Below are 72089 nucleotides of genomic sequence, written 5' to 3' on the forward strand. Positions count from 1 at the left end.
TTCATATCTGTTGAGTCGAGTCCTTTGATTTTATTATTGATTTGATTGAATATTTGGTTGATTGGTTTGATTCGTATTGTTGATGATTGAGTCAATTTGTAAAATATTTCTAAATTCTAATTCGCATGTCTATTGAGTTGAGTCTTTTGACTTTATTCGTTGAGTTGATGATATATGTTTGGATTGAATTGGATTGTATATGATTGGATTAGATTGGATTGTATATAATTGGATTAGATCGAATTGTATATGATTGGATTTAATTGGATTGTACATGATTGGATTGGATTGTATATGATTTGTCTTTATCTAAACCTTATTCTTTCTTTAGACTTATGATACCTTGATTGAGTCTCTCTTATCTTTCTGATTTGAGATACCTGGACTGATATTATTCTACCTTGATGTATGTTTCATTCTGCCATATTACATACTCGTACATTCCATGTACTGACGTCCATTTGGACCTGCATTATTTTATGATGCAAAGATAGGTTTAACAGATCATCAATAGGTGCACCATTGAGGATCTGTTGACACTCAGCTTATTGGTGAGTCTTTACCTACATTCAGAGGATACCACTTATGTTGCGTTGAGTTTAGTCTTTTCATTCTGATTTGAGGTAGCCATGAACCTGTCATTGCCACCAATTAGATAGTAGTGATAGAGGATTCATAGACTAGATAGTGATGGATCGATTGAGTATTATATTTCCTTGAATTATTCTTGTCAAACTATTTTAATGACATAGATTGGAGTTCAATTTGTTGGCCCGTGACCTTTCTTCCTTCAGCTAGATTGTTGATTGGAATTGCCCGCCTAATTATCTCTTTATTTTAAGTCTTCCGCTGATTGAATGAAAGGATGTGTGATCAGGTCAAGTGATTCGCTTAGGAGCCAGTAATGGTTTTTGAGTGCCGGCCACGTCTAGAGTACTATCCCAGGACATGACAAAAGTTGACATAATCTATCTAAGGGTGTCATCTACAGTTCGTAGAAGCTTCTACGGGCCATAGAAGCCCTCTCTTAGAAGGTGTCTTAAAATATGAGGGTTACTGATATTTGGGTCTAGAGGACTTTCAACAATCCATAGACCCGTCTACTAGTCGTCCTGCACACTCGGTTTGACCAATTCTCAGTACTTGGCCTACGAATCAGGTCTATGGTCCGCATAAATTTCTATGGTCTATAGACTTCACCCTCACCAAACAATAACCAAGGTTCAATCCCATGAGCTCTCTCACAGTTTGTGAAAGCTTCTACAAGCCATAGGTAGGATCCGTAGAAAGTCACCTGGTGCAAAATTCAACATTTTTGGGGGATTTTGGATTGATCTACGTTAGAATATGGTGTTACAATATACCCCCTTAGGATAATTTATCCTCGAATGATGACCAAGCTAAGAATTTACACTAGGCACGAATGCAATGCAAGTACATGGACATTCAAACACACGAGTAGACACTGAATCTAAGATAGATAAATGAGTATTTCCTTCAACATCAACACTATGAAAAAAGAATATATAAGGGAATCTTACTTTCATGTCTTCTTCGACTTTTTATATAGCTTCTTTAACAAACGAACTCATCTTTAAAACTTTGACTATGCAACCTATTTGGTCCTAAACTTGCCAACTTGACGATCAAGAATCTAAATCAAAATATCAGCATAATAAAAGCTATCTTTCACACTAATGCTTAATGTAGGAACAATGAGCGAAGGATCTCTTGAGAACTTCTTAAGCATATAAATGTGAAACACTGATGAACAACCGCTAATTCTGATGGTAGCTCTAACTCATAAGCTACATTGCCAACTCTCTTTGAAATATGGTAGGGACTAATGTAATGGGGATTGTGTTTTCCCTTCTTTCCAAATCTAATAACACCTTTTATGGGCAAAACCTTCAAATACACCCAATCATTCACCTCAAATTATAAATCTCTTTGTCTAACATCAGTGTAGGACTTTTAGCGAATTTGCATAATTTTCAACCTCTCTTGGATGATTTTCACTTTCTCCATAGCCCGATGAACCAAGTCTATCCCTATCAACTCAAATTCACCAACTTTGAACCAATTTATTGGTGATCTACATCTATTTCCATACAGTGCCTCATATAGAGCCATTTGAATAGTTGAATGATAATTATTGTTATACTCAAACTCTGTCAGAGGCGAGTGGATATCCTAATTACCCTTAAAATCAATGACACAAGCTCTCAACATATCTTTTAGAGTCTGAATCATACATTTTGCCTGACCATCTGTCTGAGGATGAAATGTGGTACCAAGATTCACTTTTGATCCTAAACCTATCTGAAATGAATTTTGAAATTGGGTATTGTATTAAGAACCTCTATATGAAATTATAGACAAAGAACTTCATGAAGTCTGCCTATCTCTTGGATATATAATTTGGCGTAGTCCTCTGCTAAATTAGTAGTCTTTACTAGTAAGAAGTGGGTTGATTTAGTCATTTGGTCTACAATCACCCAAATCGAATCATATTGTTAGTGAGATCGTTATAACCCTGTAATAAAATCCATGTTGATTATCTCTCATTTCCACTCTAGTAGTTCTATGAATAGATCCATACCACATGGCCTTTGGTGCTCAACCTTGACTTGTTGACAATTCGGCACTTCAAAACGAAGTCTGCAATATCTCTCTTCATACCACTCCGCCAGTAGACTTCTCTCAAGTCTTGATATATTATGATACATCTTGAATGAATAGAATATCTGGAGCTATGGGCTTATTCTATGACCCTATCTTGGTGTCCATCAATATTTGGAATACACAATATACTTATATAGCTCAATATGCCATCTCCCCCTGTTCAAAGGTCATCACCTTCTACTTATTAACATCTTCTTTTACCTGAAGTAGAATGTGGTATTGGTCTTTCTTTTCCTTTACTTCTACTACTAGTGATGATTCAGCCTCATTATGAACAGTAGTAACACCTTCATTAGAGCCTACAAGTCGAACTCCCAAATGTGCAAGTCTATGCACTTCCTTAGCCAATTCCTTTCCTTCCTTAATATGAGCAGTACTACCTATGGATAACTTGTTAAGAGCACCAGCAACAATATTAGCTTTATCTGTATGGTAGAGAATACTCATATTATAATCCTTGAGCAACTCAAGCCACTTTATTTGCCTCAAGTTTAGCCCTTTCTGACTAAAAACATATTGAAGACTCTTGTGGTCAGTAAACACATCCACATGCACACCATAGAGATAGTGTGGTCAGTAAACACATCAACTAAGTCGGTTGTGGTGTATTTATGATAGGTGAAAATTTTACTATCTCTATAGACTCTCTTAGCAAGAATGGACTCACCAATAGGAGTAGAAATACTTAAGGGCTCTAGAAAATGTTCGGGATAGACCCCAAACTTCACGGCTATATAAGGAGTCACAAAGAACAAATTTGCACCTGGATCCAGTAAGGCATAAATATCAAGAGAAAAGAATTTAATCATACCACTGACAATGTATAGCAAGTTCTCCTTATCTTGGTGACTACCCATAGTATACAGACAGTTTGAACCCCCACATGTCCCTGAAGTTGTGCCCTTTGGGGCAACCCCGCTGGATGGTGCTACTAAAGAAGACTTGGCCTAATTTCCCCGTTACCTTGATTTTCCATCGAAAAATCTCATATAATTACCTATATGACCACACTTGTACCAACCACTAGTGCCATCATGACACTCCCCTAGATGGAGCTTATTATACTTACCATAAGGCAGCTTCCGATAAGAACCTTGGGCCACACTTCCTTGTGACTGAGAACCTAAGCTTTGAAGTTCTAACTATTCTGGTACCTCTAATCATTTCTATTACTCAGCGTGGTGCACTTCCTGACAATGGAAAGTAACTAGAAGACCTCTTCTGAAAGAACGACATGTTGTCGTTATCACTCTTTTAGTGATTAGGCTCATGTCCTACCTATTTTGCATTCTTGTTCTGATGTTCCTCCATATCCTTCTTCTTTTCCTCTTCAACCTGTTGTGCATATACCATAAGTTTTCTTACCCAAATAGGTTCTCAATACTACTCTCAAAAAATATAATAATACTTACATAAAATCGAGTAAAATACTCAAAGTACTTCTTTTTAAGTCTCATTGAACTTAACTCGATCTGACTCAACTTTTTCTCAAACAGATTATACTTCTCTTTTAAAATAACCATAGTTTTTCAATCTCAGTAAATGTATTTAAAGTCACTCGTGTTTCTCGAACTCATTCTCAAAATAAAGTAATGCATAATGTTTTAGTTTACTCAAACTCTAAAAATCATGCATAGTATAAAGCAATGTAACAACTGTAACTTTCAACTAGGTAGGGCTTATGTGAGAAATATTCATGAACTATAATACAAAAAATCATAATTTCATATAAAAAAACATATACTCAATAATATTACTCAACTTTCGATAAGTCGAATACAATTTCAATTAAAGAATTTAAGGGAACTTGGGTTAGAACCCTAGGTTGATCTTCTATTAACTGAATTTAGATGTAGGGTATGAGGACGAACTTAGTCCAACACTCTGAGTAGCCTCACATACCTGGAAGAATAAATTCTTGATGAAACTTGAAGGACTCGATGAATGCCCTTGGAACCCTAACTTTTCTCTTCTTGAAACCTCGCTCTAAGTCTGGAAAGAATGTATGAGAAGGGAAGGGTTGAATCTGATAAGGGATTTATTTTTTTCAAAAATATGAAGGCTTGGACTTGGAAAGGTGGGAAAAAACCTAAATACCCTTCATTAAAGCTGATACGGGTGCCATCTATGGTCTATAGAAGCTTCTACGAGCCATAAAAGCCCTCTTGTAGAAAGTGCCTTGAAATCTGGGGTTTCTGATGTTTGGTTCTATGGGACTTTCTATGATCTGTAGACCCATCTATGGGTCAGCTTCAACACTTGTAAGAAATGTACTAATGGGTTACTTTCTGACGTTGGGTCTACGGAACCTTGTACGGTTTGTAGACCCTTCTAAAGGGTCATAAACATTTGGTCGTGGAAAGGGTCTGAGGTTGGGTCTTCAAGTCCTTGGTACAGGACTTTTTATGGTCTGTAGACCCCTTTATGGATCATAGGGTCCCTTCATCCTACACATTTGGTTCGACCAAGTCTCAGGACTTGACCTATGGGTCAGGTCTACTGTCCGTATAAGTTTCTACGGTCCGTAAACTTGGTCCATAGACTTCACCCCCAGGAAACAGTAGCCAAGATTCAATCCCATGAGCCCTCCTACGGATAGTAGGTAGGATTCATAAAAAGTCATCTGGTGCAAAACTCAACCCTTTTTCTAGGATTTTGGACTGATCTAAGTTAGAATATTTTCGGGTATAGCCTAGCCTAAATTTTTTTATTTTCTGCCCAAAAAGTTTTTAGACTCAAATTCTTTCACTATTGGTTTTTCCATAACGATCGGAAGGGGTCATTATCGAAACATCTTGTGGGGAAAAAAGTCTAGTGAAGAAACAAGAGTACACATATCTAATAATACACATAGTTAGCTACCTCAATAATAAGCTTATCAGGAAAACACAGTGAAATAAAATCCCATAAAAAAAGAGTACAACGTGTATTATACTATCACTGATTAAAAGATCACTTAATTCCTATAAATCATCCCTTCCAATCTTATATCAGCTTTGAAAATATTGGTATTGACATTACTATTTTCGTGATAATAACATATGTCTCTTAGATATGTTGAGTGCTTAAGTCCAGCAAAATACATTCTTGACTATTGTGATCGTGATCTTACCGTTGCAGGCAAATTGCTCATTCGACTTGTTTGTTGCAACAAACAAGTGACAAACACTTTTATTTGTATGATAACAAAAATTGACTGCTTAATAAAATAACATGATATGACAGTATTCTCACACACAAACATAACTCTTTTTAGATCAAATTTCATATAAATCAAATAATATTTCTACACTTTCATAGTCAATAAACCTTGCTAATAGGCTAATATCACTATTTGATTGACTATGATGTTCCCAGTAGTAAAATTAAACCTATTTTTCACATTATCTTATTGATAGTAATAACATAATATATAAGTGCATTAATTGCATTAAGTGTAACGACCCTTGTGGTCATTAAATTTTTTGTTTATTTTTTTTCAGTTTTGACCTTTTTCGGTAGCTTCTGAATGTCATTTTGGACTTGCAAGGATGGGCGGTATGGTTTCCAAAATAATCAAATAAAGAGGATTATCAGGTATTCCACCAATAATTAATCCAAGAATCTAGACATATATAAGATTTTTAATTTTGAAGGTTTGAGGTTTGATCAAAGTCAACATTTTAAGGTTAATGGGGTCAAATTTGAGTTTTGACGGCTTTGCTAGGTCTAAAAGGTGATTTATGACTTCATCGGTGATTAACATGAATTCCAAGACATTTAGGAGTGATTTGAGTCATTGGTTGAATTCTAGTAAAAACTAATTTTGACCATGATCAACTTTTGATCAAGGCGACCTCAAAGGATTCCCCGAATACCTAAAATAGAGATAATTATAGAAAATGTGAAATTGGTGATTCGATAATTTTAACAAGTCTGAAACATATTTTACAGTCAGTCTACATATTTGATTTACTTACAGAAGGTTGTGAATAATTTTTAAAGTATCAGGACTTTGAAAGATTTTGGGTTGGTGCTGGTTTGTTTAGGTAAAGTTTACATTCTTCTATATGTCTGTGAAGATCTCGTTGTGTTCGCAAAGGGTAACAATGTTAGAGCAAGGCAATTCCAAACAAGAAATTGATTGGGATGAGGATTGGGTCATGCTTGTGCATTATATTCGAGGGGAGGACATCATGATCGCGAACAATTGGATCTGATTCAAGTGATCACGTTCACGAGAAGGATTATACCTGGGAAAATTTAAAATTCTATTCGAAGTTAGACTTCATAATTTAAATTTGGGAGATTGAATGTTTGATATTAGACAAGTTCAAAAAGGTTTTACTTGATTTCACTGTGGTTAGATTTCGACCCTCTATTTACGAATTTCACATTGTTCCATTCTTCAATTAGTGATTCAATGGGTGTTTGAGACTAGAAACTTGCGGGAGGGATGGGGTTTGCCCTGAACTTGATAATTGTGAGTTTTATGAATTTAGGGGACGATTAACGATTTGAGACTAACAAATTGAGTGTGTTATCTATCGCCTATAAATTATAATGTAAAATATCAGGAAGTCGATATCCCAAATTTGATTTCTACTCATTAAAAGCTCAAAATTATTACTTTAACTTATTTTGATGCATAAGTTTTATACTTAATGGGTAAATCAATTTTGAAATAAACAACATCAGATATCTACATGTGTACAATGTATTTAAGATGTCTCGGCAGTCAAAGAAGCATCAGTATTTTAGGACAACATCGAGTAGTGGAATCATCTTTCTTACTATAAATACAAATATATTCTTGTAACAATTTATATATATTATTTTTGAATTCGTGGATTAAAATCAAGAAGTTGACTGACTAAGCAGCTATCACTTTCTTTTTTTTGACAAGCTGATTTTGAATGTGTTAAGAGATAACATCAAATTTGGCTAATTGCATAATGAACGACGCACGATCCTTTTTCATGCCTCACAAGGTACTAAAATAATTGAATATCTCTACTATGGAACTAAAGCATCAACTACCTACACCAATTATATTACATCTATTAGAAAGATACAATAATTTATCAAACGCATATTCTAACATATGCTTGTTTTTCACAATTGCAAGAATATGATATGTTACAAGATCGCTAGAATTTATTTTTACATCAATCGGAAAGATTCATTATTCATCAACAATGATTTATTTTGTTCTAAGAAACAATGTTTATTAAATAATTTTTTTAACATATGCTTATTCTTCACAATTGTAAAATATGACATGTTATAGCCCCTCTCAGTCATTTTCAAAGTAGATAAAGTTACCTATCTTACAAATCTTCATAAAAAAGAAATCATATATAACATTCATTCCTGCTTTATTAGCATTCAGAGAAGTCTATAAATTACATAGACCACATATTTAGGTCGAAAATTTATAAGTTCCTATAAAACTCACTTATGAAATATTAACACATTTTTTCTGATCAAATATATTTTCTTACAATATTTTCTTATATTTGAATTTAAAGGACTTCATCATTTTTTATTAGTAAATGTGGATTTATAAAGCGATTGACCAGAGTAAGTATTGAACCTGATGTCACTTTTAAAATTTTGCTTAGAATATAACAATGACTCATTAAGTGATGTTTGTTCTTCAACATAGGGGGAGATACATTGTCACGATCCTATAAAATAATTAATTTATCATTATTTATCATCACATTCCACTTCATTAACAATATTTCATCATGCCTTCTATATTCAAGACATCACTTTTGATAGGTCAAGTTCGAGATTATGAATTTCACGGTCTTGAGATTGCAGACCAATCACAACAACATATCCATCATCCAAGCCAACAGCAATTAAATGCATAGAAAACTTCACAACATTATTCAACGACTATCAATCATTATTAAGAGTCTCTCTATGATGTAAAATAAACCATAACCTACCTCAATCGAAGAATCAAAATTAAGCAAGCTAATTAACCAATGTTTTTCCTTTCTTCAATGCCTCAAAACGTTTCCAATCTAACAAGTATACAATATTCGTAAGAAAACGAGTCTATAGACACCCATATTACTATAATAAATTTCCTAAATCTCAAGCCTAGGGCTAAGTCTCAATTTGTGTAAATATCATAAACCTAAGCTAATAAATTTAAGAAATGAAAAAGTTCTACCAAACATATTGCAAGGAACACAAATTGGTTAAATAACACTGAAAAACTTGCACAATTCGCAATCTAATAAGACTCAAATAATTTCAACTACACAAATTGGTTAAATAACATTCGGAGATACTAGCAAGAGGGGTAATATGGTAATTTCATGAGAATTTCTGAAAATGACCCTCAAAGTCATTACAAGTACGTATGCCAATTTCTAATTTCTTTCTACAATTCAACTTTAATATTAAAATGTAATATCCTCTATCCATTTACATCATTACAAGAATTAAGAATTGGATATTTGGCTGATGACTTTTACCTGAAAGAGTTCTTCTTTTTTCGAAGAGGAATACTCACGTCTGCAGCAAATGTTTTGTGTTGTTAACAATTATCAAACCTACTAACTCTAATTTGATAAATATGGGATAAGTGGTATATGGTATTAAAATAAATTACCACTTTAGCCCATTAATTAAATTAGTTATCTAAATTTAGGCCTCAACTAAATAATTGTAGTTATTGGATAGTCTAAAATACCCATTAAAATTTATGGGATGAGTCTTTTATGAAATAAAAGTTCTACTACTCAAAATGACCTAATGAGTCGTTATATACATAAGAAAAAAATAATGCGAATGGGAAAAAATACTGAAAGAGAAATTTATACATTAAGAAAAAAAATGCCAAAATCATTTGTAGTATAAAAAAGGCAGCAAAAATCTTGAAGAACAATGAAGTCAAAAATTGAAAGTCAAAGACAAAATATATAAATGATTTTAAATTTTAATGAAGATCAAACAAATTTGAGATAAAAACAAAGAAATTGATGAAGAATATATCTTAAATTAAAAGAACCAGAAGAGTAGACAAGCTCAAAACAACAAATTGAAATGCAATTATTTGGGAAGAAGATGAAGTGTTATTTAAAGTATGAGTGAGAATTTTTATAAAGAGATATTTAGTATTTGTTTTCATATTTGATCCGTGGAGATAAATTAATGGACAAGTACAATAATATATACAATAAATAAAAAATAAGCTAATTATTATATAAAAAATGACAATTATATTTTTGTGTAGAATAACAATCATACACTTAAGCCTTACAAAAGCATTGTGTTAATAGATTTTTATGACAAAATGAAAATAGCTTCCTATACTTTCAAAAAAGAACAATCAAAAGAAAATAAATGCTAACATGCATATACCCAAAAGGAAAATAACGACAAAATAAGAGTATTGAAATATATGTAGATAGATACACTTAATTTTGAAGTTCAATTTATTCAAAAGTAAATAATAAATAAAAATGAAATAAATAATAAATAAAACATGTATAATAGAAGAAGATTTAAATCTTACGAAGCAAGAATATTATTGATGATGAAATTTATTTATTTTCTTGCACTCACTTTGTTCTTTAATAATTGAATTTCATTTTTCATTAAGAGAACATATTTAAAAGTTAATAGCTGAAAGCTTGGTAGTATATTTGAGTACAAAGAAGAAGATGAGGTTTGGAAAAGATCCGAGCAATTTACCGATTGATTTGGTTGAGTCATTTCTTAATCTCTTAATCAACAATTGAGAGGACAGAGAGAACATTTTGAAAGTAAAAACAAAATAGACACAAATAGTTTAATAAAAAAAGTATTGTATAATGATCATATTACTTTTGAATAATAAGCATATTTATAAATTTGCCCTTGATCGTCTTGGTTAAAGTTTTCCTATATAGTAGAAAAATGATTCAAACATCTAATATGGTGTTTCACATCTAACAGGATATTTCAGATATCTAAAAAGATGCTTCGATATCTAGTTAGTTTGTTTCAAACATCCAGACAGAATGTTCAAACATCTCTCGGGGTGTTTAAAAAACTACAAGTAATTTGCATATTTATAGACATAGAAGAACAAGCTAACACAATCTTCTCTACTTACCAAAAAGGATGAAGTGACTGAATATCTTCTTTGAATTAATTTCCAAAATAATTTATTGACAAAATATTAATAAGTTCTTCTTCACTAGTTCTTTTTTTGGTTCCACTATTTTTTTTCTCAATTAAAAACAAGAATCTCAAAGAAGAAGATCTCTATAAAAATGGAGCTGAAATTGAAGAAGAAAAATAAAAGAGATTGAAACAAACAGATTCGAGAAGAAGAAGATCTGGCGGTGAGAAAAAAATCCTTTTTAGCTGAGGAGGGCTTTTGTGAACACTTCAAAAACTTTAGGGGTGTTTTTTGAGAGTAAATTTTAAATAATTAACACTAATTATAAAAAAAATTCTTTTACCACATCCCATCTTTCCATATACTTAAAATTTGTGTCAAATTTTCTTTTTTGACTCTCAATTTTTTTTATAATTCTATCCCTCAATATGTGAAATGAAGAAAATAAAAATAAAAAATAAAAAATAAATAAAATATGTGAATTATATGGAACCGCATGAATTAAATGTTGAGAAAAGAAAAATAAAAAATAAATTAAAAAGAGTATAAATTAAAATTAAAACAAAAAATAATTTTATCATTAGACCATGTAATTACCATCAATTTTCGATAGTGTAACTACTCCCCTTAAATACCAAACAAACATGTTAAAATTATGTAATTACATTTAAGTACCTTCAATTACAATTATTAGGGGCTAAACAAACTAACATCCAATCTACAAAAAAAAAATACTACAATAAAACTAAACTTACTAAATGACAAAAATGCTTAAACAAGATTTGCCTGAAAGTTTCATAGCTACTACAATAAAATGTTATTATATATGTGCCATTACCCGGATTCGGGTGTGATGGCACTCGTCTAACCCATCAAGATGAGTCAAACTAAGAGTCTGAACAATTCAAAATAAGCGAAAATGAAAGAGAAAATGTAAAGTCTAATATTATATAGATAAGGATAAGCGTGAAAATAGATTCTAACTACCCAAGACTTGGTGTCACATGTAGAAGTCACTATTTCAATAGAAATGAAAAAGATACAAATCTATATGTCTCAGTCCTCAAGTAGAACAAAACATAAAGTAAATGGACGACGAGGGTCTGTCGAAGAAGACAAGTTGATATCTTTCACATGTCCAGAAGCTCGGCTTGATCAAAGAAGTACTAAGAGCAGGAGGTGCCGGGCTCAGATCCTACATAAATGTAGAATCAAGATGTGAGCATAAACAATAAGGTACTCAGCAAAATGGAAACTAAACCCTAAGTAAAGCAATGCAGAACACAAGTACTCCTGACATCCAAACCATATCCTCCACAACTACACACCTGCACTCAGACAGCCCAATCGATACAGTTTATATCACAATTATATCAGAATACTAGATAGTCCACAAATAGAAAGTACAAATACGTTCTCACCACAATACTCAGGCAAACATATGAAATCCCAAGTCATGATTAATCACAGGATGAAATAGATGTGAATGCAATGTTAAATATCGTGATGCATGTTTGTCCTACGATACACATCCACTGATCACCTCATACTGGAACCCATGGGGGTCTCACATAGATCATGTATCCGCCGGAAAAGACCTTGGCCAATATCTGTCGAAAGAGACCTCGACCATAATATACGTCGGAAGAGACATCGGCCATTGGAAGAAACCTTAGCAAATCACCTCGATCAATAAAAACCTCGGTCCCAATATCCAGTACCTCACTCAGATCATTCCTCAACCAACACAAATATAATATATGCACAAGTAATGAGTGAAACAGAATAAATATTCACATAAGATGTCATGTGCTCCACAATCACGCAGTAGATTAATGCCTCATAATTCACAACACTTAGGCAATTATCCCTATTTGAATTCCACTATCACATTTCAACTCATATAATTCAATTCAATCTAATGACCCAACACGCCTTAATCCCCTCACATAGAAAAATACAAAGTTCAACATACTTAACAAATGCCAGAATTCCACTTGTCTTAGCCAAAAGTCACAAACATTTCAAACACAAAACTTTACCCTCTGGCGATACTCCAAATCATTACAATCTAATCAAATATAAACTCACAATCACATTTCAAAACTATTGACACTAAAATTAAGTAAGTTAGGTGAAAAGGATAAAATGGTCAAAAATCTCATATCGAAAATCGAACTCGGAATTTAGTTATTTTTAGATGAAAATATTCTCCAAGTAATAAGGAATCTAATGGTGAAACCCAAGTCAAAAGTGGGTTTAGAATGAGTTCACAAACCCAACTTTTGTTAGAATTTCGAATTAGGCAAAAAACCCAAAATCTCTAATTTAAAATTTAATTTTTGAAGTTAAAATCACGAATTAATCAATGAAAATTAAAGATATAGGTTGAAAATGACTTACCCAATAGTTTTCCATGAAAAATTCCCTTGAAATTCTCTTGTACCGAGCTTAGAATGTCAAAAATGGAGAAAATTGGCCTCTAATCCCGTCTTCTTATACGCTATTTGCGATGTGAATAGAGGTTAGGGGCCCATGTTTCAAAGCTAGCAAAAAGTTCGAGCCTTCGGAGAAAAAACACTATTTAGGCCCACTTAACCCTTCGAGATAGCGACCCAGTTACATCGCGAACGCAAAGGTCAAGTCCTTGCTTCATCGCTATCGAGTCACATACCTCACGATCGCGAAGGTCAAAAGACAAGTGCCTTGCGATCGTGACAGGACTCCTCTGCAAAGTGAAGAACAATTGGAGGCACCAGTTGACAGCAACCATTTCACAAGGCTAAGTCTCCAAATGGACCCTCGGGATTCTATCGGAACCCCGTGAACACAAACCAGATATGCAACCTACTAAATTCGATGTTTCGGACTCAATGGAATCATCAAAATTTGAATTCGAGGCCTCCTTGATTTGATATCCAATAAGTCGCAACTAAACTAGTTTTGGCACTTGAGATATCAAAAATACCCTCGGGACCACTAAATATTATAATGAAGCCATTTCTAGCATTTGAATTACCTCCCGAAACCATTGGAACCATCATAAATCCAATCCGAGCACTCGAACCCCATATGTTAACCAAAGTCAAACTTAGGTCAAACTTTAACTCAATTTCCAACTTCGAACCTAAATTCCACATTTTAACTCCAAATCTAATTCCGACAACTCTCCTAGATCAATTTCCACATTTCAGAGCTGATGGAATCGACGAAATTCCATTTCGAGACTCAAAACTCCAAATGACTTCGAAACTCAAATTTTGACTACTTAAGCCTTTAAAACCCATTTTCAAGCAAAACCTCAATTTTTCACAATATTTCCAAAAACTAACTTTCGGATCCAACCAAAAGTGACTCAGAGAAACTAACGGAAGGATAAAACGGTAATTTTATCAAAAATATCAAAAATGACCTTTAGGGTCATCACAATATGTATACTAATAGTTGAATCTCATTTAATTGTTATAGTTAAATATATGCAAAAATTAGTATAATAATTTTGTGCACCAAAAAAATTTGTTGAAATTCAACTAAAAAAATAATTAAAAAAAAGTATACAGGTAAAAAAGACAAACAACTAGTAGCTTTTCTCCATGAAGTTATCGCAGTTGCCACAACTGATGAACACCATTTAATTTTTTTTTTCTTTTAAATATTTGTATTGAAATTTATTATGTGCATGACATTAATATAGTTATCATAAATATTTTAATATTCTTTTTTTATATATAATATATTTCTTACATAATATTATTAGTAATATTTAAATATAATTGTTATAAAATAATAATTTTATTTAGAAATACCACTACAACAAATATCAACACTGTTATAAAAAAATTATGACAAAAAAAAAGGCAAATTATGCAAAGTGGTTATTCAACCTTCTGCTTTACCAAAAAAGTGGCTCAATTTTCAAAACTATTAGAATTGGCCAAATACTTCTTCTTCTTCTTTCTTAGCCATTAATGACTTCCCTTCCTTCTTCTTTCTTCCTCCTTCTCCTCCATCACTACTATCACAATTGGTTCAATTTTCAAAATTATTAGAATTGACCAAATATTTTTTCTTCCTTCGCCATTAATGGCTTCCTTTCCTTCTTCTTTCTTTCTCCTCCACCACCACCAACGTAGTGACAATATAAATAGTTTCCAGCGAGTTATATATCAAATGACTTTCCATATTGAGAGGATTTTATATCTAATTTTTGAGACTATTTAGACGTGGTCTTTGTTGGTGGGAGGAAGCACCACAACTAAAGTTTGATATGACAATTAATATGAAAATAAATTAGACACGAGAATTACGTGGAAACCCCTCTAACTGATATAGGGGAAAAACCACGGGGTAGAAGGATCTCACTATTAAAATATGGAGTACACTGCTATCAAATACAAGGAGAAAACAACAATTAACACTTCTCTCTTGTAAAAGGAACAACTAATAAAGAGGATACTCAAGACTAAAATATTTATCTTGGTGTATAACTCTCTTTGTATTCTTACTCTCTCTTTCTCGGATGGGATTAAATGAGGGCACGAGGCCCTCTATTTATAGGCGGGTGAAAAACGCGTAAGAAATTACGCGTTTAATTTTCTACGCGTTTTCTGTCAACTTTTTGCTTTTCAAATGCATACGCATTTTTCCTTCTTTTTACCTTTTTGACTTTTGCATTACAATTGCTGTTTTTCCTTTGTTGCAGCTTTTGTTGAATTGTTGAAATGCTCTCTTTGTTGACTTTTCATTTTTTAGTCTTGAGCAAATTATCTTCTTTTGTCTTCGTCATTCTTCTCTGTGTTCTTCATCTTCTCTTTTTAAAAAATAAAATAAAAATTGACATACTGAAAACGTGAATCGTTTTGAGCAAATTAGATATCAAAGCAATCAAAACATTGAAAGAATTTCATATCTAACTTTTGGAATTGTTTAAAGGTGATTTTAAGTTGACCAAGATTAAATTGTCAGTGTATAATTTATAAAAGGTCAGTGTATACTTCGTGTTTACTTAAGTTATATTCAACTTTTTGAGTGTATCATTATATATAATCAGTATATAATTCATGTATAGGTAAGATATATTGTATAGTTAGTGTATTGCGTTATATGCCTTTTGGCAAACTATATTGTATAGTTAGTGTATACTTCTTATGACTTTTGGTTATTTTTTTCTGCAAATAAAACAAACTATATTTATTTTAAATTAATCACTTTATTGTATATATTTGAAACTAGCCCATAAAAAATTGATTTCGAAAAAAATACCATTGCGAGTAAATCAAAGGAGTTTGGAACCGATTTGAGCCACAAAGAGATAATATTGACACGAGTAAGTCACGTTTCTAGAAATGTAACTAAAATAGGCTAGGTAAAAAAGAATTTATTCCATTTTATCTAATTTTTCAAACGGCACCATCCCTAATGAGCTAGAACTGGAACAAGCGTTCTTAGCCTTTTGCTTGAGAGTAGGATTTGTGAAGTCAAAGATTTCAACATGTTGCTTGACTGTTCTACTTGGCTGACGTGAACTCAATTAACGTTTAAATTTTGATATATAAAATAGAAGAACTTTATAAAATGGAGGAAAAACTTTCACTTTATAAAGTGGAAGAATTTCTTCTATTTTATATGAAAAATCCACTTTACCAAAAAGTTTGCACTAGGGTCTTATCACGTGTAAAAAGTCTGCACTATTCATTGTCTTTAATGCACACTGGGGTTTGAACTACTGCTAGGGATGACAAATGGATGGATTGGATTATTTTTGGATGGATTGAATATAGATTGAGTTAAAGTGGATTGGATCACGATCCACATATAAAATATGGATTTGGTCAAATATAGTTTTGATAAAATGGTTGTGAGCCACTTTAATCTCCTAAAGCCAAAAAATATTAAATCAAAGCTAAATTGTTAATATCTCAACTCCTACCATGCCACCCCACCCTTATATTATTATTATTTTTAAAATATTTTTTCATACAAAAAAGAAAATTATTATTTTTCTCTGTACCCCACCTCACCCCACCCCACCTCCCACCTCATACCCCCCAAAAAAATTCAAAAAATATTATTTTTTTGAAAAAAAATAAAATTGTCCACCCTACCCGTACCCCACTCCGACCCCTCACCAATTCAACATAAGAATAATTTTATTTTAAAAAAAACAATTTTCCCCACCCCCCCCCAAAACAAAATTCAAAAAAACTTTAATTTATTTTGATTAAAAAAATTGCCCACCCTACCCCCAGGACTCCCCATCCCACACCCAATTTTTTTTTTATAAAAGAACTTTAAAAATTTTCAATTTTTTTCATCCCCAACCCAACCCACCCCACATCCACCCTCACCCTCAAATTTTTTATTTTATTTTAAAAAACAAATAGCGCAATTAGAGATTTTTATTACAAGTGGGTGGGTATAGATGAATTTTTATGTTTTACCTATTTTTTCATATTTGTATGGAATTAAATAGGTTGAAGCCCATATTTATCCATTTAAGAAAATATGAGTGATCCACTTAATTTAATATGTGCTAAATGAACTCATTTTACTTATATAAATTGAAATTGCCACCCCTAACTACACTACGTATTTAACCGACATTTATCCTAAAAGGAAATAATTTTATACATCTGATACTAGGAGGAAGTTTATTCTTCCTTATTCGGAAGAAAGAAACATTAGTTGGATTATCTTTATCTGAAACTACAACAATGTACTAAAGTTGATGTGATTAAGGAAGTTGAGTTGAATTGAACACTTTGTATTTTGAAGTTGATGAGGGTGATTATATCATTTTATTTTTTAAATCTTCGTATTACTAATGCAAATTGTTATTCTTTATTTAAATCACATAAAATAATATATTAATTTTTGTATAATTTATTGAGGTATTATTTTTATAGGGAAGACAAAATGCAACCAAACAAGGATTGTTATGCACAATCAAGTATGGAGTGTATACTTATTTTAAAAATCATACAAAATTAGTTAGGGATCGTTCGGTCGAGTGTATTAGCAAAAATAATGCATGGATTAATTCGATGTATTAGTAATATCTTGTTTGGTACACTTTTCCATGTTATGTATAACTAATGCAATTATTAGTTATGCACTCTATTATTTTTCATTAAGCTGTGTATTACTAATACCATGAATTTTTTTAGGTATTAGTAATGCAAGGGATTTAATGCATGCATTAGTATGGTTAAAGACCCAATTGCCCCTCAAAACCTTTTTTTTTTTTTACATATTTTTCATAATATTTGTGGAGGGTATCTTTATAAATAAATATATTTTTTTAAAAATATAATAAATATTATTTTTAATATACCAAACCAAATAATATATAATAAATATCTGTATAACTAATACAACAATCACTTATGTAAGTATTACTAATACATTCTATTATTTTTATGTAAGTACTTTAGTTTTCTTGTTTCTTGTTAATTGGCGCAAGTAAGGACCAATTACACATGATAGGCCATATTAGCGCAGACTTTTTGATCAAAGTAAAAATTTTCAAAGTGAGAGTTTTTCTTCCGGTTAATCAAATTTACTTGTGTCAATTTTTGTCTTCAAATAGATTTCAGACTCGTTTTGGTGAAAAACTTAAAAAAGAAGAAATAGAGGGTCAGGAGAGTGAAGAACACGATATCTGTTTTTCACTTTTGTTATTTTAAAAATAGATCCGGAGGTGGTGGAACGGTCCGCACTCTGAACCCACCTTCCCGTCGTCTTTCCTCCATTTTCAGATCTCTGGGTTTTCCCGACAAGATCTCAACAATTTCTCTTTCTCGAGTGCCACAGGATTGCATTGATGCTTTCAAGTTGACCCCGTTGATTAAAGATCGAAAACACAAAGAAAAAGAAAGAGAAAATGGCTGGCGGTGCTGCGGGAGGTTTCATCACTCGAGCATTGGAATCAATGCTCAAAGAGTGTTCTAATAAGAAGTATTCTGCTCTCCAGACAGCTATCCAATCCTATATTGGTTCGTATCTTCCTTTGCTTTACTTGATTTTATTTCAGATCTTAGTTTTGTTATTCATGTTAGAATTTAGAAGTAGCTTCAGCCATTTCAGTGATTATATTGAAAATGGAGAGGAGCTATGGATAGCCTGCAATCAGAGGCGAATTTAGTTTTTTTTTTGAACATGGGTACACCACTACCAAAAAAGAGTGGGAAAAAATGTATTAAGTGAGAATTGATACCAAGTCCTTTAGGTAAATAATTCAACTTCAACTAAGTACATCATTTAGACTTCTTGTAGCATGGATTCCAACAGAGAATATTATTACCAATTTTAGAAAATATATACATAAAATATCTAGTTTTACAGAGAGACCACGGATTCACTTGCCTCATATTTTACCTCTAAATTCGGCTCTGCCTGCAATTGACAGTAGAAGAATACCCAATTGAAATGGAATGATAACTGTGAGTTCCCCTCTCTGTGGATATGGAATCACTACTAATAAATGTATAAAAACTCAATAACATAATTGAAATCCATTGATAGGAAATGATAAATTGGCTGAACGTCTTTAGTTTGAATACTTCATATTATAGCTTAAACCTCACCCTTTCTCTTATTGGTTGTTCCCAACTTTCTATTCTATAGTATATAATTTTTTTTTGTATGCATACTCCAAACTATGAAAAGAGCATATAGCTAGATTGAGCAAGGTTAAATTGCATGTGGATTACGAGTGGAGTACCGCTAGGGATGCTAAACGCCACTTTGTGTCAGAGGGGCATGCGGATTTGGGCTACTTAGTAGAACCAGACCATTCAACTTGCCAACAGCCTATGTGCTGATCTATAGCCAGTTGATCTATCACTATTTTTACTTCGCACATTCATTTTCGTGATTGAAGTTATCCTTATGTGGCTTTACTGTAATAAACATTTTATTAATGTTTTAAATAAGTGGATTAATATTGTCATTATTGTACTCTTGATACCAAGATTGTTTAATTTTTTTTATTGCAGTTTGACATTTCAAGTACTAATGCCCATTTTGACAATATTTGGTTGAAGTTGGAAAGAATATTTGGATTTTGAAATTGTGTTTGAGCATGAAATTTCCTTGAAAGAAATGAGTTTTGTGAGTGCATTTGTAAAAGCCTTCAAATTCTCTTTTTCAAGTTGGCTTTTGAGGTAGTTTCAGGATGGCACGTTAACTACTTAAAGAGTCATATGTATGAAGTGTAAACGATTGCTATATTGACTTGCCTCGTACAGTTTATCTGGGCCTTCCTCTTTGAGCTAAATCTAATTCTCTATCTACCTAGGAGAATGTATAGAGAAATGTGAGAAGAAGTTGTCAATTTGTAAATGACAATACCTCTCATTGGGCGGTAGGTTGATTCTTATTAATAATCTGTTGGATTCATTACCCTCATATACCATGGCTTTATTTTCCATGCCATAAAGGGTCATTGGATGGAATTCGTAGAGACTTCCAATGGCAAGGTAACCACTAGAGTACGTCTTTCAATTTGGTCAAGTATGACACTATCACAAGATGCAAGAAATTGGGAAAGCCTGGGGTTTATAGACATGAAAGCACATACAACAATCTTATGTGCAAGTGAATTTGGAGGTTCAATCATGATGAAAACTCTAACAGAGAAATGTAAGTAGCACAAATATAGTCTCTCGATTCTTTGATCACCAAACTTACCCCTCCTCCCCTCAAACTTGGTATCTGGAAGCACATCTGGGAAAAGTTGGATTTTCTTATGATTCTTTTATAAAAGTGGGAGATGATAGAAAGACTTGATTTTGTCAGGATGTAGCATGGTAATTTTCCTCTTAAATATGTCCTTTTGTACTTATGAAACTTGGCTACTTCCAAGGCTGCTGTGATTTCTCACTATCGATGTGAACATGGTTGGCTTATCACTTTAGAAGGAATCTAAATGATTGGTTATTGATAAGTATCTTGTCTTTTGGATTACTTAGCAGCTCCCAACAACCTCTTTTAGCTTAGATTGTCTCATTTGGAAGGGTAAATTCAAAAGGCTTCTTTTTCGTAAATCATGCTCTTCTCTACACACACTACCACACTGGTCACTTCATACACTTCAAAGACTATTTAGAAATGTTTTTCCCCCCTGAATGTCAAATGCTTCTCTTGGTTGGTATCCGAAGAAGCCTGTTTGCAACAAGTGTACTAACGGAAGAGCCGAAGAGCAATACGAGGACAACAATTATCTAGTCATTCGTTGCTCAATCTACTTTGTTGTCATAGTTTAATCATGATTAATTCACAAATGTGATCATCAGAAGCGATTGAGAGTAGAAATTCTAGAAGAGATTTAGTATCCCCAATATGCTTAGAAGTTCTCGAGTTAAAAACTTAAGGTCCGAAAGTGGAGGATTGAAAATCACAAGCAACATGATTATGGTTTGAGCATTAGAAGCCATTGATGAAAATAACTAGTTAAGCGCCTTTTATTGAAAGAGCTCATCGTCATCTACTCAGGTAAGACATCATACCGCTACTCTAATTACGAAATCTCATGTGCTTGGAACCAGAAATTCCAAATCTAATCAACATGTTTTAGATTGAAGAAAGTATCAATTTGAAGAATGATATTCTGAAGAATTGGAGTAATATATAGAAAGACATGCGGAAAATTATAGAGCTTTCCCTTCATCTTTGTATTTAGGTTTCTTCTCATAGTTTCTCTAAAGAAATGACAAGTGGAATACATGCCCTTCATCGGTGGGATCACATAGGCTACCACCGACAAAACACTTGGGAGGCTCTTTCGCAATGCAACACAATACTCTGATCAAAGATAATCATTGACTAGGATACTGGTAGATGTAGAGAATTCGACTTTCTTATATTCAAGGACAAGCAATCCATTGGAGGATACTATCGAGAGGATGAACGGTCCAAAACCTCGATAGTTGTAACATCACGGTGAATGAAACTCAATCCCGTGAAGCAACAATGATAGTGGTTACCATGGGGGAAGTCATGAAGGCGTGGTAGATAATACAGAGGTGGAAGTCATGAAGGTGGATATGGGGGTGATATTATAATGATTGTATCTCGCTACTCTAAAGGTGGTGGTGGTGCCTCAAATGGAAACTGGATGAGTTAGATTTTCCGCTGCTTTTTGATTGTTTTGTGTTGTTTTGAAGTATGTGGTAATTGGGTTTGGATGTTTGGTTGAAGTTCAATTATGGTTTACTAGTTCCTGTTACTGTCCTAGAGTTTGACCGGGATTGTTTCTGTTTGAATCTGTAATTCAATGTTCTCTGGAATCAACTAAATGAAGATCTACAATTTCCAAAAAACATGAGAACAATTGTTGAGAATTGATTGAAGACATGCCAGGATGCTGAGTCAAACTTGCTGGAAGGATTACCAAAAAGTTACTAGAAATATAAACCTAAAAAGTTTTTGATGCTAGAGGAAGTGGATGGCGGTGCTAGTCAGAATGGTTACGTGAAATACATTTGGTGCAAGCAAAATGGTTACTAGGTGCTGGTGGAATAGTTGTCGAATCCACCCCCCCCCCCCCAAAAAAAAATAAAAAATAAAATAAAATAAAATAACAGAAGATATTTAAAGAATGTGTGAATACGAGTGTCTTAAATTTGTTTTTTTTTCTACAATCAATCCATACTACCAATGATGGTTACACTACATTTTTACACTTGTGACTAATACTAACCCTGTTCTACATAACTACCTATTCGAACAGCTCCTTTGAATGGATTGTGAATGAGGCTATTCAGAGCACTAGCGAAACTATTCTGATTTTTCCCCATTAAATTATGACTTACATCTTGGTTTTGTTTTTCTATGAAGTGGAAGGAATGCAAAAATTTAAGATGTGCTGCTTCTTTGGCTCGACCATGGTATATATGGCTAGAAAGAACTCTAAACCCTCAAGACTAGTATATGCCAGTAGATTTGACTTGTAGCAGTAGTCTTCCTTGTTTTACTTCCTTTGTGGTTCAACGGTACAGGTGTGTTTGGGGGTATAGCCTGTTAGATGTGCAATGAAGGTGGAGGAAATTGTAGAACAGAATGTTATTGTTGCTAATCTTACTGGTACTTTCGGGAGTGCTGCACTGTTCGATGCACGATGAACATAATATTGTTGTTAGTCTTACTAATCAATTTTTTTTGTTGCTTATTGTTGGCTGTGTTACCAGTGGAGGGCATCTTCTCCTCACCACACCTTTTTTCTCATGTTCTTTTGACATATATTTTTTGTTTCCCAGTTTAAAATGTCATCATCATTATCATCAAGTACTCCTAAGTTCTTCTCGCCCTAGTTCATGGAGCTCCAAAACAAGATTGACCTAATTAGACCATTGGATATTTTATGGAGGGCCTTCATCAGCCTTCTCAAAGCTCTTGCTTGCATAAGTTGTACTTTTGTAAATCAGCCCGAACCTCTATAGGAATTGAACCCGGTCGAAGATGTCGGCGCACAACAACAACATAAGGATAGGTTTTTTTTAGGCTTCTTACTTAAAATAAACAAACAATTTACACCTTACATAGCCCATAGCAAATACACGATTCAAACGCAACAATTAATTCTGGCTAGCAACAGTGAAGAACGTAGGGAGACTTGGTTTTCTGGTCACTGATTCATGAATGTAGAGAGAGAGATGCGAAAAAGATAACTAGAGAGAGATAGAGGCTGAAGTCCAACATAGAGATAGAGATGAATGAGAGGAAGAGGCTGAAGAGAGTTTGGGGTTGAACGAAAAAAATTCAAGATATATATAAATTGACCTAAATCGGGTAATAAAATAACAATTGGGCCAAAATTTGTTAACTAGATGCCGTTGGGCATCTGACTGTAATTTTTTCTTTGGTGCTACTGTTGGCTTGACATAACATGGATTTGAAATGTCTTGATAAAATTTAGGATAACTTGAATATTAAGAGTTATTTGAGAACTGTAAAATAAGTTTGCGAGACCCTTTTAGAATGGAACTTTGGTAACATCAGCTGTCAAATATAATACATGGGTATTTCGTGGAGAGCCTTCATCAACCTTCTCAAAGCTCTTGCATAAGTAGGAATTGTTGTACTGGTATTGACAAACCCGGAGGAATTTTACCCCGCCTAAGATGTAGATGTACAACAACAAGAAAAGAAGGATATGCTTTAAACATGATACATGTTGACTTGGATTTGAAGTGTCTGCGGAAACTTTAGGATCACATGAATTTTAAGTGTCATATGAGAATTGTGAGATTTGTTTGCCATACTAATAACATTCACAAAGAAAATAGTTTATATTAAATTTGTCAGGTGATGCTACTAAAGTTCCTTTCGAATTAGTCTACTGTATAGAGGAAGTGATGGTTTGGTTATGTATCTGGATGCTAGGATTGTTTATTACAAATGATATATAATTTCGAGCAGGTAGTGTATTGACTTGAGTCAGGTTAAATGTTTCAAAAGCTAGTTTATGGGGGATAAATTATTCCAAATGGATGGCGTGGAATCACGCTAGGGTCTTATAAGATCATAAATAGACCATATATTAAAATTCAATATTGTTTTGTTTCATTTGTCTTCAGTACCTCTATGCTTGTCTGGATCTGATTCTGTTGCATGTCTTGATGTTAAATTTGTTATTAAATTTTCCTCTGTAAATTTCCCCATGCAGTTTCTGGATTTTATTAGCTCCCCGCACTTGGATTAGTTTATTTGGACCTAACAGTTTCACTGTGTTAGCATAGTCTCACTTATTTTTTTCTTCAGCCATTGTCCCTTATGGACTTTGTTAGCTCCTTTTTCTAGCATAGACAAATGTATTGAAGCTAACAATACTTCTTTTTATAACCATTACATCTTCTTGATGCTATCAATCAAACAACTTCATAAACAAAGGTTATTGAACTGCTTCTTGTTTTGGAACATCTTTTCTGCTTCTGCCCCTTGTTAAAATGAAGTGATTCTTCTGATTTGCTGTGTTTTCCAATTTTGTCTGCTTTCCAGACAATTCAAAAGCATCTAGTCAGCAAAGCTTATCCACTGAGAGTGATGCTCCAACATCTTCAACTGTAGATCAGAGGTAGGCACTATCACATTGTTTGCTCTTATATCCTTTATCTTCCAACCTTCAACTCTATTGTTTCTTCAGTTTCCTTATATTGTTAGCTCAGCTCTTACTTCTTTTTTTCTCTTCAAATTTCATGCCATTGAAAATTAGCTTCTATCAGATTTTATTGGCTATGCTCTAAGCAACGGGTACTCTACTGTTCAGAATGCTATATGATTTTTTGGTAGAGATGAGATTACAGTCAAATATTTCTATTTTTTAATGTTTCTAATCCATTAGTTGACTGGGCTGAGCCTCTAGTTCTATTTTTTTTCTTTGACTTTTCCTACTCTATCTGTCTTATAAATTAATGGTTCACGGAATCACCTCTCATGCAGTTCTACTGACACTGGAGCCTCGGAAAATGAAGCTGCACCAGTTGACTCAACTACTGCTTTGCCTAGTGGTGATACAGAACCGATAAGCGGGGCAGCAAGCCAAAGTGGAACTATAGTGACAGCTTTAGCTCAGGCAGGCAATACTTTAAGCCCAGCACAGGCAGAACTCGTGCTAAATCCACTCCGGTTGGCTTTTGAGACGAAGAATGGAAAAATCATGGAGCTTGCTTTGGATTGTCTTCATGTAGGTTCTTGCTGCTGTATTTTAGCGTTCTTTTGGGCCCGGACTTGGAAATTTGTTTCTCTTTATTATTTATGTTAGGCATCTTTAGCTTCTTCCTTCGTTTGAAATTTCTTTCCATCATCCAGGTTACAAACTTGGGTAGGTGCATTGGAGCTTAACGAGGGGGAGGGGACTGATTACTATTGAATTACAGTTATTTAATTTCATTTATACATGCATCATGGACCTCATTTTCTCTATATATTTGTTGCTATCCTCAAAGTTGAGTCATTTGTACCAGTCTTTCTAGTACCTTTTTTACATAATATGCGTGAATGAGCATGAATAACTTAAGTAAATATGCCAACTGTTTCATATTGATAAAACAGGTATCTTTGCATATTTCATAGATTGACTATCTAAGAACATTCTTTCGGCTCCTCAGAGATTCTCAAAAAGTGTATCCAAAAATCAGTGATAACTTTGTCTGGATATCTGCAGAAACTCATTGCCTACGACCATCTAGAGGGAGATCTTGGCTTAGATGGTGGGAAAAATGTGACGCTGTTTACTGACATCCTGAACAGGGTCTGCGGCTGTGTGGATAATTTGTCGCCCGATAGGTAGAAACCTCTCTTATTTTGATCTTTTCTTATGTATTTTCCCTTTTAAGTTATCAGGAAATTGTTTGCTCCTGTTAGCTATGTGCCTCTTTTATTTGATATATATTTTAACTCAATATTTCTGGAGTGATTAAGTTTTTGAGTATTTCAATGCAGTACGACTCTTCAGGTTCTGAAGGTACTTCTTACCGCTGTAGCATCCACCAAGTTCAGAGGTATGCAACTTTTGAAAGAAAGATTCCTTTCTTCACCTTTTTTTTTTGTTACTCTCAAGTCTTGTCCCAACTTACTTTACCCTCCTGCCATCTTGACTTCGTTCCAGATTCCTCGACTGGTTAAGTTTTATATCTGTAGAAGTCCAACTTTATGTAAACTAGAACTCCCTTTGTCCCAATAATCTATGAAGTTTGCATTGTCCCAAACTTTTTTATGACACCTCTCACTACTAATAGTTTTTCAGTTTAATTTACATAACTTTTGATAATTTAGATTTATTTAGTAAATAAAATTTAGCTTTGATGCGAGGTTTCTTTTTCAATTTTGTTTTAAAATTTTCTTTCACTATTACTTATGAAATATATATGGGTCAAATTAATATGTTAAAACTCCATGTCGTCAAAATTCGTCATCTGAAATAATATGGAGTATTATTTTACACTCCTTTGTATCCTAATGACATCATTTTTGTCAATTATAAACCTACAAACGGCTATAGTCATAGTGATCCTCCTATTCAACTACTTAGACCATTTTCAAGCACCTCATATCTTTTTCGGGGCGTCCAAAGATTTGATCTTTTTGTATGCTTTTTCTTGACTGCTCTTTCCAATGTTTATCGAAGATAAAAATCCTTTATTGATTAACCCATAAACTGACCTAGGTAAATCCATGAATTCCATTGGATCGTTCCTTCTTACTAAGCATCTGAATCATGAATTGTCCTAATAAGACAATTAATCCTTTGTATTGAAAGAACTGTTCAAGGATCAAGCAATCCCTTTCCTTCCTATTTCATATAAATAAATTTAAAATACTCAGTTTCAAAAAAATAATAAAATAATTTAAAATACCATAGTATATCTTTCCACAAATGAAGGAAAAAGACAGTTTGATTGAATATTTTTAACGTTCTATTCTTTTATATGCAAGGAAAAAAGATAATCTAATATTATTCCTTTTAGAAAATCTGAAGTTCTTAGTCTCAATAAATTCATAAATATAAAATTCAATAAAAAATAAAATAAATAAATAGGGGATTGAAAATGAAAGTTTCTTTCTCGGAAATTTTCATGATAAAAAGTAATTTGTGGTCCTCTTTAGTTTCCAACACAATAACCACTATCTCTTAATTTAAAAATATTTGTGTCTGCTATATGAATCCTCGCAAATATAAGAAACTGAAAAAGACATCTTACAAACATGCTTTAGCTTGGCCAAGCCTCGACATGTGAGGAAGCTGCCACAAAATTGAAGGTGTGAAAGAACCCAAATTCAATCTTCCGAATGAACATACTTAGAAAAGAAGAGATTTTCTAAAGACTTGTCTTGTGAGGAAGTTTGCTAGTTGGGTGGGATCATCAAACATGGTTGCTACTTGAGTTGTAGAGGCTTGGAGAATGGAGAAGGGGCTAAAGGTGTCAAAGTTGATTCTTCCTGTTCACATCAAAAGTAGAAGCTACGAGGGTGTTCGAGGAGGGAAATAGGTGGATGAATGTGTTAAAATTGACAAGATTCTAGTTGAATTAATGTGAAGATTTGGTAGGAGGATAATTCTTCTTTGGTATAAAAAGTCAAGGTAGGAAATTTGTAGTTGAAATATATAAACCTCAACATTTTAACCCATAGTGATGTCATGGATGTCGTCAAGAGGAAGATTTCATTCCTATAAATAGGTAGCTCTTGGTTCATTTGTAACACACCTCTCACTTGCCTTCTCATCTTCTAAGGCATTTGATCTTCTTTCTCTCTTGTAGTATTTCACTTGTATTTTTTTGGAGTGAAATAAATATTGGTTGATTGTGTCCGAGGATTAAGCAAAAGAAAATAAATTTTTGCCCAACCTCATAAATTTCTGGTGTTCTTTTTATTGTTGTCTCATTTACTATTTATTAGCTGTCTTTAGGTATAATAGTTGTGATTTCATCACTCTCTATATATTCGGCTTCCGCAACAGTACGGAGAGATTCTGAGGCCGGATAGATGGCATGACAACTCTGGTTGTGTGAAGGGGAGGGCTAGAAAAGGGTGTGCTGCGAGTAATATTGTTGGTGTTCCGATTCACCTATGGTGTGTGAACTTGTTCAAAAAGATGGAAAATCTTTGCGGTAGTTTCGTGGATGTGAGGTGTTGTATGAGTGATATGTCAAGAGCTAAGATGTATGTTAAAAATGCGGTGGGGGGTGGGATTCCAATTTCTATGATCTCGAAGGATGGATGTAGGAGTTCCTTAAAGTGTTGAGTATTCTGGGAGGGGGGAGGAAATGAAGAAGGAATAGGGAAGGAGGAGAGGGGAAGATATACGGTCAGTACTATGGAATGTACTGAGTATGGAGAGTGTGCAATGCATGACATAAAACATGATAATACAATAACCAAGCTAAAACATGACAATTCTTTAAAACATCGTTAGAGAGATAAAATATGGTCAATGCAATATTCATAAGAAAATCATAGGTTTAACTTAACATAACATAAGTGAGAGATACCGTAACAGACATAAACCATGTGAGCTATAACATGGAGTCCGGTGTCATCCCTTCTGCACCGAAAAAAGATTGTCCCACTTGATAAGGTAAGGACCATTAACATGAGCTATTTGTGGATCCACTAGCTTAAACTTTAATTGTCCACTTGGGACATCCTATAGGGGCACGTAGTTATGGGACCTAGGTGATTGCTCCTAGTCCACTAGGTGCTAGGTAAACTCTCAATAAGAATAGTCATAATCATAGCACAGTCTTTGAAAAAGGTAAGAATCTTGTAATACTGTATATAATCATGGCTGCCATGCCAGATTTCCATATTACTAGTGAACTCTGGTTTATAAGAAAAACTGATCCATGATTATTGATGGTATTTCAGGTACCATACTAATCAGGACTTACTTTTAGGAAAAATATTCAAAGCATTGATGACATATCTGGATGTCATACATGTCATGTGTCTAAATAAGACGGAGTAGCTCCTTTAAATCATATCATGAACCATCAGCACAATCAATGTCATAAGAGATAATTAATAGCATCTAGATCATGATAAGTTTTTTCATAGAAAATCATGAAAATCCTTCGTGATAAAAAATACTTCACCTTTTTGAAGTAACCTTGTTTTCATAAAATCGTTAGTACTTTATCTAAAAGCATTCTTAAAATCATAGTTCATAAATTCGTGATGCATGCATAATTCTCTAACATAGTTCGTAATCATAAAATAGTCATAATGCATGGGTTCATGAGAAATTTATAAAAAAATATATAATTAAGATCAAATCATGCATAATAAGATCAATAGAAGTGAAATAAACTTTAATTGATTAAACCCAATGAAGGATCATCAAAAACCTAGGGTTTAGGAAGAAATCATAACGAGAAATTGAAAATATTTAGGGACTCCAGGGATGAAAAGGAATCCATGGATGAAATTCCCACATACCTTGAATCAAAGCCTTAATAAGATCTTGTAATGGAAGGTTGAACTTGAAATCCTAGCTTGACTTGAAGAAGAAGACTTGGATGAGAACTCCTTGAGTTTTGATTGAATGGGGGAATTTTGAAGGGTTTGGGTAGTTATAGGTCTGAGGAACTAGTCCAAAACGACCTAGTTTAGACATTAAAAGAATAGGAATTGACTAAAATTCCCTTGAAGAAATAACTGCCGGCATGGTCTACGGGTGCCTCTACCGACCGTAGAAGCTTATACGGCCCGTAAAGAGTTGTCCGTAGAAATCGTATGAAGATTTTGACTTTCTGAATCCAGGTTCTATGGGTCACTTCTACGACTCGTAGAACCAAGTGCTTGAAAGTCCAATGTTTCTGAGTCTCCCTTCTATGACTATACGAGTCGTAGAACCAAGTGCTTGAAAGTTCAATGTTTCTGAAGCTCCCTTCTATGACCAACTTCTACGGTCCGTAGAACTTTATACGAACCGTATACCCTCTGCTCCTGTACAACTATGAAAATCAACCTCTCTGAATCTCCTTCTACGGGCACTCGTATGGACCTTTTATGGTCTGTAAGTAGGCTCGTACAAACACTTGTGAAACTCTGAAAATTTCCAACTTCCAGGACCCTTTCTACAGAACTGCGGTCCGTAGATGGTCTCGTATAAAGCATCAGTGACCAAAATTTTTCCAAGTCTTAAGCTCTTCTTTGCACCACTGGTTTCTACAGTCCGTACAACCTTATACAGTCCATACAAGGGCTCATGGAACCAGTGCACCATCAACTTTTCCTGAGTTGTATCTTTCCATTTTGACTTTCCAACTTCTGGGGAATCACAGTGGCTAGATGATGGAGTAGTTACATGGTGGAAGAGGGCTTCTTTTAGGCTTGCCAAGAAATAGAAATTGCTGAAAAAAGACAAAAGGGTGTGGAATAAGAGGTGTTTGGGAGGGGAATTTTGGAGTGTGTTCTGTGAAGTCTTCTTATGAGAGATTTTTAGTAGTTAGGAAGGAGTATGTTTTCCCATATAATGCTATATGGATTCCAAAGGTGCCAAGGAAGGCTTGCTTCTTCGCTTGGCTATCCACTAGAAGGGTGATTTTGATAGTGGATAATCTTAGAAAGTGAAAGGTTGTCTGCATCAGTTGGTACTACATGTGTAAGGAGGCATGCAAAGACGTTGATCATCTTCTTCTACATTGCAGGCTGACTATGAGGTTATGGTGGGTTATGCTTAGGTGGTTTGACACTTCATAGGCAATTCCACACTGTGAGAGAGTTGATGTTCAGTTGGAAGAGCATGAGAAGAAGGAGAAGATGAAGGGCATGGAATATGGTTCCACTTGCACTAATATGAGTTGTTCGGAGAGAGAGGGAGAGAGAAATAGGAGAGCTTTTGAAGGTATAGAGTCGAGTTTCTCTTAGTTGAGGAGTAGTCTTTGTTCCCTTATTTTCTTTCGGTACACACAAAAAGTTCCTTGTTGTATAGATGAATGGAGTTTGTAGAGAATCATATCATTTTGTAAATCCTCTACTTTTTGGTATATATCTTGTATACGACTGTTGTGGCCATGTTTATGACTGAAAATACATTAACTTGATTAAAAAAATGAATCCTCAGAGTCTATTTCACTCTATTTGGACCTCTTTCTTTTTAATAGTCAATAATTTAGAGTTATTTTCTATGAACATACAAATTTCTAAGCAGACTAGAAAGACTCCTAGCAAACAGTGGACCTAATGTAAGTATGTTGACATGACCAAACCTTAATTCCAACTAGTTGGTAATACCTATAATATATCTCTTACTTCCATTGTATCCTACTCCCTCGGTTTCATTTTATATATCTTAGTTTGGTTGAAAATCGGAATTAGGACTGTAAAAAAACTTTTGAATCTTGTAGTATTAAACATGTTATGTCATTTCTATAAGGGAGTGTCGTTGAGGGTAAAATGAGAATGTTGGAATTAAAGACTTACCAATATAGAAAGGGGCATTCTTTTTGAAACAAATTAAAAAAGGAAATAAGACACATATTGAAACGAAAGGAGTATTCTTATCTAAGTCTGCAATGATTCCAAATGATATTAGGTCTTTAATCCAACTTTCTTCCATGAAATATTTAGTTATGTAGCCTCGTTAAACATCTTCAGTCATCATTTCTCTAGCCTACCGACTAGTGCATTTGGAGGTATACATAGGACATGAACAAACATTCTCGAGCTGGCTTCTCTCATTTAATCCTTTATATGTACTACTGTACCTTCTGTCAGATGTAGTTTCTCATTTTGTCAATAATATTTTTATTACATATCCATCTTAACATTCACATTTCTATAACATCCATCTCGTGGATATATTGGGCATCACAGATAACATTGTTGGTCTTATAATGTTCTGCAGCACTGCTACATTAACCATCATATTGTAATTCTATATGATACGTTTCATCTAATGTACCATTCTCCTGGAACTTCAAGACTATGTATTTGAATCGTCTGCAATTAGGCACCACAATTCTATGTAATCTCACCTCACTTCACTCTTCTTATGCTGGCCACTGGCCAGACTTGCTGGGTAAATATTCTGTGTTACTTCTATTTATCCTAAAATTCTTACTCTCTAGTGTACTTCTCCATAGTTCAAGCTTTTGGTTGACACTCTAGGTAATCTCGTTTGTGGGACCTTTTCCTGTATAGCATTGATTAGCTTATCTATAACTTGAGTGAATTACATATATACTCGATGCAGATCCCTGGATTGAAGTGTTATTTCACGGTTACGAGAAAGTTCTTTGAGTCTCCTACCACTATTTTTGCACTTAGGACAATTTTTCCATGCATATTATATATTTATTATGCATTCGTTTCTTCTCAATCATCCATCAAAGGACTTCTCGGCAGTGCATCATACACTTTCTCTGGGTCAATAGATATCATGTGTAGATCCTTCTTCCTTTCCCTATAAGTTTTTCAAATTCTAAAGAAAAAAAATGTAGCCTATGTTGTAGATCTACCAGGCTTAAACCGAACTGGTTCTCTGTCACCCTAGTAGTATTCTTCAATGTTTATTCTCTCACTCTTTTCCAAAGTTTCATCATTGTGGCTCATAAATGCCATGGCACAATTTTAAATATATCCTTTATTTATGTATGGCAATAAACTAGTATTAGCTTATATTAGTAAAGAGTTTGCATGGATTAATTTTAAATATGCTCCATCTGTTTTGAAAAAGTTGGCTTAGTTCTTCATTGGTCTGTCACAAAAGGATGCCAATTTCCTTAAAATGAAAGTTCTACTATACTCTTCCTATCCCACGAAAAGTTATCTGGGACCTACTTTTACTTTTTTCAATACTTGCTCTCTACTATATTTCAAAAAATTCAAGAGTTTACTGATAACCTCACATCTTCTCCTAACAAATACTGAACTAACATTTCAGCTCTTTTCTTATTCCCCATGCTAGATCAAACTATAGGACTGTTAAGTTTGGATAAACAGAGCATAATTTCAAGTGTATTGCTAACTATCACTCAATTAAACCATATATAGTTAACACATTATTTCAAGTGTATTGCCAACTATAACTCAATTATCCATTTATAGTTAAATTCGTTTAGCTTGCATAGTCAAGCAGGTCCAACACAATATAGTCAATTGCGAATACCATAGAAACACTTAAGTGCCTGCTTGGACATTAATCACAAATACAATTGAAATGTGCTCTTTACTGAACATAAGTGCATAAGCTAAGTTGCTCGGACTCGGTGTGGGTATCTAATACGTGTGCTGATCTAAAGGTCGTTTTCTTCAATCTCTTAAGTTTTAGGATTTGGGGGTATGGATCCGAGTGCAGGTACGGGTGCTAGGATACGGCCAATAAATGTATATTACGACATATGAAGTATACATCACAATTAATTAAAATATTGAACTAAACCTAATAAAATTTAATTCTTTATAAACACCTAATATGTTAATCGTAAGATATATCATGTAATAGCAAAACATTCTCATACTTTATATAACTATATATATATATATATATATATATATTACATAAACCAAAAAATCAGTCTAAATTCTTGGTCAATCTATACTTCTCGGTTATAGATGTAGTCAAAGAAACCAAGGTAAGTTGACCAAATCTGGTGTGGATCCCACACTCACACCCATACCCACACCCACACCCATGTCGGGGCGACAGGGGTGCGACAAGGATTTTGAAGAGTTCGAACAACATAGAAAAAAGTACTATGTAATGCAATAAAAAATAGCAATATACACTAACATCAATTATATAGACCAAAAAAATGAAAAAAAAATTACAAGTGAATATATGAAGTAAAAATCATCTCAATCAAATTTAACCAATTTATGTTTCTGATTCAAATGAAAAATGCTGTTTTAAGTTCAGATTAGCGCCTAATTTTCGTTTCCCCTCTCAAAGACACTCCGTGAGCATTGAATCCCACACCTAAGTGCCTTGGTGATTGTACTAAAGTGCTGCCTAAACAAACAAAGCTCCCGACCTGTGCTAAGTAGTTTCATGACTTAAGCAGGGCTCGAGCAGGCATTTTGGCAGCATTGGTCCAATGTAAATGACGAAGTACAAAATCTTGGGGTACCTTAACGTGTCCGTCTTTGCAAAGCTATTGCATAAAAAACATTGAACATTGAACAGTGTAAATGACGATGTACAACATCTCGGGGTACCTCAACATGTCCGCCCTTGTAAAACTTTTGCATATAACATTGAACATTTATTGCTTATATGAATTAAAAATTGGTAGGACTAGGATTTTCTGCAAGTGGCAAAGAGGAGTCCTTAGACATTTTTTCTGTTTGCTTTGTCCAAATTGCAGTTCACGGGGAATCATTGCTCGGAGTTATCAGGGTCTGTTACAATATTGCTCTTAACAGGTATTGCTGTAATCCTTTGTATGAAGATGACTATTTTATAATATATCAAATGAAGCTAATAGCAACTTGTTTGCATGTTTAGTAAAAGTCCAATAAACCAAGCAACATCAAAGGCCATGTTAACACAAATGCTTAGTATTATATTCAGACGGATGGAAAATGATCTGGTATGTGAGCGAATAGTGGATGAACCAAGTTTTTTGTTTCTTTTTTGAGATGCTAGCGGGGGAATAGTGGATTCTACTTTATAGACCCTTAATAGCTTCTTGCAATTCAGGGTTCTAGTTCACGTGGACCTGTTGCACACCAAGAAACTACTGATACTAATGGGCCAAATGTAAGGGTTGAGGAAGTTTCACATAATGATCCGGAAGATAAAGAAATAACAGAAGGGGGAGATGCACCTAATGTTGTTCAGGCTAAAGATTCATCTGTTGCATCAGTTGAGGGACTTCAGAGTTTTGTTGGTGGTGCTGATATCAAGGTGAACATACCTAAAACTTTACTATTACTAACACAATTACGGTATTGTCATGTAAAAGCTTATGATATGTACATATTATGACCTTTTCTTGGAATACAGGGTTTAGAAGCTGCTCTTGAGAAGGCTGTGCATCTTGAAGATGGTGAAAAGGTCACAAGGTATGGATTCACTGTTGAAGAAATGATTCTCGTAAAGAAAACTTGTTTTATTGAGATGTTTAACTACATTTTACAAATCGCGTGACAATTTGTAACTTTAACCAGAGGAATTGAGCTTGAAAGCATGAGTCCTGGAGAGCATGATGCCTTACTTCTTTTCCGAACCCTTTGCAAGGTTAGCATGACTGGTCATTGATGTAAGGTCTTGGAAATCTGTGGATTTTGCATTAATAGGAGTGCGTTTGCAGATGGGCATAAAGGAAGACAACGATGAAGTTACTGTTAAGACACGAATTTTGTCCTTGGAGCTACTTCAGGTGAGCTTTCTTCTACAGGCTGTTTGAGTTGTCGTTTTCTAAGGTTCTTAATGTATCATTTTATATTGCATTGTATTATATTGTTTTGCATAGATGCACTAGTGAGGAGGTGCGAGAGGTTGGTGATAGAGGGCATGAGGAGAGGCAGAGGTAGGCCGAAGAAGTATTGGGGAGAGGTGATAAGATAGGATATGACACAATTTTAGGTTACTGAGGATGTGACGCTAGAAAGGAGGGGGTGTAGGGAATGCATTAGGGTAAAAGGTTAGTAGGTAGTGTAGTGTTGTCTTGCTTAGGCTCGCTGGTGTTTGTGATGGTATTACTTGTATTATTGTAGTTCTTGTTTTTCTATTTTTGATCATTGTCTATTATTGTTTTTTTAATAATCTATCCTAGTATCTAGTAGTTCGACTATCACATGATTTGTTGTTGTTTTAGCTCCTCTCTGGTAGACGTTTGCACTGTTTCCTTGTTATTTTCTATGTTCTCTTTATTGTCTCCTTCTTCTCTATATTGGGATTTGTTGCACTTGAGCCGAGGGTCTTTTGAAAACAGTGTTTCTACCTCCACGAGGTAGTGGTAAGGTCGCGTACATTCTGCCCTCCCCAGACCTCACTTGAGGGATTTAACTGGGTATGTTGTTGTTGTTGTTTTGTTGTTAAAATAATGTTTGGATAGGTTGTAGTTTTTGTTGTCAATTTAATAACATTTTTCTTGTCACTTTAGGTAAAAGATGACATTTTTATTGTTTGGTTTGACTATACTGTACTGTACAATAACGGCTAAGTTTTGTGCAATGCCCTTCATCACTTGTTTAAATATTGTATTTATGAACAATTCAAAACTAAAAAAAGGAAAAGATGATCATTAACAAGAAAGTTGAAAGGAGTACCTATATTGTAGCAAGGAGGAGTGCTGATGAAAAAGGTGGGGCATAAATATGATGAAGACAAAATATGGTAAATGATAGAGTTATAAAGTAAAGGGTAAATTGAGATTATTTTATAATAGTACGCTTAAATGTGAAATAGAACTAAAGCAGGACTTAATCACACCAAATTAGCTGTTAGGTAAAATGGGTCTTTTCATTGTTAAATAACAATGAATTTAACAATACAATACAATATGAACACACAATCCATACCTACTAACCTTCTACCCTAATATGCGACTTCCACACCCTGTTATCTAAGATCATGTCCTCTGTAATTTGGAGCTGCGCCATGTCTTGTCTAATCAACTCTCCCCTTTATTTTTTCGGCCTACCTCTACCTCTCCTCGTTCGTACCCACTATATCCAACCTCTCACACTCCCTCACTATGGCATCTGCGCATCTCCTCTTCACATGTCCAAACCATATCTGTCTTGGAGAATATTTTGTCGAAGTTGAAAAAACGAGTATTTAATTTGAAGTTGCATTATATTTGGGCATGAATTTTACTTGGGAAGACATAGTTAAACTCCTGTGAGTGAACACTAATATGAAACCAAAGGCAGACTGATAGATTGAGTTTTCCATTCTCCATAACCAACAAGGCTAGTGAATCCAATTCCCTAAAAGAATATCAAAGAAAGTTGAAGCTGTCTGGTTCTGAAGCGTTATCAGAGCAGCAAGGAGATGAGCTTCAAACTGAACTATTGGGATGTGAAAGCTTGAAGTTGTAAAATGGAAGAGGCTTAATGCTATTGCTGTGGTTGATTTCTTGTTTGGAAATGGGAATTTTGTTTTATTTTATATCAGGTTGTAGTCCAAAAAATGGGAAAAAAAACTCATGTATTAAGTTCTTTGGTCTACATAGGAAACTTGGAGGTACTGGTTGGCTTATTTTAAAAAAAATAATGAGTGAATAGAACTAGGAAGGGCTGTAAATTCGCCAAGATTATTTGGGTTTTTTTGGAAATCAAGTATCATTGGAAGGGCTGTTATCAACAGATGGTATGGGCGACCTTCAAAATGCTTTTCTTGCCCTAAATTAAATACTTTTGCAGGACATATTCTTTTAAGCATTTTTCTTGTATAACAGCTGGTCATATTCTCTTCCTTTTTGCTTGCCTTTTTCATCATAACCAGGATTCTTTTGAGCATAAATATTAATGATCATGCGCTTGAACTCTTAGGTGAAATTGACAGGAATCCCTGTCTTCTACTTAATTATTTTTGCGTCATACTTTTGCTAGCATTTTGGTGCAAGATGGCAATTGTAAATGAAGTTGAAGCAACATACTTGATTTTATCAGCACACTGCAATTCATGTAAAACCTTAGCTGTATTTTACACCAGCATTTTCTTAATGCTGGGTTCAATCAATGAAACTTTGCTTACTTATCAAAAAATATATGTTTTCACAATCAAACCACAGGGTCTTTTGGAGGGGCTTAGCGATTCATTCACGAAAAACTTTCAGTTTATCGACTCCGTCAAGGCTTATCTTTCATATGTTTTACTAAGAGCATCAGTTTCACAGTCACCTACCATATTTCAGGTTATTAATTTTGCTTTCTGAAACTATAAACTCATGTTATTGATATTCTTTTGAAACTCTTCAGATGTTTAACTCGCTAATAACTGTCCACGTAATTTGGCAGTATGCTACAGGAATTTTCTCAGTCCTATTATTGCGATTCAGGGAATGTCTCAAGGTACACATTGTTTACACTTCCTATTGTGATTTTGCTATCTATTTCAAATTTTGAGAGGTTGCAAAATAAAAAATTGATTTTCAGGGTGAAATTGGTATTTTCTTTCCCTTAATTGTCCTACGTCCACTGGATGGCACAGACTTGAATGCAAAAACAAGTGTTCCGCGGTATGATTTTTTCTTAAATGTAAATAGTTCTTTATATAGCTTTTGGACTTGATTTGTTAACTTCACCATGCCTTTTACTTTTTCCAAGTAATAGAGTCCCACCGAACTACACAAAATACTCGGTATTCTCAATCTTTATGTAGTTCATGACCTTGATACATTTGAAGGATTCGTACGGTGCATCCAATGATGTTGCGAAAATTGAATAACAATTCTAAATTAAAAGAAAAGGAAAGAAAAATATTCTGGGTATGTAATAGTTCAACTTACCAACTAATCTTCCATAGCAGCTTGGATAAACTAAGGTTTTGTCTTGAAAGTAGCTTCACATTAGGGTCTGTGAGTGAATCAATTGATATACTCAGTCATGCTTGTTTCATTCACAATATTGGGAGCATATTACCTTGATGAGATGATCACACCTGATGTATGAACGACCTGTATGTCCAAAAAGTACTTAAGTTGTTCTTAGGTCCCTCTTTGGAAGTGAGTTGAGTGGCTTATGCCCCATTTGTTTTGCATTGAGATTAACATATCTGAATCTGAATGTACATTTGAATGATTAAGATATTGTCTCTAGATCTGAGCACTAAATGATTAAGACAACTTGTTTTTCAACATCTGAATGTGCATACTTAATTGATTTTTAAACATAGTAAATATACAATTCAAATAAAAAAGTTATTAGATATTAGAAAAAATATAAATTTAATACAATAGAATAATTATTTGATTAACAAATAAAATATTTATGTTCGCCGGTGATGGTGGAGATGGTTTGTGGTGGTGGTGGTGATAGTTGTGAGGGTGAAGGTGGTTGGTGTTAGAGTTACTAATGCTATGGTGGCGGTTGATAGTGGTGGTTGTGGTTGTGATGGTTGATTTGGTTGATATTAATAGTTGGCGGTGTTGGTGGTGATGGTCTAAGAATGTGTGGTGGTTAGAAGTAGTATTGCTTGCGGTGCTAGTTTTGATGATGGAGGTGGTTGGTAGTACCGATTGGCCCCAATGGTTGTAGTGGTTGATAGTGGTGGTGGTGGTGACAACAACAGTGGTGGCAGTGGATATAATTATAATGATGGAGGTAAGTAAAGCGACTGAGAGTAGTGGTTGGCAGCGGTGTTGGTTGCTAGTAGTGATTGTTATGTCAGAGGTGGTGGTTGACGACGGTAGTGGTGGTTGTGATGGTAGAGGTGGTTAGTGGTTGTTGGTGATTGTGAATAGAGAGGTGGTGAAAATTATCCACACAAAAATACCTCTTAATGATATTAAGACTTTGTTCAAGATTATCATGATTTAGACCTATTCAGACCAAATAAGTGCTTAAATCTTCATGTAGAAAAATGCATTTAATTGTCTAAAGTTATAACCATTCAGATTTAGTCCTTCATAGGTGCAAACAAATGAGGCCTAGTGTCTCAATGCTTTCTTGGTCGTCTCCTGTAATCTCTCTCATCCACACAAACAATTTATAGAGACCGACCTTGTGTAGAGCATTGATATAAAACAAAATGTTCTGACTTAATATTGACTGATCCAAAATGCTGACCTACAGAATTGAAACATCCAACCTAAGCTAGTAGAGACTTTTTGAGATCATAAAGTGACCATCTGTATTGACATACTATACCGTACTCTCTTTGGGCACAAAATTAGATGGTTGCTCCATATTGACCTCTTCCTTAATGTTATTTTGGAAAAGTTCATTCTTGACTTCATACCTAATCTGGTAGCTGGCTTCGCATGCTAACTTGTGGATAGTTTGGAGGGAGCAGGACAGGAGCCTTTGACAGACTGAACTCCTTTCACCTTCATGATCTTTGTTTTATGTATGTTGGTGCTCACAGGATATATCTAGCAGTGTAGATGAGCTGATCTGTGTATGTGGATAAACTGAATTCTGGTTGTCTGGCGATAATTAATACATCTTTATTTAGAAATCTATTCTGTTTCTCTCTCTCTCTATAAATTAAGCTTATAAAAAAACTCAAACAAGCTGTCAAGCATTATTAATAAGAAATATCAGATGAACTTTACATGATTGAGGAATAGCCTCTTATCCCTTGTTTCTTTTTGGTGCATCCATGAGGTTCCTTTATGTATAGATGATTGCGCGTCGTTCGTAGAAAACCATATCTTTTTGTAGGTCTTCTAATTTTTGGTATACTTCTTGTATACAAACATCCCTTTATTGTTTCATGTTGTTAATATAATCATTACCTGTTACTGGTGGGAGGTGGTAGGTATCCCGTGGAATTAGTCGAGGTACGCGAAAGCAGGCCCGGACACCACGGTCATCAAAAAAAATAAATAATAAAAAAGAATCTTCAAGTAATAGGAAAATATGGAAATGAATTCTTGTGGTGCAGTAGATAGTGGAGAAGATATTTTATGGGTAAAAAAGACGGATTAATAATAGAAGCATTAGAGTTCCCATGGCATCAAGTAAACAAAGCAGTGTGGAAGTGAATCTACAAAAGGCTGTCTTTATTTTTTTCCCCATCAAGGAACTAGAAAATACTCAAACCTCATTCCTTTTGAGACTCATGCTTAAAACTATAGTTGAATTTTCTAAAATATTTTGAATTGAAAAGATTATTAAGTTAACACATTGACTTGTCAATTTTATTTATTTATTTTTTTTGAGAAGAAAACTAGTCAATTTTTTTTGAGAAAGAAACTTAAGCCCTATCTATAAACACTGTAATATGATTTATATAATAGCCACTCCAACTAATCAAAAAGCGAATAAAAACCTAACCCCTAACTCGAAACAATATAATACAACATATGAATGTGTAAAAACTAATTTAATATCCTGAAAAACCAATACAACTTGAATCAGATCTCTAGATTTCTATTTCTATAATGCAAAACCTAACATAGCTTGCTCAAGGTGAGGTGCCATGGTGTATGCTTTTTGCGGACGACATAGTCCTCATCGATGAGACTTGCAGCGGAGTTAACGCTAAGCTGGAAGATTGGAGATGCACCTTGGAGTCTAAGGGGTTTAAGCTGAGTAGGACCAAGACAGAGTACCTAGAGTGCAAGTTCAGTGAGACACCTCAAGAGGTTGGCGCGGAAGTTAGGCTCGGGGACCAAGCCATCCAAAAGAGAAGTAGTTTTAAGTACCTTGGTTCTATCATGCAAGACAGCGGAGAGATCGACGAGGATGTCACACACCGTATTGGGGCAGGATGGATGAAATGGAGGCTCGCCTCCGGGGTGTTATGTGACAAGAAGGTGCCACCACAACTTAAGGGCAAGTTCTACAAAGTGGTCGTTAGACCAGCTATGTTATATGGGGCGGAGTGTTGGCCAGTTAAGGTCTCCCACGTGCAAAAGATGAAGGTTGCCGAGATGAGAATGTTGAGATGGATGTGTGGGCATACCAGGAGTGACAGGATTAGAAATGAGGCTATTCGAGAAAAGGTAGGAGTGGCCGCGGTGGAAGACAAGATGCGGGAAACGCGACTGAGATGGTTTGGACATGTGAAGAGGAGAGTCCCAAATGCACCAGTGCGGAGATGTGAGAGGTTGGCCATGGATGGTTTCAGAAGAGGTAGGGGTAGGCCGAAGAAATATTGGGGAGAGGTGATCAGACAGGACATGACGCATTTACGACTTACCGAGGACATGACCCTAGATATGAGGGTGTGGAGGACACACATTAGGGTAGAAGGCTAGTACATAGTGGTTTTATTCACCCTCATTCGTAGGCGTATTAACGCACTATGATTCCTTGTACTCTGATGTATGTTATTTATGATATTTATGTTATTATCTAATAATAATATCTACTGTTTTTTTGTGCTTTGATTATACTATTGTTTGGACCATTTTCGTCATCTACTTATTTACTCTAATAATCTTGTCTGACCTTTTTCTATGCTTTTATTGAGCCGAGGGTCTTTCGGAAACAGCCGTCCTACATTGGTAGGAGTCAGGTCTGCGTACACTCTACCCTCCCCAGACCCCACGATGTGGGATTTCACTGGGTTGTTGTTGTTGTATTAGAATGTAATGTTTACGCATCATCTTGGACATGATATCTGTCACAAACCAGTTTTTCCAAAATTCTATGATATTACCTTTTTGTACAAGTTCGACATTTGGGGAGTGATCATAATTATAGAAGTTGAAAATATGATGGCATCAACACCCAAGGATGTGTCTAATGGTCAATGAAGTGGGAGAATAACCATGACTCTCAGGTTTGAATCCCCAACGAAGGCAAAAAAAAAACACGGTGATTTCTTTGCATCTGCCTAATCTTTGGTGGCATAGTAACCTGACACCTGTGCTGGTGGGAGATAGCAAGTATTCGGTGGGATAGTCGTGGTGAACGTAAGCTGACCAGTACACCATCATAAAGGAAGTGATGACACCACACTAGCATTAAATTGTTTAGAGCTACCAAATTAAGGTCTTTTTTTAAGAACCCAGATAAAAATAAAGAGAATCTCATGGTATTATCAAACAAAGTAGCATAGATGGATTACCCTGGTCTTGAGTCAATCACTGCATGCATGCAAACTAGTACAAAAACATTAAAGCCTTTGTCATCACTGTCTTTGCAGGATGCTAGAGAAAGTTTGCAAGAATTCCCAGATGCTTGTTGACCTTTATGTGAACTATGATTGTGATCTACAAGCACCCAACTTGTTTGAACGAATGGTCTCTCTCTCTCTCTCTGCAGTAGGTTGGCTTTGCAATATCTTGGTTATTGTATGACCCAAATGTCCTCTTTCTATTTGTTTTCTCTTATAGGCGACCACATTATCTAAAATTGCACAAGGGACACAAAACGCTGAGCCAAATTCAGTTGCCACATCCCAGATAGCGTCAATCAAAGCATCCTCTCTTCAGGCATCTCTTAGAATACCTTTTTCTTGAGATTTTGTTGGAAGTTCAATATTATACTTCATCTTCTCACTTCCTTTTGTTCTGCTCTTGGCCTTTATAGTGTCTTGTAAATGTGTTAAAATCTCTTGTCGAATGGGAGAAGCGTTGGACAGAGTCAGAAAGGCTGAGCAACAGGAATCAGTCTTCTGAAGATGAAACTATAAAGGGAGACCCTGATAAGATGAGAAACATGGATGATTCACCCAGTAATTTTGAGAAATTGAAGGCCCACAAATCTACTGTTGAAGCAGCTATTTCTGAAGTATGTCTTGTTGGCCTATTCTCATAGAAATGAGGAAATTTTCAGCCTTTGATTCTTCTGTTTTACTATCTATTTGGATAAAGTATCTGTTTGCTGCTGCCTTTATATACTGTATGTACTTGGGCTGGATTATTAATGTTTGGTTTCTTCGAAATAATGCAGTTCAATCGAAAACCCACGAAGGGAATCGAACATCTAATTTCAAATGGGCTGGTTGAAAACTCACCAACTTCAGTTGCTCAGTTTCTCAAAAGTTCTCCTAGCTTGGACAAGGTAAAATATCATTTATTCCCTTTTTATTCCTCTTTTGCCTCTCTAGTAGGGGTGAAGGGGTGTCTTGCTGTGCGTAGGTTGAGGCTTGTCAGTGCCTGTCATAGTATTAGTCATATCCCTATAGTTCTTGCCATATGATGTGTATTGTGTTTCGATTATCATACTTTTTTGTTTTTTTTATTGTTTCTTTCTTGTAGACTTTACACTGCCTTTCTTATTATCAACTATATTTTTTTTTCATTGTTTCTTCTCCTTTTACTTGGGTTTGATGCACTTGAGCTGAAGGTTTTTTGGAAACAACCTCTCTACCTCCTCGAGGTAGTGGTAAGGTCTGCGTACACTCTACCCTCCCCAGAACCCACTTAGTGGGATTTCACTGGGTATGTTATTGTTGCCTCTGTAAATTGACTTGAAGAAAAATTCTAACTGTACTGGAATTTCAGGCTATGATTGGTGACTACTTGGGTCAGCATGAGGAGTTTCCTGTGGCTGTCATGCATGCTTATGTCGACTCTATGAATTTCTCTGGAATGAAATTTGCTTTGGCAATTCGTGAATTTCTTAAAGGGTTCCGACTTCCTGGGGAAGCTCAGAAAATAGATCGCATTATGGAAAAGTTTGCAGAGCGGTAGGTATTCATTTAAAGTTCCTAGTATCATTGAGATGTCGTCCTTCTGTGAATTTGTCCCCCTCTTTTAAATCTTTGAGATATTGTCCTTTTGTGATTATACATATGAAAATATTAGTAACCAGATAGAAATGCCGAGGATAAACAAAAAGCATAGTAATTGAGAGTCTTTGAACTTGATTGATCTCTTTGCCACTCATGCTCTGTGGCTTAAGAACAATGAAATCTCTTTCTGCATCATGTCTGAGTCCTCAAATAAACTGATCCATGGTGTTCTGTGTAGTGCAGTAAACAAATAGTATACGGGCAAGCACTAAATCATCCAGTAGTTTTTAATACTGTTATTGTGGAGCATTCACTGAATAGTGATGAAATATTTAGTGATGCATATCTTTGGGTTTAGGGTATGCACAAAAACAGACAGATAAGATTGATTATAACCCTAAGACAAAATAATCATTGTGAATGATGATAATATGTTTGGAAAAGAGTGTACATTGACTTTAGCAAGTGGAAATCTGCTCTTTTTTTACTTTAATGTTACACAAATTGCATTTGGGCTGAGTTGTACCTTTGTCTACTTGTGGGATCTCATTTGCATTAGTAACAAAGCTTGTTTTTTATATCAAAAGAAAAAAGCTTCTTGTTACTGGAAAAAAGCTTATGTTGTAGTTGTCCTTTGTGAAATAAGGGGCACCAATTAGAACTATTTTTATGGACAAGCATATATCTTAATTTATGTCATGTTGAACTGCAAAAAATCGGGGAAATATAAATGCCAATGATCAAATCTATTCAATCTCGACGAGGATTAGAAATTGTTGTATCCTTAGTCACTTGATTTCTGGAATAGGTGTTTCTGAAACACGTGATGGATGAGTTACTTGGATTGGTATCCAAATCCATCATTCATAACAATGTCTATTGCTTGGGCTGAACACTATTCTTTTAACAGTTACTGTGCAGACAATCCTGGCCTATTCAAGAATGCAGACATAGCATATATTCTAGCATATGCAGTTATAATGCTGAATACCGATGCTCACAACCCACTGGTCTGGCCGAAAATGTCGAAGGATGATTTTATACGTATGAATGCAACTGATGAAGCAGAAGATTGTGCTCCAAAGGAACTGTTGGAGGAGATCTATGATTCAATTGTTCAAGAGGAGATAAAGATGAAAGATGATCCTGTTGGCCTAGCAAAAAGTAGCAAGCAGAAGCCTGAAGCTGAGGAGAGAGGACGTCTAGTCAATATTCTCAATCTTGCACAGCCTAGAAGGAGATCTTCAATTGACCCAAAATCCGAGAGTGAGGCTATCATCAAGCAGACACAGGCTATTTTCCGAAATCAAGGAGGAATAAGGGGAGTCTTTTATACTTCACACAATATCAAACTTGTACGTCCAATGATTGAAGCTCTAGGGTGGCCACTGCTTGCCACTTTAGCTGCCCTTATGGAGGAAGGAGATAACAAAGCACGGGTTAGTGTGTGCATGGAAGGATTTAAAGCTGGAATACACATCACACATGTTCTCAGGATGGACACCATGCGATATGCATTTTTGACAACTCTTCTTAGGTAATCTCTTGGGCATATCTGTTAATTTCACTCTTTCAGTGCAATAAACTGTTCTGATAATTAAAGCAACTTGGACCAAGTTTAGTATTTACTTCCTGAAAAATTAGCTCTTTTGTCTTTTAGATTCTGGGGCAAGGGTTGGGTGGACTGGTTTGGTGATAGATGAGGATAAATTTACGCTTTCCTGATTAGATATTGAAACAACTTTTGCAATTTCTCTGCAGACTTAATCTTTTACATGTACCAAGGGATATGAAAAGTAAAAATGTGGAAGCACTACGGACTCTTTTGGCTATATGTGATTCAGATACTGAAGCTTTGCAAGATACATGGATTGCGGTGCTTGAGTGCATTTCCCGGCTTGAGTTTATAGTAACTAATCCTTCAATGGCTGCAACAGTTATGCAAGGATCTAACCAAATTTCTAGAGATGCTCTGCTTCAATCTCTTAGAGAGTTGACTGGAAAACCTACTGAGCAAGTCTTCGTGAATAGTGTTAAACTGCCCAGTGAATCAGTGGTTGAATTTTTCAGTGGTTTGTGTAAAGTCTCAGCTGAGGAATTAAGACAATATCCTGCACGTGTTTTCAGCTTGCAAAAACTTGTTGAGATCAGCTATTACAACATGGCTCGCATACGAATGGTAATTGCTCCACCCATTCAAATGATACTAGTGTTGGGTAAATTTTTGACGTTGACCTGATAAGTGATTTGGTTGTATTGTTTAATTATCCATCTCTTTACCTCTTGTTGCCTAGTGCTACACAACACTAGTGACAACTAATGCTAGTGTAGTTCTAATTGCGGCTCAAGGGATAATCATACTAACTGCAAACTTAATGTATTACAAATATTTAATATATTGTGCATGTGGAATTATTTTCTCTTTGTACTTGATTACTAAGAGGGAAAACTAACAAAGTTAACATTTTTATAAACTGATCAATGCAAAGTTCTTATCTATTCTTTACTTGTCTTTTTACTCTTTTTAGTTTTAGAAGGTTTAAATTCAATAATTCTCTTGAGATGTTTGTTTTTATGTCAATTGTTCTTTTTTTTTTAGTGTAGACCTACTCTGGTGCTTACTTGAGATTTTATTTCAAAATGAATATATATTTGACTTTTATGATGTTTGCATGTGTCTTTGGAGGTTTTATCTTGCAGGTGTGCAATACATTTATGTTAGTGCCAAAGTGGAGCTCACTCGAATATATCCCATCATTAAATTTCAATTGTATTTCTTATTTATTGTAATTTAGTGGTTTACTTTAGAAACTTTATAGTTGATGAAGTGCTATTATAAATAGCATCAAGTAGATGCATATGGCAGAATAGTTACAAAGGAGTGAGATTGTTGTCTCTGTTACAATGAGACGCATGCCAAGGATAAAGAGCTAATAATGTCCATAAACTTCAATTGAGAATCTACAGGGTATAGACTATCCCAGCCACATAAATCTTAAAGACATTTAGCCTTAAGGGAGTGGTTTGGAGTTGATATTCCATCAAAACATATTCTATTCCTCTCATTCCAAACACACCAAAAAAGTACAAGCAGGAATAATATTTCAGACTTGTTTGATGGATTTGTCAGCTTTCCAAGAAATCCAACCAATGTAGGCATCCTTGATACTGTCTGGCATGGCCCATCTGAGGCCAAAAATTGTAATGAACGTGTTTAGCTAGGAATCCACTTGAAATGGAAGCAATTCTTTTGATTAAAGGAACAAAGAAGTAAACTAAAAATGATGCGGAGAAACATTTTTAACAACTGTGAAGTTATCTGAAATAAAAGTTTTTGTTGAATCTTGAATGAGGTATTATGCTCTTCCCTCTTATAGTTGTTTTCTTTTGTATCAATTTTTATTTCCAAACAATTGGTATTTTAGTATAACAACTTTTTGAGAAAGATTTAGGTAGAACAATTTGTTCTGTGTATTGTGACAAATATTTCTATGGATTTCTCTGATTCTTATGTTACTCAATATTATTGATTTTTTTGATCACCTAAAGAATGTTATCCCCTAAGTGGGTGTTTTTCCATCTCCGTTTGCTAATTGGATGACTAGATTACTAATTAATTTGTTCTGTGTATTGTGACAAAATTTTCTATGGATTTCTCTGATGCTTCCTTTTCTCAATATTATTGATTTGTTTGAACACATAAGGAACCTGCACCTAAGTGAGTGCGTTTCCACCTCCAATAGCTAATTGGATGACTAGAATTATTAATTTGTTGAAGTTCATTTGGTTATGGAGCTGCATCTCTTGTGGCACAATAGGAATCAACTTAGCATTGATAACTAGTACGAGGTGGTGCATAATTTTGTTAGTGCCAGTGAAGTAATTCATTGATGATAACCGCCTTGCATTTTCCTAAGATGATGTCTTAAATGACATTCCAGGTTTGGGCAAGAATATGGTCTGTTCTGGCTACTCATTTTATTTTTGCTGGGAGCCATCCTGAAGAGAAAGTTGCTATGTATGCCATAGATTCTCTTCGGCAACTTGGTATGAAGTATTTGGAGCGTGCTGAACTTGCCAATTTTACCTTCCAGAATGATATCTTAAAACCGTTTGTCGTTCTTATGCGAAGCAGTCGAAGCGAAACCATAAGGAGACTTATTGTGGATTGCATTGTGCAAGTACGTATGCTTCTTATCTTTTTCTTGAGTTGCTTGTTTTATTTTTGTGGCGGAAATATACTGATTCCTGCATGGTAGCAGATGATAAAGTCGAAGGTGGGAAGTATTAAGTCTGGTTGGCGAAGTGTGTTCATGATATTCACAGCTGCCGCAGATGATGAACTAGAGTCGATTGTTGAAAGTGCTTTTGAGAATGTTGAGCAGGGTACGGAGCACTTTGTTCTTTTTTAAAATTGCTTCTGCATGTTTCTCACTTTTTTGTGTCCATTGGAGAAGGCTTAGTTATAGTATTAATATTGAAATAATGTTGTAGTTATATTGGAGCACTTTGATCAAGTAGTTGGAGATTGCTTCATGGACTGTGTCAATTGTTTAATCAGATTTGCTAATAACAAGACCTCTCATAGAATCAGTTTGAAGGCAATTGCACTACTTCGTATATGCGAGGATCGTCTTGCAGAGGTTTGTTGTCTGGGTCTCACTTAGTTGAGGAGGCTTCCCCTCCTTGTCAATTCCATTTTCATTCATTATTTTATTTTCAATTTGTATTCCTAGTATGACATGTATGGTTTATGACAGCTGATTTTCCATGGGGGGGGGGGGGGGGCAACTGTGAAAATTAACCTTAAATTTGAAAACATTGTAAGAATCACTGTAATGGAATGCCTCAGATAATCTAGCAATTTTATATAAAAAGGGCAGCCCGGTGCACTTAAGCTCCCTCTATGCGCAGGGTCCGGGGAAGGGCCCGACCACAAGGGTCTGTTGTACGCAGCCTTACCTTGCATTTCTGCCAGAGGCTGTTACCAAGGCTTGAACCCGTGACCTTCTGGTCAAATGGCAGCAACTTTACCAGTTACTTCAAGGCTCCCCTTCAATCTAGCAATTTTATATGATCAAAGTATATCTAACTCTGACAAATGGGATATATGTGATATTTAGGCGACTATTTTCAGGTGTCATATGTAGATATCTTCTCTTACTTCCGATAACCATCCACATGCTCGCTATCTGGCGCTCAGTTGCATAGTTAAGGCTCTATTATTCCCTAAAGAAATTGCATAAGTTCCTGCTGATATTATTCAGTGTAAAAATGAATTTCAGGGTCTTATACCTGGTGGTGCTTTGAAGCCAGTTGACAGTACTGAAGATGCTACTTGTGACGTCACAGAGCATTTTTGGTTCCCAATGTTGGCTGGTCTCTCTGATCTGACCTCTGATCCTAGACCAGAGGTTAGAAACTGTGCACTTGAGGTTCTATTCGATTTGCTGAATGAGCGAGGTGGCAAATTTTCGTCCACGTTTTGGGAGAACATTTTTCACCGCGTTCTATTTCCCATTTTTGATCATGTCAGACAAGCTGGAAAAGAGAATCTAAGCTCTACTGATGAATGGCCACGTGAAAGTAGCATTCATTCACTCCAATTGCTGTGCAACCTGTTCAACACTTTTTACAAGGTATGAGAAGTGGTTGATAAGGAACGTGTTAATTATCTGCTATTTCTGAAGGCTAGATTTTCTTATTTGATCCATACTATCTGTTTTAATTTCAAATAATTAAAAAAATGAAGTGTTCAAGTACAATTCCCAACCTTCTGTAGGGTATTTATTTGCTTAATGACTTGCATATGTGTGATAGACATGTATGATTGTGCTTTAAGTGTGATCTTCCAACTTGTTTGTCATCTCCCCAGATCATACTATGTGGGGGTGTTTCCCCTGTTCTGTCTGTATTGTTTCATCTCTTCCCAGTATGCTTTGGCAACTGCACTAGGCTAAACCAGTGTGCCAATTGGTCTGAAAAACAAGCTTATGTGTGAATCGAAGTACTTTGCAATCAATTATTTGGCTATTATAACCGTGAACTTGCATCATATCCTTTGTTCAGCATTCTCCAATTTGGATGTTTGCTTTATGGTGTAATCAATTATCTGAATTGCTTGATAAGCGTGTTGCCTGATTCACCAGCATCGGGAGTCGTTATATTTGCAGCTGCACTAGGCTAAACCAGTGTGCCAATTGGTCTAAAAAACTAAGCTAATGTGTCAATCAAAGTACTTTTGTACCCATCTGGTGGACCTCCTCCACCCTTGTGAACATACATTGCTTGATACTCATCCTTTTTACGCGCCTCTCCCGGGAAAATGTTGTCTTTAAGCCATTTCGCTTACTGTTGGTTTTTACGGTTTAGAAAGAATCATTTGATTTTTATCAAAGTCAAGTTCTCTATCTTGATACAAACTTCTCAAGACTTAATCTACCGTTTGTGAAAACACATCACTTATGGTCATTATATTTGCTAAACTTCACGTTTCCATAGGTATTGCTATCTCTCTGCCAATTAGATTTGTTTCTTTGGATTTGGCACTGAATGTTAATAGATCAGCTAAACGCATGGTTCCAGCTTTTGTGTGAGGCCCATCATAGGTAAATATCACACTATAGTGCCTTCAGCTTCTGGTGCTGTAACTTTATTGCTGATTATTTCAAGAAAAGAGAGATGTTCTCTCTTCTCGCTTGTTCTCTGTTAAAAGCAGGGGAGGGATATTGGCCATAATGAGTTGATGTATCTTGGTATAAGTGGAAAGTAGGGTACTTAAAAATTTTGGACAACCCAAAAAATAGACAAGATAGTTAATTTAGAATCAAAGGATTATCTTTTTCCACTCATACCACTGCAATATCCATCTTTTCTTATAAGTAATATTATCTGATACTAATCGAATTTTAAACTCCTTCGTTCGTACTCAAGCTCCCTCTTATAGTCTTCAAAGGCTTCTCTATCTACTGCTTTTGGTAAATCCCTATAACACACAACTCATATTCAAAAAATTAGAATTTTTAATCTCTACTTAGAACCTGATGAGAAAGATAAGTTCAGCAGAAGCTTGGTGTTTGTCCATGCTTAATGGTTGCAAGGGCAACAGTCCTGGGCTGAAGAATGATGCCAAGTTCTTATCACATTTTACTTCCCAACTCATTTATTTATGCTGGTTAGTTTTGCAGGCCTTGCTCTCTCATGTGCCCCATCATGTTGTCCTCATGGTAGCCCTAGATCACTTTGAGCACATTGTCCGCTTGTATTAAGTATGTTATGTCACCTAAAATGCCAGTTTGTTGAACTTCTGAAGTGGAACTCACAAATGTTGCCCCTGATTCTGCTGTATTTTGCTGTTTATACCCAATAATGGAATTTGATAAGGAGTCTCATGTTGGAAGTACAGCGATACATGTATCGTGCATACAAATCCTCTGTTATGCAGTTCATTCCCAATAGTGAAATTTGTTTAGGAGTCTCACCTTGAAGGTGTACCACTATCACACTGTGTATTTATGTATGCAGGTCATCTGTAATTTATTTCAATCTTTGTTTTTATTAAGATTTATAAGATTGTAAATTTGTAACCGACAAATTTATTTACTAGAAGCCTACTGCAGCAGATTATGTTTTATATTTGACACCAGATTGGTTTTTGGTTCTTCCACAATTAAAAAATGTGATATAAAATTGTCACACCCTTGTTTTTTTTTTTGAGGAAGAATTGTGTAATTGATCATGTGATTTTATTTAATAAAGTATTACAATCTCTATTTTCTGAGGTTTGAAAATTTCTAATTCATGAGCATTTTGGTTGTAGAATGTGTGTTTCATGCTGCCCCCACTGCTGGGTTTGCTTTTAGATTGTGCCCAAAAATCTGATCAGTCTGTAGTTGCAATCTCTCTTGGTGCATTGGTGCATCTTATTGAAGTTGGTGGACACCAATTTAGTTACAATGATTGGGATACCTTGCTGGAAAGCATAAGGTGCAATTCTAATTTTATTAAGTTGTCTGTTCTTTCTGGTTGACTATTTTATTCTCATGATATAGTTGATCTATTTTATGTCTCAGAAATGCTTCATATGCTACACAACCCCTTGAGCTTCTGAATGATTTGGGTTTTGAGAACTCAAAGCATCACACTGCACTGGTAAGAAATAAGATCTTTTGCTGATAATGAATCCTGAATTTTCGCTAATATTGAGTTGTGTTGGATATAATCAGCATAATGTTACTGAAAATGGAAATGGTGGTGGCCATTCATCAGACGTGCTGGACGATACTCATGGATCGGAGCGCCCTGCTGATTTGGAGGAAACTGGAGGTTGTTGCTGAGGAAATTCAACCATTTTATTCTTTTCTATTGAGTTTTGCTTGCAAATAATTAAAGAAAAAGTCTTTATAGGTATGCCCTCACCATCTGGGAGATCTGAGAAACATACTGTTCCGGAAGGTCTTGACCGTAGTCAAACAATAGGTCAGAAAATTATGGGAAATATGATGGACAACCGCTTCATCAGAAGTTTCACCTCTAAACCAAAGATTCAGGCTTCTGATATTTTACCAACTTCACCGTCAAAGGTATTGCAGGATTCTTGGTTGATTTGCTGTCCTAACTGTTGTATGTAAGTTGGAAATGTCCCAGGAAAAACTGTATTTGTTAAAAATTGGGGAATGATGTAGCCTACAACTTCATAGAATTCTCAAATAAAAAATCCTTTTCTTATAAATTAAAGAACGTATTAGGTACATAGTTCATTTTTTGATCACTTTATGTTAAGTCACATGCTAATATATCTCTGTTAAATGCGAAGACATGCGAAACCAAGTTGACGTGTTATCTGATGGTTAATAATGCAATTTTGTGTAAGTTGGCAAATAAATCATCATTTACTCACTTATATACACTTAAAATACAAAAGGGCTGGTGTCCATTTACTGCTTTAATCAAAATTCTTTTTCTAGTCAAACTATGATATTCATTTGAAACAGAGAATTCTTAACAGTGCATGTTATATTGATAACCTTATCGAAAAGAGGATGATGCTAATGTGTCAAAAACTATCCAGCAAAAGGTGTTTTCTTTTTCTTTTCTCTTATTTTCTAAGGAGAATACCTCCAATAATGGATGACTTGTTGATGTTCTTTCTTGTATCATCCATGTTTCAAGAAAGTAATGGGTGAATATCTTTGTTGCATTTGTTATTGAGCTGCAATACTAAGTGGTTGCATTACCTATTTTAGCACTTCCTCTGAGTATGATTTATATTATTTTGATTTGTTTCTTCTGTTTGCTCTTCTATATAATGTATAGTTATTAGCTGATGATGTGGAGCCTGAGGCAAAAGATGAGGATGAAAGTTCAATGTTGGCTACTATTAGGAGCAAATGCATCACACAGTTGTTACTTCTCAGTGCAATTGACAGCATTCAGGTATTGCTCGTCCATTTTAACTGCAGTGCTAAGTTTCTCTATCCAATGCTCCAATAGAAATCATTGGAGCTGTTGCAATAGCTTCTGGTATTGATAACGCGTATGTTTTGATGCTTAGTTGACAATAATCTGGTAAAGGATCCTACTTTTTACCAGTCGTCTACTACCATTATTTTCCCCCTGTCAACAATTATATGGCTCAGAGAACTTAAGTGTCATTTCTGTAGGATGGCCTTATAGATGACAAAGGGGGCTTACACGATTCAAAATTGTAGCTTCCAATTCGAATTTACCCTCAATATATAATAGGACCTCGTTTGTAACTGCTGACTCTTTTAGGTATTTTTATGAGCACATATATATTGATTTGCTGTTTTACTATTTTTTTGGTTGGAAATCTGACCACTTGTGGATAGTTAAGGATAAATTTTTCAAATTTCACTGGGGAAGTCAATGAAGCAAAGTGATGGAAAAATTCTTTTGAAGAATAATGATACAGTGTTTTCTAATTTTCCAAAAAATGAGAAAATGTGATAAAATGATTTTTCTTTTTTCTCCAGTATATGACACCATAGAGGGTTGTGTTCAATTGGGAACTATTGAAGAAATTAGAGAATAAGTCATCTCTGAATCGAACTGATCCTTAAATCTTGAAGATTCTGAAAAACGGCAATACCTAAATGGAAGTGATCTAATACTAATTAACATGGTTCCTTCACTTTGCTTGAAGTGCCTGTATTAAATGGGTGTGGGCACTTTGTGCAGAATCTTCAAATTATGCTAAAAGTTAGCAAAAAGCTGCACACACCTATGGATTTATAATTCATGAAGGAAAACTTTTTCCTATTTTTCCATCAGAAATAACCAAACGCATATGGGTAGCTAAATTTCCGTCATGTATTAGTTTGGGGATTGACATTGGAATGATGTAAGAGTATTACCCCATTTCTTTCTGTGATAAACTATGGTGTTTGGGCTAGCGTGCACACACAGAGTATTACCCAATATTACATGGCAATAGTTGGTTGTATATGGAATTGTAAAGGTTTTCTACTTCGATTAGTTTTTAGATTTTTTTTTTCGAGAAATGATGAAAGTACAATTCCTTAGTTTTAGGGTGAAATTTAGATTAGATGTCTGGATGTGGAAAATTGTTATAGTTTGTTAATTACTCGTTTGGACTTTGATTAATCTTCTGATAACATTGTATCATTTATTTCATCGACTACATAAACTGAATTAGATAAAGCCATTTTACATTCAAATAATATGGTAAATCATTAAATTTGATATTGTCATTACAAATTAAGAGCAACATATGTCTTCTGCTAGTAGCAATTGAATTAATGGAAGGAACAAGAAACTTAAAAGCATTTCACTTTGAAGAGCTTTAAACAGACTGACTACCCAAGAGTTTTGACAGCTCAAAAATAGGAAGAGCAATTGTAAGCCTTCTTTGATCTTGCTATTATATAATGTGAAAACTGTGAATATATTGCATCCTGAACTTATTGGAGTGTTCCGTGGGCAGCTCTAGCTATTACCTATAGTCTGTTTTGGAGTGAGGTCTCTATATTTAAGATTTCAGCTCCATTTGCCAGTCTAGCCATCATACAAACTTTATAGTGCAATTTTGTAAATATTTTTCTGCTCTTACTATTTCGCCTTTCTGATGTGTTTCAAACATGCAGAAGAAATACTGGAACAAGTTGAAGCCAACACACAAGATAACTATAATGGACATCTTGTTCTCTGTGTTAGAGTTTGCTGCATCATATAATTCATATTCCAATCTCAGATTGCGGATGCGCCAAATACCTGCTGAAAGGTTGGTATCGTTTCCTATGGTATTTCCACAGATTCATTTTTCCTACATTTTTCAAATTGCTACCATCTTGTGTTTGATTTACCTTATTGTTGCACAGGCCACCATTTAATCTTCTCCGCCAGGAATTATCAGGAACGTCCATCTATCTTGATATCTTACAGAAGACAACAGCTGGGATCAATTCTGTAAGGGAAGAATCAACTGAAACTACCGTTGCTCAGAGTGGAAATAGTTATATGAATAATGATGCAACTTCTAGCGATAAGTTTCAACAGCAGGGATCAATTAAAGAAGATAAGTTTCAACAAATTGCAGAAGAGAAACTGGTATCATTTTGTGGACAGGTTCTGAGGGAGGCATCCGAGTTCCAGTCCTGCACAGCAGAGAGTGCTAATAAGGATGTTCATCAAGTTTTGGAATTGCGTTCTCCAATCATTGTTAAGGTAGGGAGTGCATGATTTCTTGAAGTTAGCTTTGTCTTTATTGTCTTTTTACTGCTTTTAACTGATGTGTCGTCAGGGCTTTGGTCTAGTGGTAAGAGCTGTGATGTGTGTGCTAGGTGCACTTCACGGGTTCGAACCCTATCGCAGACAATAACATGGTACTTTAGTGGAGAAGGGTAGGGTGTGTGCTCATTATCCATTGAGTTTCAAACTGTGCACCACTAGCACTCGGGGATTTCTTGGTTATAAAAGAACTGCTTTCAATTAATCATCAAAATATTTTTTAGTAGCTCACTTCTAGTAAACCTCTTCTATTTTTCCCCTTTGGAACTTGTGGAGGGTACATATTGCTAAGACATAATTGAACAGATAGAAGTGTCTCCTTTACAGTAGTTTAAATTTTAGATAAGGTGGTCACATAATTCAACGTGGTATCAGTTCAGATATAGGCTTTAGGTTCGAGTCTTACTGCCATCATTAACAACAGTATTTCTTCACACTTGACCTAATAAAAAAGATTTTGGCTTTCATGTGAGGGTGTGTTAAGATATATTAAATAAATAAAGTGTCCCCTCTAATAGAAACTTGTAGACGAGGATGTCACACTATTCCACAAGAAAACATGTATGATTGTAGCATATGGCTTCACTGGTAGTGCCACAATCAATATAGAAATTTGGCATTATTTTTCAGCCATCAAGGTATAGTTTATGCTGTACAAATCTGTGATGGTTTCTAGGGAATCGACTGTATCAATCAACACAACTTGGAAGATGCTGGTTCTCATACCAAAGCTGAATGCTTTGCTCACGTTTACTACTTATGTTATACCCAATTGACCATCAGTCTTTGTTAGCATCATTTCCTTTAATGTTAAAGATATTTAACCTTAGAAATCTCGTAATCTCTCATGGTTCTTGTTTCCATTTGGACAAATTTCTCAGTTTTCACTAACAGAAAAGTGTTCAATTGTTAAGACAGAGATCACTTTTGGTTGAATCATCCTGTTCCTGATTTCCTAATCAAAATCATACTGAAGTTTCAGTATGCTACTTGAAACTCTCACTTCTTGTTTCATTCTGATTTCCTTCTCCTTATGACCCTCGTTAGCACCTACTCTATCACATCATTATTGCTATAAACTCACGAGGTACTGGTGCATTGATAGTAATTTTTGCTTTGAATTGGGTTGTATCACTTTTCTGAATTCTGTACAATCATTTTCTGGTAAATTCTCTGAGATTTAGGAATTGCAATTGTGGTTTTCTTGTGCATTATTTTATTTGAATTGTCTTTCAGGTGCTGAGGGGTATGTGCTCTATGAACAGCCAAATATTCAGGAGTCACCTTAGAGAGTTCTATCCTTTGATTACTAAACTTGTATGCTGTGACCAGGTAATCTTTTCCCTAAAATGTTAATATACTAAAGAAGTAAATCAATTTCTTAATACTAGCTCTTTATATGAAGTGTATTCTGCCTAGTTGGTACTATAATCATCGTGGATAATGGATAGGTCAGTCCCATGTGAAATCACTCTCCACATCACAAGTAACGGGACCCTTTCTGTTTTGGTTTATTCGAAAGATCAGCTACTCCTATTGAATACAATCTTTAACACATAACCCCCCCCCCTCCCACCCCCCCACCCCAAATGTGGCATAGTTTATTGAGTCCACACCCAAACTTTTTGTAGTCTTAGTTATCCCCCTGAAACTTTTTGTAGTTTGAGTTATCCCCCTGGAATTGACTATTTGTTAGGATTTATCCTCTTTCTTCCCTTTCCCTTGGACAACCTCAGCCCAAAGATGTGAGAGACACCCTTCCAGGTGAATTTGTTTGTCCACTTGGTATTTTCTAAAAATATAATATATGTTTTTACCTTTTTGAATGCATTAATTTTTTGGATCATTTTTAAAATTTGTAAAATACTTTGCTGGAACACCTTTATATAAGGCTAATTTTTTTAATTAGCAAAAATATAATGGAGTTTCAACCAAGCATTTGCTCGAGAAAGAAATAACACAGTTGAAACAACTAGTCATTGCATATAAAGAAGAATTACACAGTTGAAAGTCTATTATTAGGCTTAAATGATTTTTTATTTAGCTAAATATAATGGAGTTTCGGTCATTTTTTTTAACAGATTTGGCCCGAAAAATACGCGGTTGGAATAAATTTTCATTGCATTTAAAGAACGGAAAAATACACAATTGGAACTCTATTATTTTGGTGAAAACATTTCTATTTGGATAAAGTTAATGGAGTTCCAGCCTAATTTCTTTTTAATATGTTTGGCTCAAAAAGAAGAAAGACATAATTGGAACAGATAACCATTGCATTTAAAGATGAAATAAAAAGAAATACATAGTTGAAACTCTATTATTTTGGTCAAAACTTTATTATTTGGCTCAACATAATGGAGTTCTAGCCAAGTTTTTTTTTCCCAGATATGACCTGAAAAAGAATAAGTACTTGGAATGAATAGTCATTGCAACTAAAGAAGAGGTAAAAAGAAATACAAAGTTAGAGGTACAATAAGTATTGTGTATTAATAAGCAGCAAGAAGAAATACATAATTGGAACTAGTAAACCATTGTAAATGGTTATTTGACAATTAATGGTTGGAAAATTTCCCCCTTCTCTCACGCGCCTAAAAGAGTTTGTATCCATGTTTTTTGTCCTGTCAAAGTGCTAGTGGTGAAGGTTATCAAATAGTCAAGTCAGGGGAGTAATTACTAATTAGTACTACAAAAAGTTTTGATGTGCATAAACGGTGCCAAGTTTAGGGGGTAGTAAGATTGTGCCTAAATTTTATTAAATAGGCAATGGGTTTTTTGTTTTCAACCATGATTTCCTTTTTTGAACATCCTACCTTTTTCATACACTAAAATGCCATATTAGATATGTCTTATGAGCTCATACATAATAGCCAGTTAAGAGATTTCTTTCTTTGATCTGCATACTTCAGCATTGAACCTGCATTTACTTGTTCAATCCTTAACTAAGGCTTGACTGGGTATGATTCTTTATTTCTTCAATCTCTAACGGAAGATTGACTAAGTTAGGAACCTTAATCTCTAGGATCATTTGCTTCTTAAACTTTTAAGATTATTTGCTTGTTAATACCTATCAATGTAGTTTTCAGGATACAGACTTACCTGTGCTTTTGGCCGAAAAAGGAGGTTCTAGGAGGAGCGTTGTTACATGTTTATAAGTTTTATGATTAAATGCAACAAACTTTAGTTCACAGGGAAAATTTTCTTTAATGCATGCTTCTCCTAAGTGTGACTGGTTTACCCTCCCTCCTATTTCCACTTTAACCTTTAGGTCCAATTTCATTTTCATGCCAGTGATTACTCATTTTCCTTTTTCTGCTTGCATGCCATAAAAGTCATGGTTTTACTTGCATGGTTAAGAGTTCAAAAAATGCTTCCCCTTCTCTTTCTTTTCGTTTTCTCACCTAGGTTCCCCAGCTTTGGTTGCTTGGCTGCGATAGGCCTAACACTTAGTAAGTGGCAGCGTAACAATCCCCTTGTATAGGTTGGGGCTACCTTATTATTAGAGAAAGGAAAAAGTTTTTCCACTTGATGACTAGGGTTGGCAACTAAATTATGTCTCTGAGACTCCATAGCATAAGAAAGTCGTGGAGTGCTACCACAAGTATGAGTTTCAAATCTTTGATATTAATCGTTTTTTTTCCCGTCATTCCAAATTGCTAACGGTCTTGTTCTACTTCAGATGGATGTACGTGGATCCCTTGCAGATCTTTTTAATATGCAGTTGAATCCGCTGTTGGCTTAAGATGTATTGAGAGCCAAGTGAGGCATGATTTTCTATGAAGAGCTTGAGAGGTTGACTTGCTAATTGACGTACTACCACCTGTACTACTATTCTCTACTGCTATCCTCAGCATATCGATATTTTAATAGTTTCTTCAGGTTAGGTTTAAAGGCTTATAGAACAATCTCCCTTCTCTTGCAATAGATGGAGAGATAAGATTCACACATTATGGGTTTACACAGTTATGATAGTGACAATTTTGTCGGACTTGCAGAACTAAACTGCCTTGATTGTGCAAATTAGGCATGGATTTTATCAGTCTTTGGTTCCTAGTTTTTTCTGAATCAGTTTCAGCCTTATGTATGTAAGAGGCCTAAGCATATTTATAGAGTGATATTCCTATGTTGAGTGTCATTGTAATGTGTACTATAAACGAGGTCTTGCCCTGTTTCTTAAATGGGTTATATTGATGTAGTGACTTGTAGTGTTGTGTATGTAGTCTTACTATTGTTATCTTAAAATAACAAAAGGATAAGGTTGTTTTTAGTCTTTCTTGTATTCAAACTGTTAAATTTTGGGACTCCTGTTTAAGGAGATGGTCATAGTTAGAGCAGTTAATATGGGTTGGCCTGGTTCAGTTCGCACGAGCCCTGGAATGCGACGGATGATACAGAGCTAACCGTCAGTATCTGTTCACAAAGAATAATTAATAAATAATCTTGCATGCTTAATCATCGCTTAGCATATTTTAGATAATAATTAATTTATATTTTTACACTTAGTATTGAACGGACAAAGTAAATATAAAAGTATTTTGTACTGACTAAATAAAATAAACTCTCTGATACATTAAATATATTTATACCCTTTATCTTAATATGTATTTTATTACAAGTAATATATGTTTTTCATGGTTTTGATTTATCAAAAGATGAAATTCTTTTTTGGGTCAATATACCTTTTAAAGTGAATGATAATAATAGGCACATATGAAATAATGGTTATTTGATGGAATTTATGTTTCCGTCTAGAGATGGATGATACCTCTTAATGAAAGTTTTGTAAGTTTTCATATTTAAATTCTGCATGTAAATTTTATCTCTAACACATGGAATAAGTTAAGCAGAGTTCTAAAACAATAAATTATACATTAGTAATTTAAATTAATTGATTAGTATTTGTAATCGTAATATGGGGAGTCAAATAAGATTTTAATGGAAGAATCTAAAATTGAACGAAGGCGTACAATTATGTATTTTTAGAGGAACATAATTTATTAATTTACTATGATAGAATTCAACACGAAATGAATTAATATCATAATAACGGGCCTCGCTAATTAATTATATCCTATTGTTTCTGAGTAAATAGAATTTAACAGAATTAGTTTTTCTAGTGGAAAAGTAAAATCCCACACTTAGCCTACCACGTAACCAAGTACGTTTGGGAAGAGGTTTTAAATCCTATCACATGTCGGTGCTGGAGCCTGCGGTAGCGCCTCTGGAGCCGGATTGGAAAGAACTATCCGAGGTGTGCGAAGATGAAATTCCTGAGAAAAAATTAAGGAACGCTTTCTCCGTCTACCACATCATCCACCGAATATTAAAATCGGCGGACAAAGTTGTCGAGTAATGGAGTGCCACAGCTATTATTTCAAAAGCTCGGAAATTCCTTCTGGGAACAGCTAGAAGATAGAAAGAATAGTGCCTGGCCTGTTACTGCTTCGGTCTCAGGATGAGATTCTGAAAGAGTAACCGCAATATAAGAAGAATTTTTAATTTTTGAAAACTTATAAAGTTCTTCCCTCAAACCTTGATCAATGAACCTACAAAATCCTTCAAAAAAATGCGGAATTTCTGAATTTTCGTGGAGGATTAGATCCTGTAACTGGGGATCTGGACAAAAACCCCGAATGGGGCTCGGTAGAGAAAGACATAAAGGAAATCGAGTTCGTTGAGCAAGTCAAACTTCTACCCACTTTTTTTCTTTTTAGGCTAAATTGTTGGGACTGACTTTTTATAGGGCTTCAAGCTCTATTTTTTGAAGACTCTTCTTTTTCTTTTTAGGAAGACGATTTCCGGCCATTCTTCGAAACTGATTTGAAAACAAAACATTCATTTCGTGACGTGAGGTTGCTGCTTAAAACTTCTTTCATATCATATGTGTCAGAAGCATCAAATGATGTTTTATAAGGTGGGGAAATCCTAATCCAATGCCCTAAGCTCGCGCAGAAATGGTTGAACTCATACTTGCCTTAACCTAATCTACTTGGATCCCGGATTTCCTGATCCTTATGGATCAAAAGGTAGACTAAACTGGACCTGCCACTCATTCCTTCTCGACAGCCTCTTTTCTAGTCACTTTTGATCAAATCTTTACCGATACGAAGGGGAAGCAGGAATTAGACCAATACGGCACTGCTCTCTGCCTGTCGTAACAACAACAAAGGTCCATATCAGAATTTCCGCGTTCGAGAATCCCCCTCTTTTTCCACTCCGCCCCGAAAAGTATTTTTTGTGAGCTAGTTGAAGTGTCTATAACACTTCGGAAGTTGGAAAGTGAAGATCGAAAGAAAAGTTGTAGAAAATTGTTACAGGTGTATGAGGCCAACTACGGATCGTACAAGGTCATACTATCTGTAGAAGACTGTCATGAAATGGGCCTAGAAGATTGGAAAATGTTGGGTCTCTGAATTTAACCTACAGACCCACTTGACGGTCCGTAGGAGTACCTACGATCCATGGGAACGGTCGTAGGTTATCTCACACTAGGTAGGCCTCAGTAAATTGGTTCTATGAAGGGGTCTACAGGTCGTACAAGGTTCTACAGATCGTAGGAGGTCCCGTAGAAGAGATTCAGAGAGTTGAAGTTTAGGGCTCACCAAGACGAGAGGTCCTACGTCCCATATAGTGGTCTACAGACTCGTAGGGTTGTCTAGAATTTGGGGCCTCAGGACAGTGATCTACGGACGACCAGGACAGTCTATAGGAGGACTTACGGTCTGTAGGTCAATCCGTAGGGTTACCTCCGACAGTTAATTCTCAGAGTTATTTCAGCCCATTCCTATTCTTTTAATCCCTAAGCTATGTTGTTTTAAGCCTATTCCTAAGTCCTATGATTATTTTTACCCTTCAAATTTTGCCCATTCCCTCTCATTCAGTCAAAACCCCTAAGGTTCTCAAGAAATTATCTCTCAAGGTCTTTTTCTTCAAACAAGCTAGGGTTTCGAGCTTCAAGTCTCCTCTTCATGTTTCAAGGCCAGAATTCATTGAGGTGTGTGAGAATTTCATCCATGGATCTCTATCTATCCATGGAGCCCCAAAGAATCTTCAAATTCTCTTTATGATTCTTCGAAAATTCTAGGGTTTTGATGATTATGCATTGAGTTCAATTAATTATGGCTTTATTTACTCTTATTGATCTTATTATGCATGATTTAATCTCAATTACATGTTTTAAAGGGATTTTACATGCAGTCGTGCATTATGCCTATTTTATGATTATGAACTATGTTTGAGAATTATCATATGCATCATGAATTTAAGAAACTATGATTTTAAGGTTGCTTTTAGATAAAATATAAAGTATGATTTTTATGAAAACAAGATTGCTTCAAATTAAAGTATTTTTATCATGAAGGATTTCCATGATTTTCTATGAAAAAACTTGTCATGATTTAGATGCTTAGATAAGTATCTTTTATGATTATGTTATGATATCATGATATGTTGAAAGGAGCTAGTATATGATTTTAAGTATGTTATGATGAAATTGATATTACTAGACTCTTACCATTTTCAAAGTTTATGATATGTTTATGTATGATATTCCATTGAGAGTTTACTTAGTATTGAGAGGACTTGGGATGGAGGCTCACTAGTTAGTAGAGGCAGAGTTCTTTAGTAGCAATCCCCTAGTCCCATAACTACGTGCCCCCGTAGGATGTCCCATTGGACTTATCAGATTAAGCTAGTGGATCTACATATAGCTCAAGTCATGGAACTTACCTGGAAAGTTGGACAACCTCTTTTCGGTGTGAGAAAGACACTAGACTCCATAGTATAGCTTATACGGTTTATGTCGGTTAACAATATCTCTCATAAAAACTTATGATTCTCACTTATTTTATGTTAACCTTATGATTTTCATGCGAGTTTTGCATTAATCATGATGTTTCTAATGATGTTTTAAAAGACTGTCATTTTTTAGCTTGATCATTGCATTATCATGTTTTGTCATGCAATGCACATTCTCCATATCAGTACATTTCATAGTACTGGCCGTATACGTTTTTACATATATTTTTTTATAATATAGGTCATGACGCTTCACATCAGGCCCGCAGTTAGTATTGGATCTTATCAGTGTTGCACTGCTTGGTTAGTCCTCATGGTTTGAGGCATAACCATATTATGAGTTCTCTTATGTATGTTTCAGACTTCTTTCAGTTTTTAAATTATTTCGTGAGCTAGGACTTGTTCTTTATATGTTTTTCGCATTATCAGTTGTTATACTGAAATTCTCCTTATGTTGAGATTGCTGTTTTGAGACTTATCTTCCGTTTTTTGAATTACTTGCTTATATTATTTCCATAGTGTCATGCTTATGTAAAGTGACTTGTTTATGATCTTTTAGGATCCCATTCGCCATGTGACGTCTACGAGGTAGCTTGGACGTGACAATGTGAAAGCAGTTATCGACATGCTTAGAAGATAATTATAAACCTTAAAACTTGTGAGCAAGTGTTGATCGCTTCTTTGCATGGGCAAGAACTGTTGACTCTTGTCCAAAGATGGCATATCTTAAAATACATCTATTTTGGAGAGAAATACTTACCCACACAAATAACACAATAGAAGATCGTAGAACCAAAGAATAAGCCATCTTGTTGATGACTAATCCATTTTATTGATGACTTTTTGGTCAATGCTTCAAGAAATATTTTGATATATACTTACTTGTTGAATTTAAAGGATTTTTGAATCTATATTCAAGATCTTGTAGAAGTATGTTATAGTTTTGATGGTTGACAAACTATGTACAAGTGACATTCACATATTGAACAAGAAAGATAAGAGTATCCAGAATCATGTTCTTACATAGCTCCAAAGAAGGGACACAACACAACACGACCAAAGAAACTCATTAGAGAAATAGGTCTTTTGCACTGAAAAAGAGACTATGGAAGATAAAAGATTGAGATTGTTTACGTGTGCTCCAGATTTTCATGAAGGTTTATGATACGGGAAGTTAGTAACTATGCAAGGAATTGTTATAAAAGGAAAGTCATCATAAACTTGCATATAGAAATAGTTTCAAAGAACGAATCGAGAAAGTCACATGTGTGTCAACAAGAGGAAGACCAAGCCAAATTAGGATTCAACTCTTGGTAAACTTGAACCAAATGTTACTTGTATTGGAGAATTGGAGGTAGCGACTTACTCCTATAGGTACAACATGTTATATCGAAAAAAGACGGTTTAAAATTAATTTCAACTTTTTAGAGAAAAAATCAATTTTAGAAAAAAGGAGTCGCCACTTAATTTTTTAAAGAAATTAAGAAAACTTAATTTAAAAGACCCTAACAGATTTAAGTCTTAAAAATTTAGAGAAAAAGGTACGAGGTTCTTATTTCCACTTTGAGAAGGTGTTAAGCATTCAAAGTGGCCGCTAACGCGCGGTTATCCGACGATTTGAAAATTATTTGACTAACTTTTGAAAATATTAATTTAAAATGAAATGAAGACTTTAGAATTATTTTTTTTTTAGAAAAAAAAAAGAGATTAAACTTAAACATTGAAAATAATATAGATGTATATATAAAAAAGTAAAAGTTTATCAAATAAATAAGTAAAGGTAGAAAATCATTTAAAGAGTAAACTTAACATGAATTGGTTTATCTTTAGGGGAATCTAATTGAGTTAAAATAAATTAAAATTAATATCTAGGAAAGTATAACTAACATAAGTAACTAAATTATTACAACCCGAATCAATATAAATACAATAAATAATAATAACAACAACAATAATAATAATAATAAGAACAATAATAATAATAAGAACAACAATAATAATAATAAGAACAACAACAACAACAACAACAACAACAACAATAATAATAATAATAATAATAATAATAATAATAATAATAATAATAATAATAATAATAATAATGATACTAATAATAAGAACAACAATAATAATAATAAGAATAACAATAATAATAACAAGAACAACAACAATAATAATAACAAGAACAACAATAATAATAACAAGAACAACAACAATAAAAATAACAACAACAACAACAACAAAAATAATAATAATAATAATAATAATAATAATAATAATAATAATAATAATAATAATAACAACAACAACAACAATAATAAGAACACAATAATAACAACAACAACAACAACAATAATAAGAACAATAATAATAATAATAATAATAGTAATCAACAACAACAATAATAAAAACAACAATAATAAGAACAACAATAATAATAACAACAACAATCAATAATAATAATAATAATATTAATAATAATAGTAATCAACAACAACAATAATAAAAACAACAACAATAATAATAACAACAATAATAATAAGAAGAACAAACAATAATAATAAGAACAAACAATAATAATAATAATAGTAATAATAATAATATCAAACTACTTGGAAAAATAATGAACAAAACTAAATGCTTTAATGAAATAATCCTAACATATTCTAGCTAATTAACTCTAACACATGCTAGCTAATTAATCCTAACACATGCTAACTATAACAAATTTATATCATTAATTTTAATTATTCTTATATATATACTAACTAAAAAAATAAGACTATGAATCAACTAAATATAAAACGTGAAACAATTAAGTAAAATAAAACTGAAAAAATATTTTACCTCTTTCCGGGCCAAGATTGAAAACGATGAGCGGAAGACAACTTCACCACCATCCAATAATAACTTGATGGAACTCCAATCTACAAAAACAAAGAAAAAGATTTTTTTTTAAAAAAAAGTTTAGACTCGAACCTTCGTGGGTTCTTAGCCTAAATTTCAACTTCAATCTCCTATTTTCCGTGAAGAAAATATAGATTGAAAGCTAGAAATTTTCACAACTTTTAGGCTGGGGACAAACGTCCAAAATCCTAGCCAAGTTAAGAAAATTTCTAACTTTGGGGTGGTTAAAAAACCTCCTCCTTCTTCCTTTTCTTAATGAAAATATGAGCCTTTATATAGGCTCCAAAAACCCCAAGTTTTCCATGTATTTTCGATGTGGGAGTTTGGGATTTTTTTTTTTTTTTTTTTTTAGAAAAAAAAAACTAAAATTTTCAAAAATGCAAACTATAATTAAACTAACCTAACTAACATTGTATTTAGTAAAAAATAAAATCTTTTAAGGTAATTTTTGAATAACCACATAAATATTAATCAAATATATAGTTATATAGAAATATGTATATTATACTAAAATTTATAAAAAGATAAAAATAGTTAAGAATAATATGAAAATATATATATTTTTTATAAAAGCTAATTGTTTCAAAATGTTCAAATTCAAAGAAACTCGATAGCTAATTTGCGTTGTGTATGGCCAAAATTGGGTGTCAACAGCTGTCCCTTTCTTTGGATATGATTGATAAAAGAGATCGTGGACAAAGAAAATTGACAAATCTAATTTTGGCCGACTCCATTTTCATCTTTTTGAAAAGGGGTTGGTACGAGTTTTGAATTATGAATGAACCCCGAAATAACCACACGCCTTCCGATAGAAATGTAGTTTATTGTGGTGGAAGTCGTTTCCTTAGCTCGTGTCCTATGAGTTTGACATTATTCTTTGGACTGTGTCCCAGTTCGCTGCTAAAAGGATTCCACGTTGTGCTGCATCCTCTTTGATGTCGTTCGCACTTTCTTTCATCCTCTTTGCATGTTGGAAAAATCCTCATTGATTCGTTGGTAGGATAATGATGCACTATCGGTAGGATGGTGATCCATTGATAGGATACTTGAAAAAATAACTATCTGTCCATCGGTAGGACAAATGAAGATCCATTGGTAGGATATGTTGCATGTCGGTAGGATGGTGATCCATTGATAGGATACTTGAAAAAATAACTATCTGTCCATCGGTAGGACAAATGAAGATCCATTGGTAGGATATGTTGCATGTCCATTGGTAGGACGAATGAAAATCCATTGGTAGGATATATGCAATGACCTTCTTGGCAATGAATATGCAATGAACCTTTTGGCAAATGAAAATGCAATAGCCCTCTTGGCAAATTGAAATGCAATGACCCTTTTGGCAATGAATATGCAATGGCCCTCTTGGCAATGATGAATGCAATGGCCCTCTTGGCAATGATATTACCACCTCCGGTAATATAATATGAATAAAATAAAATATGAATGGCCCTCTTGGCAGATGAAAATGCAATGGCCCTCTTGGCAATGATGAATGCAATGGCCCTCTTGGCAATGATATTACCACCTCCGGCAATATAATATGAATGCAATAAAATATGAATGGCCTCTTGGCAAATGATATTACCACCTCCGATAATATAATATGAATAAAATAAAATATGAATGGCCCTCTTGGCAATTATGAATGCAATGGCCCTCTTGACAATGATATTACCACCTCCGGCAATATAATATGAATGCAATAAAATATGAATGGCCTTCTTGGCAAATGATATTACCACCTCCGATAATATAATATGAATAAAATAAAATATGAATGGCCCTCTTGGCAAATGAAAATGCTATGGCCCTCTTGGCAATGAAAATGCAATGGCCCTCTTGGCAATGATGAATGCAATGGCCCTCTTGGCAATGATATTACCACCTCCGGTAATATAATATGAATGCAATGGCCCTCTTGACAATGATATTACCACCTCCGGTAATATAATATGAATAAAATAAAATATGAATGGCCTTCTTGGCAAATGATATTACCACCTCCGATAATATAATATGAATGCAATGGCCCTCTTGGCAATGATATTACCACCTCCGGCAATATAATATGAATGCAATAAAATATGAATGGCCTCTTGGCAAATGATATTACCACCTCCGATAATATAATATGAATAAAATAAAATATGAATGACCCTCTTGGCAATTATGAATGCAATGGCCCTCTTGGCAATGATATTACCACCTCCGGCAATATAATATGAATGCAATAAAATATGAATGGCCTTCTTGGCAAATGATATTACCACCTCCGATAATATAATATGAATAAAATAAAATATGAATGGCCCTCTTGGCAAATGAAAATGCAATGGCCCTCTTGGCAATGAAAATGCAATGACCCTCTTGGCAATGATGAATGCAATGGCCCTCTTGGCAATGATATTACCACCTCCGGTAATATAATATGAATGCAATGGAATATGAATGGCCTCTTGGCAAATGATATTACCACCTCCGATAATATAATATGAATAAAATAAAATATGAATGGCCCTCTTGGCAATTATGAATGCAATGACCCTCTTGGCAATGATATTACCACCTCCGGCAATATAATATGAATGCAATAAAATATGAATGGCCTTCTTGGCAAATGATATTACCACCTCCGATAATATAATATGAATAAAATAAAATATGAATGGCCCTCTTGGCAAATGAAAATGCAATGGAAATGAAATGCATTGTCATCTTCTTGGATGATTTGACAACAATTTTATTTTTTTTTTATTTTTTTTTTATTATTATTATTATTATTTTTTTTTTTGAACAACTCGTGTTCGTTGGAACTCATGTCTTTGATAGAAGTTATACGAGGCCTCGGTGGCTCGCAACTTGAATTTGAGTTCGCTTCATTCTAGCAATGTTGGAGATTATTTGAAGTTGACTTCGAACTTCTGACAATTCTTGATGGAATTTTTGAGATCTTCTCAAAAATTCTGTCCCAGTTGCATATATTAACATGATCTCCAATCTTGACTTGCTGGAGATAGTATCTTCTTCTGAATTTTTGAGAAGATCTCAAAAATTCTGTCCCAGTTTTCATTAAAAGGGAGAAATGAAAATCTTACGGGGAACATGACCGAGCCATTGTGGCGCCTACATATCCTGTTGGTGCAGGAATCAGGTCAAATGTAGTTTCAATTCTCTGGATGATGAATGCTGCAAAATCTGAGACAAGATAATCAGTAGACACATGTGTAATATGAGCATAATGACATGAAAAACTGTATTACTTACAACATTTCCAGCTTAAAACACGAGATATTCCACCAGTTTGATATGGACGATCCAATGAAGTAAAATAGGCATCTCACATCAATGGGATTACCCACTTTCAAAGGACAAATGCAAGAGTTTTTTTTTTTTTTTTTTTTTTAGTGAATGCAAAGAGATAGTCAAATTTTGACTACAATTGGTATCAACAGTTAGGAATGCATAGAAATATTTCTCATTTCCTTTCTCATTTCCTTTCTCATAACTGAGATTGACTTCAAGGTAATTCTTATAGCTTCAAGTAGTACCTCAAACATACTTAAGTGTCGACAAGATTTTTTTCATCCTGCTTCCAACAAAGGTTTAGAATTATACCAATCATCATGTTTCAAGTGCCCTCACAATAAAGAAAGTTCTATTTCGCACATATATGAAGTGTTTGATTTTGAGAACATTTTACAAAGTGCACTCACACTCTCAAGAAAGTTCAACGCATGCAACTGTGATACCATATGCTTGGCCTGCATGTAAGTCTCCACTAATGTGAGAATATTTGGAATGAGATCATATAGGGCTTGTTTATTGGTTTGTAATGTAGGCTAAGGGAACGGGTGGGATATTAATTTGGGATAAAAGTGACTTAATCTCTCCTTGAGCATCACACTGAATTTGTGCTTTTGATGATTGATACGCCTTTGACGTCTAATCCTCTTTCTTTTATCTCAACTTCTTCGAGTCTTTATTTGATAGAGTTTTTCCTCTTTTCACCTCTTTCTTTTGTCTTGACTTCTTTGAGTCCTTAGTTGTTAGAGCTTTTCTCTTTTCGTTCCTTTTTGAGGTTTCTCCTTTTTTGTTGGAGTAGTTTCCTTTTTGTCTTACATCGACCTTATAGGAGGTTCTTTTTTTTTATGAGAAAGTCGTCTTTGCTTTCTTGACTTTGGAGACTTTACGTCTTTTGCCTTTGGCAATTTCGAAGTTGGATCTTCTTCTATAATTTGCGCGTCTTTGGTGCGCTCAAGGAGGTTGGGCCAAGAGATGGATAGTGCATGTAAGCACTCAGAAGGGAAAGGGCTAAGATGTGGTTGTCCAAAGAAAAGGTTTTAGGCTCAAAGTGGGAAAACTAGGGATTAATGTTATTTGGTAGGCTCTGAAAGGCACAATCGGGTCAAAAAAGGCCTACAATCCTTTCTCAAACGAAACATAACTCAGGATTTCGCCTCAACAAACATATCAGGCCAAGTTCTAGATCAACAGTGCGATTAAATTGAATTTTAATCTAAAGCTCACCACACAATGCACATGAAGCCATGAGGTTGGTTATATTCTTACCTTGAATGCCCGCAAGAGAATTTTCAAGCATCACAAAAGTACGAATGAAAGATACCAACAGAAGCTATGGTTTACCACAAAGCCAATCATTTTCATCATACCAAATATTTCGCATGCTCCTAACTGTATTCGTTCCAATCAAGAAGATATGACACTTAACATATGTACACAATTTTTTATTTTATTTATTTTCTATTTTTTTAATCATTTTTTTTTTGAAAAAAGAAATACCGAACCCAAGAAGGGCTGCCTACGTATCTCATCGAGATGAGAATCAGGTGTGCGTAGTTCTTGCAGATATGATATATAAAATAATTCAGAGCTTTAGACAAACTTGGTGTGGTCTTCCAATGTTAATATTTTCTGTGGAGATGCTGCAGCGTGCTTTATAACCTCCCTTGGTCGGAATGTTGTGGCTTCCAACTTCATTACTCCTGATTCGACTTTGGAAAGGTCAATGATGTCATTTATTAGTTGAAGAACCAAATCTCCTGAAGACAATAT

The 72089-nt window shown here is 34.7% G+C and overlaps 1 protein-coding gene across 1 annotated transcript; it reads left to right on the top strand.

The window, feature by feature from the left end:
• Positions 1 to 18403: 18403 nt before the first annotated feature.
• LOC129870847 (brefeldin A-inhibited guanine nucleotide-exchange protein 5) lies at positions 18404 to 60508 on the top strand. The gene is made up of 34 exons (XM_055945723.1): positions 18404 to 18789; positions 24794 to 24869; positions 25235 to 25478; positions 25959 to 26080; positions 26237 to 26295; positions 34606 to 34663; positions 34746 to 34830; positions 34941 to 35147; positions 35247 to 35305; positions 35411 to 35480; positions 35554 to 35622; positions 37984 to 38106; positions 38210 to 38263; positions 38348 to 38430; positions 43011 to 43107; positions 43201 to 43299; positions 43397 to 43597; positions 43760 to 43870; positions 44314 to 44498; positions 45454 to 46080; positions 46305 to 46722; positions 48485 to 48724; positions 48806 to 48929; positions 49038 to 49186; positions 49829 to 50182; positions 52363 to 52529; positions 52616 to 52694; positions 52769 to 52868; positions 52950 to 53125; positions 53859 to 53978; positions 55670 to 55806; positions 55904 to 56249; positions 57549 to 57644; positions 59989 to 60508. Exons 1-34 carry the CDS (start codon positions 18678 to 18680, stop codon positions 60049 to 60051), a joined length of 5310 nt encoding a protein of 1769 aa, XP_055801698.1. The 5' UTR covers positions 18404 to 18677; the 3' UTR covers positions 60052 to 60508.
• The last annotated feature ends 11581 nt before the right edge of the window (positions 60509 to 72089 follow it).

This window comes from Solanum dulcamara, chromosome 10, assembly GCF_947179165.1.
Source record: "Solanum dulcamara chromosome 10, daSolDulc1.2, whole genome shotgun sequence".
NCBI classification, from domain to species: domain Eukaryota; kingdom Viridiplantae; phylum Streptophyta; class Magnoliopsida; order Solanales; family Solanaceae; genus Solanum; species Solanum dulcamara.

Excerpts from the sequence above, each read along its gene's own strand:
- LOC129870847 (XM_055945723.1), top strand. The coding sequence starts at position 18,678 with ATGGCTGGCGGTGCTGCGGGAGGTTTCATCACTCGAGCATTGGAATCA. Across the intron at positions 43,300-43,396 it reads TCAAAGCATCCTCTCTTCAG|TGTCTTGTAAATGTGTTAAA; the intron begins GCATCTCTTAGA and ends TGGCCTTTATAG. Across the intron at positions 56,250-57,548 it reads GTTCTCCAATCATTGTTAAG|GTGCTGAGGGGTATGTGCTC; the intron begins GTAGGGAGTGCA and ends ATTGTCTTTCAG.